Source organism: Alligator mississippiensis, chromosome 3 (genome assembly GCF_030867095.1).
Source record: "Alligator mississippiensis isolate rAllMis1 chromosome 3, rAllMis1, whole genome shotgun sequence".
In the NCBI taxonomy this organism is placed as follows: domain Eukaryota; kingdom Metazoa; phylum Chordata; order Crocodylia; family Alligatoridae; genus Alligator; species Alligator mississippiensis.
This window is the reverse complement of record NC_081826.1, coordinates 12,107,778-12,179,866: the sequence shown is the minus strand read 5'-3', so window position 1 is coordinate 12,179,866 and position 72,089 is coordinate 12,107,778. Positions and strand designations below refer to the sequence as shown.

Sequence of the window (72,089 nt, the reverse complement as noted above, 5' to 3'; positions counted from 1 at the left end):
ACATGTCACACATCTTACACCCAACTCCCAATTGTTAAAATAGATACATCAGGACATAGCAGGTAAGAAAAGAACATCTGGGATAGGCAACATTGAGACTGCCAGGTTCTCCCCACTGGCGTACACAAGTAAGGGGCCAGGCAGGCAGGGGTCTCGGCCTTCTAATGTCTACCCCCAACATGATGGTTAACCAAAAGTAGATTTATAAGTAAAATTTTTTTATTTCAAAATGGCACATTTTTTAACAGATGGACTAGTTAATGGAATCAACTGGCCTGAGAAGCTCAGGGTCTTGAATAAGAAATTCTGGAATTTATTTTAGTTAAAGGTGGAAGAAAAAATGTTTGGAATTTGTGTGTCAAACAAAGGGGTAAATGCTTGCAGGAAAAAAACTCCAGAACTAACTGGATGAATAAGTACCCCATAAAAATATTATGACTCAGCAGAAATATTACAAGGATTGGAAAAAAAGGAGTGATCAAAGAAGGCCAAGGAATGCAAGAGAAAAAAGTTTAAATAGCCAAAAGTCATGGTGAGTTAGACCTTATAACATATTAAAAACAATAAAAGTTTCCTTAGGTATCTGAATAAAAGAAAACAAAAGAAGAAGTAGGGCTGCAGTGGAATAAGGAAGCATAGACCTTAAAGATAATCCTGATATGGACCCAAAACTAAATGACATCTTTGCTTCAGTTTTCAATAAGGACAAACGTAGGATGACTAATAAGAATGAAAACAAAATTACCACAACTGAGGTAGAAATAAAACTCAAATTGCTTAATGTGCTCAAGTTGAAAGGGGATCAGACCATCTCCAGCCCAGAATTTTGAAAGAAATGGCACATGGGATTGAAGATCCAAAAGCAAGACTTCTCAATAAATATTTCAAATTAGAAATGGCATCATATGACTGGAAAACAGCAAAGAGAGCACTTACATCTAAGGGTAGGGACAAACATGCACTTGAAGAGGCTTCAGAAGGTGAGTGGAAGCTGCTCTGTGGGAGTGTGTAGCAGCTGTTACCTGTAACTGCTACCTGTGTGTAAGTCTGTAGCAAAGCCACCCCAATTTTAACCATGACTTACTCGAGGGTAAAGTTGGGGCGATTTAGTTCATTTGCAGTGCTGTAGGCTTTTACATGCACAACAGATACAGCTTCACAGATGCTGCATCCTCCTCCCTTTCTGACGCCTCTTCAAGTATGTTTGTCCCTGCCCTACGAAGAGGAAAAAAGTGATCTGGAAACCCAGAAATAAACTTATTTCTCTACCCTCAAGAGCATAAAAGGCTTTAGAACAAAATTTGAAGAAAATAATAATTAAAGATATTGAGATAAAGGAAAAATGGGACAAAATGCAACATGAAGGTTTACAAAAGGAAGTTTATGCAAGGTACACATTACATCTTTCTTTGATAACTAATTTTCTAGACAACACAAATGTGGTAGATCTCATGTCTTTACTTCAGTAAGTCATTTGATATAGTACCATGTGTCAGAGGAGTCACTCAGGGCTGGGTTGCAATGTTGGCCTGCCTGCCTGCCTGTCTCTGAGCCACCCACCTGCCTTCCTTACCTGCCACACCTTGATGCTAACAAGAGAGATGCTATTAAGGTGGGAGGCTGCCTATTTACTTGCCCCGGTGACAAGGGCATTACACATGACTCTGACCTCCCCTTACCATATCCCATGTCTCACAGATGACAACATAAGTTGATGATAGCTCCATCCTAAGGCTAGACCAAATTATGGCCCTTGTAGGGCCTTTAATGTTGAATGCATACACTCTGCTCTTCACCAGGCCTCATCCACACCACCCTCTCTCACAATGCCTCTTGCACTCCACCCACTCTCACCAGGCCTCTCACATACTGACCCGTTCCCAGGCCACTATCAACCTGCCTTACTCCATGTAGCACTTTGGGTCCCCCTTGAGCTCTACTTTATGCAGCACTTCAGGCTTCCCTATTTGCTTTCCAGCCAGGGTACATGCAGCACTTTAGGCCATCCTCTCACAGAACCTACTCTACATAACCCATGGCCTTATGCCAGAGCTGAACTCAGCTGCTGGCCTCTTTCATGCACAGCACTTTGGGTTGCCATTGCACACACTACTCTATGCAGGCCTCCACATACTTCTGTCCCCTCACTGGGGCCACTGTCTCTCAGACCCATCATTAAACTGATCCTCTCTGCCCCCTCACTTGGACCATTGGGGTCTTTCACCCTATGGGGCTCAGGTGCCTCTCTTCAACATCCCTGGACCCCTTAATATTGGGGTCTTTCACCCTATAGGCTCAGGTGCCTCTCTCTAGTTGTGCCTGGCCCCATGCCTGTCCCTACCTCAGGGTAATCCACCAGGGTGTGAGGGGTGGGGTCTTAAGATGCCCCTACCTGCCTTTCACTGGGGAAACAACTGGCCTGGCATTTCTGGGAGACTGCACCACCACAAGAAGCCCCACCAGACCATCCTTCCCTAGCAGGGTGCACTTTTATGTCATACTCAGGACCAGGAGCCTCCTGCCATCCCCACAGCTCCTGCCCTTACCTCCAAGGTGTTCCTCAGCAGCTGTTCAGATGGTGGTGTCTTTCTGGCTGCTGGCAACAGACTGTTGCCCCAGCTCTAAGGGCCTGGGTTAAAATTGAGGCTGCTCCCTCCCCTCCCCCACCATTGCAGGACCCTCTTGGGGTCACGTGCTAGCCTCATTAGGGATAACCCATACCTGCCAACTGCCCTGATGCCTGTTCTTAGCTTTAAAGTGGCAGGCACTGAAGGTACTCTGCCACACACCACCCAGGAAATTATTAATTAAGATGCAGAAGATGTAAAGTGGGTACGGAATTGGCAAAAGGAAAGATGGCTATTAGATCAGAGTGACATTAGCAGTTGAGTTTTTCAAGGCAAGATTTGGGGACTGATCTTATTTAATATTTGCATTAATAACTTTGGAACAGGGGTTGTGTTAATGAAATGTGCTGCTGACAGGACTGGGAGGCATCAACACTGAGATGGACTGGGATATCATGAAGAGTGTATAGAAGTGAGGAAGGGGTTTAGGTTGTAGCCGTGTTGGTCTAAGGACATAGGCAGACAAGGTTCCTTCGGTGAATTTGATATATTTTATTAGACCAACCCAAATAGTTGGAGAAAAGTTATTAAGCAAGCTTTTGGGTTCAAAAAACCCTTCGTCAGGCTAAGGAAGTGTCAGCAGTTGGTGTGTGCTCTTCCTGGATGGAATGAAAAGTAAACAAGCCAGGGGCTGGGCTGGGGAGTCGGTTGCCAGGAAGATTATAATGTATCAAAAATCCAATGTCTATGTTTAGTCCATGATCTCTAGTATCCAGGAGGTTGATGAAATGGAGCTCATAGGATCGTCTCTGGGAACTGTTGTGTAAGTTTCCCTTGAGGATCAGGACTGAGAGATTGGAGAGAGAGTGGCCCTCCTGTGAAAAATGTGCCCCCACCGGTATTTGGGTATTTCTGTCTTTGATAGATTTCCGGTGTGAAGTGAGGAATGCACAAACAGAAAAGGGATAAGGTTAAAAGTACAAAGTGCAAACAATTCACTTAGGGACTAGTAAGAATTTCTGTTATAAGTTGTGAGCTCACCAGCTGAAAAAAGATGAGGAGAAGAAAGACCTGAGTTTACTAGCTGATCGCTTGGATGAGTATGAGTCATCAGTGTGCTGTGGTTATGAAAAGGGCAACTGTGATCCTGATTAGTATCAGGAGAGGTACTTCCAATAGAGACTGGCAAACATTAATGCCACTTTACCAAGCAATTCTATTCTCCCACATTCCAGAAAAATGAATTTAAACTGGCAGAGGTGTAGAGATGCTCAGAATGAATAGAATGAAGAGTCTATTATGTGAGAAGTTATTAAAAGAACTTTGTTTGTTTAACCTAAGAGAACAAAGGTTGAGAGTGGATATGATTGGTCTCTATAAACGTATCCTAAGAGTAAACAGTAATGGAGAAGAAAGAAGGATTTAACCTAAGGACAACATTGATACAGTAATGAATTGGTGTAGGCTGGTGATAAATACTGGAAATCAGAAGAAATCTTCTAACCATCAAAGCAGTAAGATTCCATAACAGCCTTCCAACAGGAGTAGCATGGGTATTAAATAGGGCTGTCAAATGATTAAACACCCTGATTAATTAGTCACCCTGATTAAAAATATTAGTCACAATTAATCGTGATTTTATTCGCACAACTAAAAACTCAAAATCATGCACAGAAAAACTCAACGTTATGCAAAATTATGCAGGTATTTTGTATGGTTGGGGGATGGGTGTGGGTTGTGCATGGGGGGGGGATTTGTGAAAGTGTGGGAGGCTGTGGGCGTGTGTGGGGGGGTTGCAGCCCAGGGAGAGGGGAACCCTGCATACCCTGGCAGGATGCAGGGTACTGTGTCAGGAGTAAGGGGCAGCAGTAGGGCTGGGGGCACTGAGGCTTGGGAGTGAGAGGCAGACACACACACAGACAGACAAACAGACACACATAGAGAGAGAGACAGACAGACAGACAAACAGACACAGACACACATAGACACACAGAAGATACACAGAGACAGCATCCTGATAGTAAGTCTGTGGAGGAGGAGGGGTAGGGGGAGAGAGAAAGGGTGGAGGGGCCAGAATGAGGCTGCCACAGTGAGGGAGGGAGTAGGGCAGGGACAGGTGCTGAGGTGAATGGACCCCTGGGGCCAGGGTAGGTTGTTCAGTGGAGCTGCAGGTGTCTTGTCCACGGGTGTGTAGGGAGGCAACTCCCTCCACTGCACGCACCCCTGGGGAGGCATGGGGGCCATGTGCCCCTGAATCTGTGCACGGGGTGAGGGTGGGCTGCCAGATGTGGGCTGTGGCTCTGAGCCCTGCTGCCTTTGCCTTGGGAGCTGCACATTGACTGCACCGCGTCTCCTGCCTGCCTGGCAGTGGGAGGCACAGCATGGCATTGTGTGGTTCCTGGGGCAAGGCAGCAGGGCACAGAGCCCCAGCCTCCACTGGGCAGTCCATCTCAGCCCTGCGCTCAAATCTGGGAGGCACATGTCCTCCATGCCTTCCCCAGGGGTGTGCACAGTGGTGAGGAACCATGCCCCCCTCGCTCGCCCCTGGATGAGACGCCCACAGCTTCGTCCTACGACCTGCCCCAGCCTTGGGGGTCCATTCACCCCAGCACCTGCTACTTCCCCTGCCCCACATCCTCCCTCACCATGGGGGCCTTGATCTGCCCCCCCACCCCTTCCCTCCCCCCATACCCCACCCCTCCACAGACTTACCAGCAAACGCTGCTCTACATGCAGCTGGGCTGAATTCTTGGCCACATGCAGGCTGTGGCTGCTCGTGTGTCTGTGTCTGTGTTGCCCCCCCCCCCTCCAACTGCAACCACTCAGAGCCCATGCCCGGGCTGCCCTGCAGCCTTCTGCACTGCCACCACTGCTCTGATGGGCAGCCTGGAGGTGACAGAGCAGAGCCTGAGTGCAGGCTCCAAAACCACGTAACACATTAAAAAAAATAACGCAAGAACCAATTAATGCATTAATAGCACATGTTAACTACGATTGACAGCCCTAGTATTAAACCTAACTAATCTTGATTACAGAGCTTGATTAGTTGTTAAAGCAATTATGTGACATTTCTCTGAAATAGCAAGAAACTGGACTTGACGATGCAGGACATTTCCTCAATGTTTCTATGCTCTACTAATTCTAATAGATTCACTGAAGAAATTTGCAGAAAGTAGTTCTAGAAGAAAATGATATAAAATGTACTAACATAATAGAACACCATACAACTTTAAGTGTGTTTGAGTGGCCATAAGAAAAACCAGATGAGAGTGTTATCAAAGGTAGAAAGTGTGGTGAGAGATAAACCGAAGCAGGAAACAGAAAGAGGTTTGAAGACTGTATACAATTAATTGGTTTTATAGTGTCTCTTAATTATAGCAAAAACAAAATCCATATTTTAAGGAGGAAAACTCAAGGGGAATGCTGAAGGAAATTTGCTGCTTTCAAGCTTTCTAGTTTGTTTGGGGTTTTTTTGGAAAGCATTACAGGTTAAAAATTAAGGTAAAAGAATGGAGCCTGAAGTATGAATAAGCAGCAGAATCTTGGTATGCAGAATCTACATCCTCCAAGAATCAACAGGTGTGTGAATGCGACTGGAGTAAAAGCAAAGAATGAAAGCTAGCCTGGACGTGCTTGGAGACCTACCTGTGAGTACTGCTATCACTATTAATAGACATTCAGAATAACCAATATAAAAAATTACACAAAAACATGCCATTTTGGGAGTCAAAGCTCCTCCTTATAGGTCCAAGGTTTGATGCAGGAAGATTCCTTTGCAGTAGGAAAGCCCTTATTTATTTATTTTGCTCATTCAGTAAGCTTCGGAAGTCACCTGCTTCTGTACCATCTGGACAACCTTACAAGAAGTTTTTACAAAGTTGAATGGTGGTTCAGTTTTGTAACAACGCATTCCAACACAGTTTTAAGATTACTTAAAACTTTTCTGCTGAAATAATTTGCCAAGGAAAAGAAGTCTATTTTTACTATCTCTAAAAATCAATCTTGTCTTCCATTTTTTTCAGATTAATACAAAGCAATGGTAAAGAAACAATATTGTGTGTGTGCGCGCATGTTCAAATGACCTGGGAAAAATTTCCAGATTTGTTTTTCTGGTAGAAGAACTTACCCACAGATGCCTGAACAGACATTCAAATCTTGAGCCCCTGAAGAGCAGAGAGCTTGCAGTACTGATGTTGTGCAGCCAATGAGCCTCTGTGTACACGTCTCACTGTACTCTCCAAGCTCTCTCAGTCTGCCCAGAGACAGATGGCAGCAATGCATAGGGCAGCCCCAATTACCTGACCTGGACTGCTCAGAGTCAGCTTGTGTTACTTTGCAGCATAATGTGGGTTTCTGAAGGAGGAGTGCTCTGATCCCTGCTTGGCTAGGATAGAAGAGTCCAGCTTGAATGACACACAGTCTCTGGATTGCAGGGGGAGAGGAAGGATGGGAAACAAAGCACCCTGGGATGTTGGATGACTGTGCTGTGGCTTCTTTCAGAAGAGAACATATATAGATATTGGCTTTCCAAGGAGAAACTCTCCTGGGAGTAATTTAACTCTGATTTTTCCCAGGTTAGTTTTCTCCTTGACCAGCCATTTTTGGTCTGGGAAAAAAAATAATTCTGAACATCTGTACATTCAAGGTTTCTCCTCGGAAAGCAGCAAATCTTTCAGGGGAAACTGAATGTCTGTACATCGTTTAAGAAAGGTAGTGGCAAGGAGAGCATTTTCTTGTTAATTTGGTTGAGTTATTTATTGTTAATACTTAAGAATTGCAGCTTGGTCTTCTGTATTAATCTGAGTTGGCTAAACAAAATAAAATGGCAAGAAAGCTATTTACTGATTGCAAATTGTTGAAGTCCAGATACTAGTTTATCATAATTACTGTGTATCAAATGCATTAATCAGATGGGGGGGAGGGGGAGAGCTAAATACTTAGTTACCATTTGCTTAATGGAAAAAGGCCATTAGTAAATGGGTTTTTTGTTGCTCAGCAACTACATGTTTAGTGCAGGGAATATTTTTTCTGGAATACTGATAACAAATAACATAGATGTTTGTGGTAACAAGTATTGTAAATCTGTCATTTGTGCAAAAATGATCTCTGGAAGTAAATACTGTCAAAACTGGGTGAGATTTTATCTATTCTGAAGAAGCCTTTTTATCAACTAAGAAGGGAATCATCTGTAGTTCAATACAGAAAAACCTGAGGTAGTAAAGTATCCTGAGCAAAAGGTTAGCAGTAATCTAAACTTCACAAATCTCCAGGTGACAAAACTCTAATAAGCTTTAGGTATCATCCTGAGAAATTACTTTAAAAAGTAGTGCTTTTAAAAGTATCCAGTTCCTGTGGGGGTGGAGGTGGGGGTACTTATAAGCAACTGCTACAAGTTTGGCCACCTTCAGGAAAAGATCTCTTTTGTACACGCATAATAAAATGTAACTTTTCAATTTCCTTTCTTTTGCAGATTTGGATTGCTCCTAGGCATGTACCCCTGACTGACTGATGTTGTTCTTCTTTGCTTTGGATGTTCTCAGTTACTTCACCATTTCAATATGAATTTCTGGGTCTGCCTGAAGTTGTGTCGTGTTTTGCTGACGTTGAGATGTTAAAGCATGTGATTTAGCCATATGGCATCTGCTTACTCTTTCTCCCCAACTGTATCAATTCTGGGGATGGAACCTGACAAAGTATGTGCAAAATAAAATTGCTTCTCCACATTTTGTCCTTGGATTTGTTCTCTTTATATGAAATAACAGCAAACAGCAGACTAACTAATATTGGAGAGGAAGCTAGAAGGGAGCATTTACTTATGGGGATTAAAATGATACAGTGCAGTGTTTGCAATCTGTATGTTAAAGAACCGCATTCCCCATTATAGTAATCCCCTTAATTTAAAGATACACATGTACATTTTTCCTCTGTATTGTTCTAATACAGGAGGCATGGTGCTGACTTGTAATAAATTCTGCATTGATGTCCTACTGCAAAGGCCAACTTCCTGGCAATTTTATGGCCACCAGCAACTACAACTACAGATTGGCTTTATTGTAATAAATGCCCTTGTAATGACCACAGCTGTGTGTCAAACTTTATTAAAATTGCCAACATTATGTTATGCCTATGATAGTATTGAAATATTTCCATATTCTCCCATAATTTAATCGGAATGGGTGAAGATACAAATTTTACAGTATTTTTCCAAATAAATGTGTTGTGAATAGGGTTTTTTTCCCCCACCTTCATCCAGGTCTAAAATTGCTGACTACCCTATTGTTAATAATCTGGAGGAGACCTTCCTGGAAAGCCTCTACTGACAGTCAGAACATTACAAATTTGTATTGAGGTTTCTTCTCTTTTACCCTGCAGTTCAGGTTACAAGGAAAGTAGCTGATCTGAAACAAAGCAAAAAACAGGCTGGGAGTAAGAGAGAGCTTCAGAAAAGGTAAATCTGCATCATTTGACTCTGACAACAGATCCCAGAAGGTTTTGGAGTGTTGTTAATACAGCTAGAGGCTGCATGACTTTCCTTTGGCTTCCTGTGGATGGGAACCCTCCCATAAGGGATTTTTGGGCTTCAGTAATTGGAAGTGCATAGTTTCAGCTGCTAGACTGCCGAGGAATAGGTAAGGAAAAATAATGAGCCCCAGGGCACAAACAGAATCCTAGAAGATTAGGGTTGAAAGGGACCACAGGAGGTCACCTAGTTCAACCCTTACTCACAACAGGACCATCTCCAACTATATCATCCCAGCCAGGGCTCTGTCTACCTGGGCCTTAAAAACCTTTAAGGAAGGGATTCCACAACCTCCCTGGGTAACCTATTGCAAAAATTTCCTAATACCTAACCTAAACTTCCCTTGCTACAACTTGAGACCATTGTTCCTTGTTCTGTCACCTGCCACCACTGAGAACAGTCCAGCTCCGTGGCCTTTGGACCCCCCTTCAGGTACTTAAAGGCTGCTGTTGAGTCCCCCATCTTCTCTTCTCCAGACTAAATAAGCCCAATTCACTCAGCCTCTCCTTAGATCTCATGTCCCCAAGCTCCCCTAACCATTTTCATTGCCCTCCACTGGACTCTCTCCAATTTGTCCACATCCTTTCTGTAGTGGAGGGCCCAAAACTGGATGCTGATCTTACTCATAAGAACTGCTTGGGCCTTGGGACCTACAGAGGACAGAAACCTTTTCTCTTGCCATGTGGAGAGACAGACCCTCCTCCCAAATCAGAGAAAAGCTGCAGAGATAATGCGTGATGATCTTTTAGAAGTACTCTATCCCTGGGAATTCCTGGAGGTTCAAACCAGGTCAGGGTAGACATGAGGAACATTTTGTTTTTCCTTAGGTAAATTATAGCATTATTATGAGATCAAACAACATAGTGACATATTGGGGTCAATGGTATTTTGGAGGCAAACTTATACTGGTACAAGACTGAAGTAACACAAATCACTTTTAATGGATTTAATTTATATTCTAACCCATGTAACAGAAGAATCTCACCCTTAAAAATAATTACTAAGGAATCTGTAGTCATATGTAATTATTGAACATTTCTCCTGTGTGTTTTTCAGTCATTCCATGTTTCTCAGGCTTATTAGACAAGAAAAACTGAAGTGCACTTTCTCTCTTCTCCTGCACAGTTAAACATTTAAAAGCTGCTTTCTATTTCCATCAAGTACTGATCCTTCTCAGTGTTATCCCTACCCACTCCCCTGGCTATAACATGCTCTGGATTTCCTTTTGCAAGGGATTGTACAAAGTCTTTGCACAGAATATTGCAAAGGCTTTCTGCTCTGTTCTGTTTCTTTAAATCCTGTTGTTCCTCAAGACATCCAAGATTAGATTATTTTTTTTACCTCTCTATTTTGTGGTGGCTGCCAGCTTGGTCTCCTTAGTGGTGCAATACATTTAATTTAGTTAAGCAAATTTAGTTTAGAGAAGTGATTTTGCTATTCCTGTCAGTGCACTGAGCCTCATATTACTTCACTGACTGCAGAAATGGTCCTGAAAATTTAATCTGGATGTATGGACTGTAGACAAATTTAGAGCACTGGCAGATCCTAACGTTAATACTGAACATGAGCTATCAATCATTTCTGGGAGCACTTGCCAACAAGGTGAAACGGACAGATGTCTTATTTTGGTAACTCTTTCTTTCCTTTTGAATACAAGCATTGCTTCTATCCAGGAGACATATTTTTTTTCCAAAAGGTGTCAACTCTAATTACAGAGAGTTATATGAGAAAATGACTGGCCTTCACTATATTCTCTTTAGTATGCCCAGTTCATGTGTCCTATCTCCACTAGATGGAAATAATAAAATATTCTTGGTTGGAATCTGTAACTGCAGTGACTTAAAGCTCAGAATTTCTGTTTTGTGGGAAACTTCAACATTTTGACATTTATTTTCATTTTGAGTTGGAGGGAATGAGAACTTATCCAAGAACTTTTTCATAACACCACAAATAAAAGAAACCTTGACCTGCAAAACAAGATATTTCAGTCAGTACTATCAGCCCTTAATGATTTTAAAACTCCAATTAAAATAGAAATAGAGAATTCGACTTTTCTTTCCTGTCTTGTACCTTTGGAACAAAGTATTTAGCAGAACTCAGATTCATTTGAACCTGAAAGAGTCAAGCCAAAAGCACTTGGCCTCAGACTTGCAACCTCTAGGCTGTCAAAAGTACACCACAGCACCCACACCACCTCTGCCCTGAATAATTTGACCGTTATATTATTGTGACATTCAGCCTTAGTACAATAGTCCATACTATTACTTCTACTGATAGGTCCTGAAATAATGTAAAAATAATAAATAAGGGAACGAGAAAGGAAACAAAATTTAAGACAAATATTACAAGCTTAATTTTCAATATGCTCTGAAATGGAAGCTTTCCAGAGAGGGAAACAATGAACATCTTCAAAAATTTTCCTTGAGGAAGTTCTCTTTGAAATTGATGCAGTTTCACGAAGATCTTAAGTTTACTTGAAACAGCTTTTTCTGATGAAAAACAAAACAAAACAAAAAAACAAAACAAAACAAAACAAAAAAAAGTTGAAAGTTTTTTAACCAGCATTTCTTGTGATTAAGTGTAGCCTGATCGTGCTGACTGATCTTATTGCAGGCTTGTGACTGAATGGAGGTCTTCTGATCCAGATACATGTTCTAGTAGATGAAAAAGGCATCTTTTCGGGCCCATAAATCTTGTAATCTTAATACCAGTTTTATTCTTACATTCTTAGAAAATTATATCAATGTTCACTTCCATATTTAACAGTGAAACTGCTGCCATTCCTTGAATGTCAGTAGGGAAAATGGCCTTGAAAATTAAACACGATGCAAGGATTTTGGGGGGCGATACATTTTATTGGACTAATTGCATGGTTGGGATAAAGTTAGATAACCTTTTGAATGCAAGGTGTTCATCAGGCCTGAGGAGGGAAGCAAGCACAATGATTGTTAAGAACAGTGGGTAGAGCTATGAAAATGGAGAGGGGAGACATTCCCAGCAAATGAAAAGAAAAGCTTGATTACTAGATCAAGACCTATCGAAGAGGAGGGTCATTATCACCTGAAATGTGTACGAAAAATTTCAGGAATCAGATTAGTGTGTCATATCATCAATATTGATGTTCAGTCCTTGGTTTCTAGACTCCAAGCATTTTATACATTTTTGTTCCCAAACTCACCTTTTAAAGGTGTTTGGTAGACTTCCCTTGAGAATGAGGATAGTTAAGGGCAGAAAGGGAGTGGCTGTTCTGTGAAACATATGCTCCTGCTGACATGCGTGTGCATCTGATAACACCAGCAGAGTCTCCCTTTGCATGAAGGGGTTGTGCTTGAAAGCTTGCAAAAAACATTTTTCAGACGATTTAGTTGGTGTAATAAAATATATCACATCTATCCTAAGAACTTTGCCTGTCTATGTCCTTAGACCAACATAGCTAAAACCAACAATTCTGTCCTTTATAGTTTTTCTAAGAGAGTTCATTTTTGTGTGTAGTTGCTGTTTAGTTCAACCAACGTAGTTGCCTTGAGGGCATTTGGTGATTTATCGGATCCAGTGCACATTTTAGGAAAGGCATATGTAGGATCCATGGATTCTGGTGGGTACATTGTGGGGGTGTTGATTGTGGAGATGTGTTGACAAGCTAAGCATCTTTTGCAATGACAAGGCTGTGTCCCGTTTGATGTCTGTTGAGCTGTGGGAAGTTATACTATTGTCTTCCCTAATGTCTTGTAACAATGAGTTCCACATGTACATCCTTCTGTTTGTTTGAACCTGCTGCTTGCTAATTTCATTAGGTGCTCCCTAATTCTTATTTCATGAAATACAATAAAGACTGGTAATTGTTACCTATTCATTTTATCACTCTGTTCATAATTTCGTAGACTCTCTCGTACCCCTTCCCCAGTTATTTCTTTTCCAAGCTTAAGAATCCTAAAATGGAAAATCTGTTGTCCAGTACATGCCTAAATGACACTTACCAAGCTCTATAAATGTTGTTTTTGTCACCTGCATACAGGTTGTTGTTCTGTTTCTCTCCATCACCCATACAGAGTGCATGTGTACTGAGAGTCCATACGCCTGCTGACATCCTGCTATCTCCTTATCTTGTGCCCAAAAGCTTGCAAAGAACATTTCTTACAACTATTTAGTTGGTCCAATAAAATATATCACATCTACCCACAGAACCTTGCTTGCCTATGGCCTTAGACCAACACGGCTACAACCAACACCCTATGACTTAGACTGATCACTGGTCTTTGGCTGTGGTAAAAAATAAGCTACCATCCAAAAGCAGAAGATCTTTCAAAATATGAAGAATGTTGGGTTGTTCTGCACCTGAATCATCATACAGGCAGCAGTACCATGAGGACTTGGCTACGTGGGGAAGCTACTCTGGAATAAGGCAGGCTGTGAATTTAAACTGCTGTAACTGTTCAAGCATAGCAACTCTATTGTGAAATAGGAATCTCTATTCAGGCAGCTACTGATGAATTTAAGGAGAGAGAAAATAAAATCAAATATATTGATTAAATTGAGCACACAAAAAAATCTGGCAATCTTTTTCTGACCTATTGCTTAACTACATAATCACCTACAAGATGCCCAGGGCCCCAAGATGTGGTTCAATATATTTATTTCTACCATATATGCATCTATGCTGTTGCTATTATATTTTTTCATGCTTATTTACAATTACCCATATGTGCTTGCCAGTGTTGGGCAATTATACGGTGTTCATGCACCAGAAGTATAGCACTCCATCGCCATGGGCCAGGATTTTATCCCCAGTAAATTCGCCCAGTAAATTCTGTCTAGTATGTTTTATGTTCTATTTTAAACATGAATCAATTCAAATGAAATTTAAACATAATGGCAATTTAAAAAAAGAAAACCTGATTTTGTGAGGGTTTTGTTGCGATGACTGGGATTGGGTATCTGTTACACAACCTAAAAGTCACAAGTAAGAATGGAGGACTGCAAATGTAACAAAAAGGCTTAGAGATGCAAGCTGAAAATTGAAACTGCAGTTCTTGACAATCTTTTGAACAGTAGGCCTTTTTTAGAACAATTTGTGAGGGAAAGGACAGGAGGTCAAGCAACAAAGCACAGGTTTCTGTTACAGGGGTGGCAACTGAAAAGTAAAGGTACCACACTGCAATGCAAATTCTGGACAAATTTGCAGACACTGCAAATCCTTCCCTGTGGGCTCCACAGGGAAGTTGTACTTTTCAGCTCTTTTTACTGAGTTTGTGAAAGAAGGAGCAAATGGATACTAGTACATTTCAGTACTTAAGACTATATCATTTTTAATGTTTTCTGTATTTTATGCTCCTGATTCAGCAGGCTACTTAAACCTTGGCCTAACTTGAAGGACATGAGTAGTACCTTGGAAATCAATAGAATATGCTTAAAATTAGGCACATGTTAACCTCCTTTACTGAGTGTTTGTGTACAGCTGCACAGGTCAAGTAGGATTTGAGCCTCCTGCATATATTTATACTGCATGGCGTGTAATGGCCACAACTGCAGCTTGTGTGTTGGTGTAGTTCCACTCATTTCAAGGGAGCTGTGCCAATTTACACCAGCTGTGGGTATGACTCACTGTATACTTCACATATATATAGTATTTTAAGTGTTATTCCATTAAACAAATCTGTCTTCTCAAATGAATCAGTGTCACGCTGGATAACGCAATAGCAGGAAGTTTCCAATATGACAGTCTGCAAGAAGGGTGATAACAGTAGGTTTTGAATGATCTGAATTAAAGTTTTAAACAATTACTTCATTAATAAGAAAATGTAGACTTCTGCTTACTTGTGTTTGAGAACTGTATGCTGCCTGTATCATGTGCTGTAGGAACATGCCATAACTTTAAAAGCACAAACTTTTCCCAAAATATATATATTGAACAGCCTAGAAAATCCCCATCACCAGAGAGGCCTTTGTCCCTACTCCTCCCCAGATCATTCGTAGATTTAACAGTTAAAGACAACATCTTACATTTCATCTGAAGAATCATCTGGAAGCTAGTGCAGAGCATTCAGCACACATACGCTGTGCAGAGTGGAAATGAGACAGCCGTGCTCTACTGGACTGGAGCTAGAGACCTGGGCTCTATTCCTAGCTCTCACACCTACCTGCGTGATGGGTGACTTTGCGTAAGTCACTATTCCTCTCTGTGCCTCATTCTCGATATCTATACAATAAGGATAATGATGCAGCCTACTGTGTAAAGTGCATTAAAATCTACTAAACTAGAAAGTTTCATCACACTCCCAAACCTGCGCCAGCTATGCTCTCAGAACTTGCAGGTGGAGAAAAGTCAAGATGCATGGAGTTTTCTTCTACTTCACAATTCTGAATTACCCCCAAATCCATCACGAAATCAGGGGAGTGGAGTGGAACTGGCCCAGAAAGCCTTTATCTTTTCTTGTAGGTATTCCCAGTAGTGTAACTAAGGGTGTGTGACTTCTGGGCACTCAGATAAAAGGGGACATGGAATAGAGGCCAGGGGCTTAAGGCTCTAACCACATACATCAGAGCAGGAGACAGATGCTGCGGGGGGGGAGGTAATGCTGTCAGTTCCCCCCAAATTAGTTCTTATGGACCCAAAAGTAAGCTCAAATTTTGGAGGATTCTGCAAAAGGATCTGGAATTACGCATGCCCTTGAGAGTCAAACTTCTCTGCCTTTGAATTCATGGTGCCCAACCTATACCCAAGCTCATATGAGTATATCATTTCTTAGACACAACAAACAAAGCCATTATATGTAAATATAAATTAGTCATGCTTAAATAAATAAAATTAAAAGCTATGAAAAAACAGCCCACACTATAACAAACAATTGTGCATTTAGGAAGGAACTCATGCAAGCTGCACTATGAAATATGGGTACTGTAACAATTTAAATCTCTAGGTGCACTCTGAGTTGATAATCTGTTCTAGCAAGAGACATGCATTCATCTCCTTCATCCACTTTGACACTGAAAGCACAGATTATTTTGTTCAATGCCTCATTATATATGTTCTAGCTATGGATAATGCTTGTCCCCTAAGTTTTTTTCTGATAGCTGTTTACAGTAGGATTCTGTTCTGAAAAGTGACTGTGCAGATGGCATCATGGGGTTTCAGGTGTATTTCATATCAACAATTTCCATACCAAATGTGCTCCATTTAAAAGTTAAATGCTTTCCCCCTGAACTGCCAGCCTTGCAAACTCAAACTCTGTCAGGATGTGTTCTTTCCCTTTTCTGCATCACCAGCAGTAATAAAGGTTCAGTAAGGCAAGAACTGGTGTCATTTCTATCTGTGCAATTGCACTTTCTTCAGATTATGCCCCACCTGTGCATCCCCATTATCTTCAAATTATGCTCATTGACATCAATAAAACCCCATTATCAACAACACACAGCTTGCCCAGGTGTAATTAAGGGGCTAAGCAGAAGACAATCTAGTTGCACAGGTGTCACAGAGGGGATAACTTGCCTTGCAGAACCTTTATTAGTAGCCATGAAGCGTAAGTAGGAAAAAGGGTAACTTGATTGTCAGATTCCAAGCTGAACTTGTAAGACTGTCTCTTAAAGGGAAAAAAACCAAAGAAACATCTTTTTATAGGTAACTGAGCACTTTTGACTTGAAGCTACAGAAACGCAATAAATATGGAATCAGATATTATCACCTTTTATAGTAACTGTTCAGAAAAAAATACGTTTTACTGCATCTTCTCTATTTAAAATGCAAACAACTGGAAGAAATAAGCTCATTGCACCTAGAGATTGTAACATATAGAAACTTGGATCAAAAATTGAGTTTTTCATTCTTAAGCCACTTTCTGGGGGTGACTGTGGGGTACAACACTGCTAAGAAGGTACACATTATATTCATTTATTTTATAGTGCTGAAAATTTAAATAATGTCAGATTCCATTTAGTTTTAGTACAAATGGAAACTTACTCATTTAGCAACTCCACATTTCCCTGCACCAATTTTACATTATACTTGTCTTGACCTATGAAAAAAATACCCTGTGTGACTACCAAGTAAGACACCACATACATAGAAAATTCTTTTAGGTCTTGGAGGATTAAACATTTCATGTTCCAAAATACTCAGCTGAGTCTTTCAGTTGGTTAATTTGCCCTAATCACATTCAAATAGCACCTAAAAGTCTCAGTGAAAAGGAACCAGTTGTTTCCTCTTTGTTGTTGAAGAAAACATTGATATTTCCTCACCAGAGAGATCCATTGTCTTAATCATCAGGCCCAATCCAATAAAGGATTTATAAACCTAAAAAATAGGTGTTATAATGCCTAATTTTTAGATATCTAGTGCTGGAAATTTAATCCAAAAGCCTAGGTTAGATGCCTCTGCTCCCTATGCAATACATGGAAAGAATAAGGTGTTTCAAAGGGGATGCAAAATAGCAGAGCCAGCTTTAGGAGTGGGTAAAGTGGGCATTCACCCAATATGCCATATTCAATGGGGTGCCACATGCACACACAGGTAAGCTGCCCATGCTCACAGCAGCACCTCTTTCCCCCCCACTTTCAGCTGCTGCTCAGGAGCAGCTGGGCTGGGCAGTATGAGCTGCAGCACCATGCCTCTCCCAGCTGTGCCCCATACCCCTGCCCACCTGCCTCTGCCTGTAGTAGTGCCACTGACTGCAGGAGTGGGACATGCCAGGGGGGCACCAAAATAAAACTTCACCCAGCGTGCCATTTTCCCTAAGGCCAGCTCTGAAAATAGACAGCATGCTGAGCAGGAAGTTTTCTAGAGTCAGCATTTCTAATGTGCATCCACATAAAGCTCCCAACAAGAAATGTCTGAGGAGAGGGGTACCAGTATTTCTGAAACACCTGCCCTCTGGGACTTGTATGTCTTCATCAGTTTGGGACACACAGTTCTGAACTCTTGTTCACAATCATTCTTCAGTGAATGTATCGCGGCTCAGTTTTCTTTACAAAGGGGAAATGAAGATGGTGGTGGTGCCCACTTTATCATATGAACCATGAGTTTAGAGCAGGAGTGGGCATCTGGGCTGGAGGGCCACTTAGGGAGTTTCGGTGAGGCTGGGTCAGGACGACCCCTCTGCCCCTGCTCTGGACTGGGTAAGCATCCCATTCCCCCTGCCCCACAACAGCTACCAAAACTCCTTAAGTGGTAGATTAGTAGACCACTCTGGGGGTGCTAGTGGAGTAGGCGGGCAGGTTCTCCATGGAGACTGGCCTGGGACCCACATAGGAAAGGCATGCTTGGCCAGGTGCATGGGATGCGGCCCTGGGCAGGTGGGGAGTAGCACCCAGGGATGGGTGGGTGGGATGGGGAGGAAAGGTGGGGGTGTGGCACTCTACATCAAAGAACAATACACATCTTCAGCAAACATCACTGGATCTAAAGTAGGTCAGAGTGAGGTGCTGTCGGTCCAAATACAAGGGGGTCAGGTGGAAAGGGACCTAACGGTGGGGGTCTACTACAGGCCACCTAATCAGGGGAAAGTGCTGGACCGGGAATTCTCAGGTCAGCTCGGAGGCAGTTAAGTCAAGGGATGTGGTCATCATGGGTGACCTAAACTATCCGGACATCTTCTGGGAAGACCAGACAGCCAGGTCTGACTGCTCACGTAGGCTCCTAGTCGAGTTACAGGACCTTCATTTAACCCAGGAGGCACATAGTCCCACCAGGGGAAATGCCTTGTTCGACCTGGTCCTGGCCACAGGTGATGAGCTGGTAAGGGGACTGCGGGTGCTCGACCACCTGGGCAATAGCAATCATTGCCTACTGGAATTCACCATCCAGCGCAGGGTGGAAAAGGCCTCCAGCAAGGTAGCAGCCCTAGACTTCAGGAGGGTGGATTTCAATGAGGTAAGGAGACTAGTCAGGGAGGCTCTGAGGTCCCGAATGGGAGGGGAGTTGGGAGTCCAAGAAGTGTGGTCGTTCCTTAAGGAGACAATCCTCCAAGCCCAAAGTGTGACAATTCCCATGCAGATCAAAGCAGGCAAGAGTGCTCAAAAGTCCCCATGGCTCACCAAAAGCATCCAAAAAAGCCTCAAAACCAAAAAGGAGGTGTACACCCAATGGAAGGGAGGGGCCATCACCAAGGAGGATCATACCTCCATTGCTTGAGACTGTAGGGGGGGCTGTTAGGAAGGCTAAGGCAGAGATGGAACTGGGACTAGCGACCCGGATCAAAGATAACAATAAGTCCTTTTTTAAATACATAGGGGGTAAAAAGAAGGTACCGGGTAATATGGGGCCTCTGCAGGACATGCTTGGTAATCTGGTGGTAGCACCAGATGACAAAGCTAATCTCTTCAACAGATTTTTTGCTTCCATTTTTCTGAGCAGGGACTGGGACATCCCCTCCACTGGGATTCTGAATAGACCCAGAGGAGGCACAGCCAGGCCCAGGGTCAGAGAGGACCTAGTCAGGGAAGTTCTGGATGGACTAGATGTATTCAAATCAGCAGGTCCTGATGATCTCCACCCCAGAGTGCTGAGGGAATTGGCAGAGGTCATTGCGGGACCCCTGGCACAACTTTACGAGCACTCATGGTGCTCTGGTGAAGTGCCAGAGGACTGGAAGAGGGCCAATGTGGTCCCCATTTTCAAAAAAAGGGAGGAAAGAGGACCCAGGAAACTATAGGCCTGTTAGTCTTACCTCAGTCCTGGGGAAGCTCTTTGAGAAAATTATCCAGGAGCGCATCTGTGAGGGACCAGCAGGGGAGATTATGCTTAGGGGCAATCAACATGGGTTCATTAGAGGCAGGTCCTGTCAGACCAACCTGGTGGCCTTCTATGACCAGGTCACAAAATCCTTGGAAGCAGGTGTCGTGGTAGACAATCTTTCTGGACTTTAGGAAGGCCTTCGACACCGTCTCTCACCCCATCCTCATTAAAAAATTAGGCTGCTATGGTGTTGATGTCTACACAGTCAGATGGGTCACACATTGGCTGGATGGCCACACCCAGAGAGTGGTGGTGGACGGGTCATTTTTGACCTGGAGGGATGTGGGTAGTGGGGTTCCCCAGGGCTTGGTCCTTGGGCCTGCACTGCCGATGAAGATATTGAACAACTTGGACGAGGGGGTGAAAAGCACCTTGTTCAATTTTGCAGATGACACTAAGATGTGGGCAGAAGTGAGCATGCTAGAAGAGAGGGACAGGCTACAACTAGATCCGGACAGGTTATAGAGGTGGGTGGATGAGAATAGGATGGGTTTCAATACGGACAAGTGCAAGGTGTTGCACCTGGGGAGGAAGAGCCAGCAGCATACCTACAGGCTGAGGAACTCCCTTCTTGCCAGCACAGAGGTAAAAAAGGATCTTGGAGTTGCTATCGATTCCAAGATGAACATGGGCCGCCAATGTGGGGTCGCAGTCAGGAAGGCTAACCGCACCTTGTCATGCATCCACAGATGCATTATGAGCAGCTCTAAAGAAGTGATCCTCCCCCTCTATGCGACACTGGTCAGGCCGCAGTTGGAGTACTGCATCCAGTTCTGGGTACTGCACTTCAGGAGGGATGTGGCCAGCATTGAGAGGGTCCAGACAAGGGCCACTCGCATGATCACGGGGCAGCAGGGCAGGCCCTATGAGGAGAGGCAATGGGACCTGAACCTGTTCAGCCTCCACAAAAGGCGGCTGAGAGGGGATCTGGTGATCACCTATAAACTTGGCAAGGGGGACCAACAAGCAATGGGAGAGTCCCTGTTCCCCCAAGCACTACTGGGAATAACAAGGAACAGCCATAAGTTCACTGAGGGTAGATTCAGGCTAGACATCAGGAGACACTACTTCACAGTCAGGGCAGCTAGGAGCTGGAACCAACTTCCAAGGGATGTGGTGCTCGCCCGTACCCTAGCGGTCTTCAAAAGAAGGCTGGACAATCACCTAGCTGAGGTCGTGTTACCCCAGCATCTTTTCCTGCCCACGGCAGGGGGTCAGACTTGATGATCTGCTTAGGTCCTTTCTGACCCTACCAACTATGAAACATTTTCATGTTTATCTTGCTGGGATCCTATTGCCCCTGCTGACTTCCTGCCCCTTGTTACATCTCAGGTCTGTGTTCTTGGGGAACCCTGGCACAGGACGCAGCCTGCCTGACTCACAAAGAATCCCCCCCCCCCACCTAAACAAAACTGATGAAGATGCAGTGGGTGACATACCTAAAGACCTCCAGATAAGGGAGCAACTGTCTTACGTCTTATTTGCATCTGAGATGGAATCAGATGACCATTCATTTACATGGGAGATGGAGAACAGAAAGCCCAAAGCAAGTACTGCAGTGAATTCTGGGATCAGATAAGCAGGGGAGCACTGCATGATGGGGAATCTATGATCCAAATGCCAATCAACCCACATTTACACACGCCCAACTCAGCATTTATCAGAACAATTCTAATCTGAATTTACAAAGGACTCCTTCCCCTCCTCCCCCACACACACCTCTAAGCAGAAGTAAAAATTTAATAGGCATCTCGGGCCGTACGTTCCCCGGTCCCACTATGGGAGACCTATTTAAAACTTGATTAAAACTCGGTTGCTGGGTTAGGGAATGCTGAGGCAAAGAGATTGAGTCAAAGGGGGTCTGGGCAACATTTGTACAATGGTAAAGGGTTCATCACAGCGTTTAGCCCGTTGGAGCCCTGACCACAAGTGTTGTCATACTTTTCCCAGGATGACTGGTGGAAGTCCTCCCCACAAAAGGTTATGAACACTCCAATAATTGCCTTAAGTCTATTAAAAGACTATAGTAAGATCTGGAAAAGTCATGCTAAGCTGAGGCTTGTTCACAACAGGTAAAAATGCAAAACCCTGATGCTGCAAGCTATCTATTGTTTCTGAAGAAACTATGAGCTATCCCATCAGTATATCTGCTATCCATAGGAATTTCAAGCTGGCTCCTAAGTGTCTGATTACTCCTTAACCTTATGTTTTTCCTTGTTATTAATCAGTTTCTTGAGATGTTCCAAACCAAATAACCCCTTGTCAAGAGAAAAGACAATTATTTACACTATTAAGAATGCTTTGAAGAAGCTGAACTGAGGGTATAAAAATCTGTAAAAAACAAAACAACCCCCCCCCAAAAAAACAACAACAAAAAAGCAGCAAAGTGTGTGTGTGTCTGTGAACTTCAAGAGGAGAAATCTCTGACACCATCCTCTGTTGTTCCAGAGAAGCTGGAAGAAACAGATCGTCTCCCTTCAAGGATTGTGCTAAGAACTTTACCTGTCAGCATTGGAACCCAAGTGCCTTGGACTGGTGAGACCCCAGCTCTCATACACTCTCTCTCTCTTTAGGCATAAATTTCTGAACCTGAACTGTATTAGTTAAGCTTGAGCTAAGTTTCCCCAAATACTTAGTGAAACCAGGGTAGTATTGTAATTGTTTGTGTTTGTTTTCCTTTGCATGTCTATCACTACTAGTACCATTATATATGTCACATACTTAGCAATAAATAATTTTTATAGTCAAACTGGTAGTAGCTGGGGATATTTTTCCTTTTCTACTTCTCCTTCCCCACTTGCTCTGCAGCAACACTTCTTTTACCTAAGGTAAAGATCCCTTTGAAGCCCAGAAATACTGTGGGGTCTACTCATCAAGAGGCTAAAGATCGGGACGTACTGAGTTTGAAACACATAGGGGGACCAGCTTATACAGGCTGATTGATCCAATTTGGCTCAGCTGTGCCCTAATGAACTGAATGCTAGCCTATGAGGGTGTCAGGTGGACACCCAGCCAGATTCAGAGGTATTCTGTTTGCCTGTGTGCTTGTGTCTGACTGCAGTTTATTGTTACCCTAATGAACTGATTCGTGGCATATGAGGGTATCAGCCTGTCTATGCTGATCAACCCAGCCGGGTCAGGTGTGTCACATTAATCTGTGTGTGTATGATTGATTTGGTGACTGGAGGAACCCAGCCCCACTGAAACTGAGTCCTGCAAGATAGCTCCATTGGGGGTGAGGACTTGCAGAAGGGAGCTATACAGCTCCGTATAGAAACACAAGCAGCACATTGTTAGAATTACCAAGACCCTAGACACGTATCCCTAATAAACGAGCACACCCCAAAGCAATGGGCAAATTTGGTAACACCCTGGGGCGGGGGCTGGACTCAAACATCTTCCAAGGTCCTTTCCAGCCCTAATGTCCATGAAATCTATGAAACCATACCAAAAGAGTCCTGAGACCAGGGACTGGAACCCCTCATACCCTTCTCGCTGCTGACAGCCTGTAACAGGGGGCATTCTCGGGGCTGATTATACCTTTGGACCGCCCACCTGTTCTGGGCCAACTACCCGCCTTCCCCTCTGCCAATTGTTTTCTTAATTGATTAATGATCTTAATTAGGCAGGAAGCCACCTATTTCTTGCCCTGATGACAGGGGGTGTTATCTGTGACTCTGTACCTCCTTACACCACAGCCCATGCCTTGCAGATGGCATTCATAGTTCTTACAATCACCAGCCCCATACTGCTCCCCAGACTTCTCTAGTCAGAACCCCTCTAAGATCCCTCCATTCCAGCAGCCTACCCCACCTTCATTCAAGCTATCTAGCTCCCTGAAACTATTTTCCCCTCTCAGGTGTAGTCCCCCCAGGACCTTTGGCCACACAGGCCCTGGCCTCACCTCCAAGGCCAGTCAGAAACCTCAGGCCCTCCTAGCTCTGGGCATCCCTCGCGGTGGGCCCCTGGCCCTTTTGACCAGCCTGGTCCTGGCCCCAGCATTGACCAGTCGAGGGTACTCTCTCTGTCAGGTCTCTGAGTCTCTAGCCCCACTATCTCCTGGGGTCTGCCCTCTGGACCCCATTAGTGGGTGACCCACCCAGCTGTGGGAGCTGGGGCTAAGGCACCTCAACCCACCTTTCACCAGGGTGGTAACTGGCCTGGCATTTCTTGGGGGCTCCTGCACAACTGGGAGCCCCCCCCCAGGCCACCCACTCCCAGCAGGTGCAGTTTTAGGTTATGCCCAGGATCAGGAGCCTCCTAACCATCCCCTACAGCTCCTCCCTTACCTCCACAATGTTCCAAAAAGCCTCAGAGCCAGGCAACATTGCTACCTGGGCTACCAGCAGGGAAATGATCTATTTAGATAGGCAGCCAGGGGTCTAAAATGGCTGCCACAATCAAGCACCTGCTGGGTGCTTGGCTTTGATCTTAAAGTGGCAGGCACAAACAGTGCCCTGCCACACAGCCCTGACTACTAGCCTTCAGAGTCATATTCCTTTTTGCTTTCCCTCTGGTTTCATGCATCTTTCATTCTTCTCTGCTCTCATGGTTGCAGAGGTTGGATAAATAGTGAGAGACATAGATTAGAAACACTTTTGGCTGAGTTCTCCCACTGTGGGCAAGTAAACTTACCAGTTATATAAAAGGTAGGCACTACCTCCACTTCTCCACATTTCAGTAAAAAGAGAGCCTGTTACTATTCTTGGAAGGCATGGATACCAGTGCTCCTCCTCAGCAGAGAGGTTTGAACTATGGACTGAAGGGAGGGAGGTGCCTTCCTGCTGCCATGAATCAGGTGACATAGATCCAGAGATGTGGGACTTCAGAAACACCCTGTTGTAAGTACTTCCTGTTGCCTAGGTCTGGGCAGCTCACTACTCATTGTGCTACTCATTTTTTGAATGATCAGTCTGAGTTACCTGCTCTCTCATACACTGCATAGGGAGCTTGGATGGCATACTTAGGGATCCAAATTTCAATCTGGGAAGAAGGTACCTGAGTTTTTGGCATTTTATTGTTTACTGGCTCTCATCCTAGATCTTTGTACCTATTACTTGTCCATACCTAACAGCCATCTTTTTTTATTCTATTTTAAATTGCATACCCTCACTTAATTATGTTTACAGTAACCTAGCTTTGTAAAGTGCTAACAGCACTGATCAAAATGAAAGGCACTTTATAAATTGCTGTAACTAGTTTTAGCATAATTTGTAAGCTATTCAGAGAACACCACCTTTGCAACTACTCCTTAATTTATGTTTGTGCAATCACTAATTGGTGTCTCCCTAGGGATTTTTCAAAAGCAGCTGGGTGACCATATGGATAGAGATACTTGTTTATAAATCCAATTATCTATACACATACAGATCTACCTGGGGAAGATAAACCTTGACTTGATTTTAGTAAGGAAAATGGGCAAGGTCTTGTATCTGACCAAGGGACCAAACAGAAATCAAGCACTGTACAGAGCCACTTTAAAAATATGTAATAGTATATACATGCGTAAATTTTCATTTTGGTAGCTGCAGAGACCTGCAGGGGGCTTACAGAGAGCAGCTCACCTGCTAAGCCCAGTTCAGATGAACACTTCTATTTTAGAAGCCATGAAAACTAAACCCAGTTACGGATGGAGAAAATACTAAATAATTAGACCCACTGTGGGTAAAGGAAATACACCTGTTAGATGTCAGGCAAACATCATAATTTCAATTAAGAAAAAAAATCCTCTCTCCTCTTACATGAAGGAACTTCCTCCTTATGTTAAGGGCTACAAGCTGCAATTCTGGACAGTGTTTCTACCTTTTGGTCCATTGGGTCCTTTACATCTTACAAATAATTTAATACTAAAGGGCAAAGGCAGAAGTGCAGCTCCTTGCTGTAACCAAGAATGCTTTGCAGGAAGCATTCTGAGTTACAACCATCCCCTGGACCAAACAGAAGTTCACTATCTTTTCCAATGGGGAGGGGAATCTAGCTGTTGGCTGGGGGCCTACAGCTAATTTCCCCTAACAATGACCCTTCCTCCCTGCCAGCCCAGTCAGTTTTCAGAATGGGAGGGGGGAAAGAAAGAAGAGGGAGCTTGTTTTCAGGGTTCCTCAGCTGACACTGGAGGGTGGGATGGTTGAATTGGAGCCCCCCCCCCACATTAGGGGGCTCCAATACACCTGCTACACCCTCCAGTGGGGGCTGAAAAAACCTCAGACCCAATTTTCTCCTCTCCCTTTCCCCCCTCCAATTCTGAAAACAGTGATGGCACAGATACAAGTCACAGAAGATGCTTTGTCTTGAAACTTCTTCATTTGAACCCTCATAATAGTTTAGATTTTCACCCAATTCTCCATTTGTGAAGCTGTCTACAGCTGTGCGCTTACAGTCATGGATATAGACTGGACTGCTTTCTGTGGCCAGATCAGGAGAAAGTTGTTACTTCTGTCTGCACTCAAAGAGTAGCATAGACACATATCTAAGCCAACTTATAATAAGATGACTTAACTAATTTGACTTAACTAAATCAATTTAAGTTAAGCCACGTTGGAGCGTAAACATGTGCAGCACCTTAGCATGGTGGCAGTCATCTTCTGAGCCCTCCCCTACAGTAGCCACCAGCTGGGGTCACTGCAGGCTGTGGCCAGGGATGCCAGAACACCCCAGACCTGACTCTGTCAATCAAGGAAGCCCAACCCCTCCTCCCCCAGCCTCTTAAAAAGCAGATCTCAGACCAGCTGCAGCCAGCTGCTGAAGTCAAGAGTCTGCTGTCAGCCTGAACCTCTCTGTTAATGCAGTACCTTTGTTGCCTGCTACACAGAGATATCTCTGCTCTGCAGAACCCTCTGTGTGGCCTCTCTGACACCCCTTCTTGCCTGCCCAGCACTCTGGGAGCACTCGGTAGCTCCCCCAGACCCAATCCTCAGGCTGCCTCCGCCATCGTGCAGGCCTTCCTGGAATGCTATGCTGAGCCCTACAGGTGCCTGAATGACCTGCGTTGCCTCCAGGACTGACAGAAGGGCCACATGCACAGCAAGCCCAAGAGTTGCTTCCAATGCCAGTTCCAGGGCTTATTCCAGAGCCTGGAGCTGGGGGACAACAGCTAAAGCCCTCTTTGGGACCTACTTCTTGTGACTGGAGCTGATGAAGAGCATGATGCCCAGCATCTGTGCCAGGAGTATGAGGCCCTGACGAAGCTCATCGAAGAGGGCATGCTATAGTATAGCTGGCCCTCATTACTATGCACCATCACCTCTGTGCCCACTCAGCCAGCACAGTGGTGGCACCACATCATCCTCAGCACCTGGGACAGCCAGCTGTGGAGGGAGATCTTCCACCTGTCCCAAGCCACCTTCCAACATGTGGTCGAGCAGAAGACATCCCACATACTGTGCCACAACATCATCATGCAGCATGCCCACACCCTCGAGCAGCACATGGGAATCACCCTCATCAGGCTAGCCACCCCCAAGATCCTGTGCTCTGTTGCCCACCACTTTGTGGTATGGAAGGCCACCACTGGGGAGGTGACTAGGAACGTCTTCAGGGCCATTTGGGAGGTCCTTTGCCATCAGGTCACCTGCCTAGACAACCCCATCTCCACAGTTGAGGTTGGCTTCTGTGCCCTGGGCTTCTCCAGTGTGTGGGTGGCCTTGATGGGACCCACATCACTGTGGTGTGCCCCCCTGAGAGAGGCTAGGAGTACCAACAGTAAGGAGGTCTACTCCATTGTCCTGCAGGTTGTTGTGGACCACCAGGGCAGAACAACTTGCAGCAAAGGGCACAGACATGACCCTAATTGGATGCATTTTTGTTCTTTCTGCAGCCCTCCCCTGCAGCCCCACTGTTCCCACAATTATGGGGGAAAACTCTTTATTCCCACCCTTTCTCCCTCCAAGCACAACACATTACCCTCCCAGATAAAGAACCAATTTTTTAATTAAAAAGAACTTATGTAATCGAAGGAACTATGTAAAATGGGGGGAAAGACTTTTTACAAGCTTCATCCTCATGCTCAGGGGTGGATGGTCTGGTCAGATGGTTGCTTCTGCCCTGGTGATATGGAGAAGGACCCCTCCTCTCCCCAGCACTCCTGGCCAGTTCCCCATCATTTGCTGGCCCCTGTTCCTCCTGCTCTGGTGTACAAAGTTGCCCCAAGGAGGTGCCCATAGTGAAGTCACTCTCCACTGCAGCATCAGGGCTGAAGATGTTGCAGAGCCGCTCGTGATAAAGGGTCTTTTTCTCACAAGGGCTCCAGAACTATAGGCATTATCACAGAGGCAGGCATTCACACTCCAAAGGGCCTTCATCTTAGTCAGGACCTATTGTCAGGTCCAGTCATACCCCTGGACCCACATGTCCCCACCCCGTGATAGCCTTGTAAAGATTAGGCCTGTGCAAGCAGGCAGCTATTCGATTCATCTTCAGATCCAGCTGTTTCGGATGCCAGGGACCCAATCCAGAGCTCCAAACCGGGTTCCCGCTTCAATCCGGCCGAAGCGACTCTGAAACTTTGGAGTCACCACGGAGATCCGGCCATAGGGTATAATGGGGAATCAATCAAATATCTATAACTTTGTTGTTTCTTGTCTGATTTGGATGAAAATTGCAGAACTGGTAGCCACTGATGTGAGCATGAACCTTGCTATGCTTCAAGAGGATCAGTGCAGGGGTTTGGGGGGAACTGAATCCCAAATTCTTGAAAGCAAAACTCATGTCACATCTATGTGTTACACCACAGGGGGATAAAAAAATGCAGGGGTGGTGGCTCCTGGTGATGCCACAAAGCCTGCCAAGTTTTAAGAAGATCGGTGCAGGGGTTTGGGGGGAACTGCACCTCAAGCTGCTGACAGGCAAAACTCATGACATAGATGACCCTCTGTGTGTTAAGCAGCAGTGGGCTGAAAACTGCAGGGATGGTGGCCCCTGGTGAGGCCATGAAGCCTGCCAGTTGTTGTGGAGATAGGTGCAGGGGTTTGTGGGGAACTGCATCTCAAGTTGTGGACAAGCAAAATTTGTGACATGGTGACACTGTGTGTGTTAAGGTGCAGCAGCATGAAAGCTGCAGGGATGGTAGCCCCTGCTGCAGCCACAATGCCTCCAGCTATTGAGCAGATAGGTGCAGGGGGGTTCTGGGGCCCTGCACCCCTAGCTGCTGACAGGCAAAACTCGTGACATGGGTGCTTGTGCAACTGACTGTTTCTGTCTTGGGGCAGTTGATTGTCTGTATTGATTCTTTCCTTTCCTTACTGCGGGGTTTTGTAGGTGTTAATTGTTGCTAATTAACTGGCTACATTAGGTAGCAACTGTGTATTGAGCTGATCCCTGAGTGAATCATGACTGATTGGTAACTGGTAACACAGTAGCTTAGCAGTCAGGCCTGCAGTAGTTCCCCCCAAGACAGAGACAGTCAGTCTCACAAACGCCCATAACACGAGTTTTGTCTGTCAGCAGCTAGAGGTGCAGGGCCCCAGAACAAAGAAGCCCTGTATTGATCTCCTCCACAGCTGGCAGGCTTCGTGGCTGCAGCAGGGGCCACCTCCCCTACAGCTTTCACCCTGCTATGCCTTATTACACACAGTGTCACTTGTGGCAGAAAGCCACCTTTGTCTCTCCCAAAGTCTCTGCTCTGTGACAATTTGATAAGGATGGGCCCAGCAGAGAGAGACATCCTTACCCTATCTCTTTAGGTAACCTGAGCTGGATATATTCCTGAGGGAGGGGGGAAACCTGCTCTCTCTCTGCCTACGTGACTAGTATCACATACCTGGGTGAGGGGCTTCCTTCCTGGTGAGCTAGAGTCTGCCCAGCAATTAGTGATGTATTTCAAATTGGTTGGCTGACAGCCAACAGGTGCTGGCCTCCATCGGACCAGGTAAATTAGGGCACAAGGGCTATATATGTTAAGGACTGCCCAGGAGGAGTGGGGAAGCAGCCATGAGGGATACTCAGGAACAAAGAAGAGCTGTACCATCTGAAACTTGCTCTCTCTCTCAAAACTCATGATCAAGGAACTGCCTGCCTCCAGAGGGATTCTCCAACTGCCTCTGGATGATACTTGTGAGTAAGCTAACCGAGATCTAACTAGATATATAGCTTGCAGTAACTCAGATGCGAGATCAAAGGCTACCCTAGCCACAGGACTTTGCTCTATGGGATTTCTCTGATATTGCTCTACCCTGTACCCTATTCTAACCCTACCCTCTGTAACCAATAAAGTTCTCCTTTGTGACTGGTGTAGCAGACTTATTGAGGGGTGGGTTTAATTATGCCTAGGAGGCCCCTTGGGTCTGTGGAGTAAGGGAGAATATTTTTTTGGCCCCTGACTTGGAGAAGTGCCCCAAGTTCTTGTATTGGGTCGAGTACCCATAGGACTATTAAGCCTGTGTTTCCTCGAGGACACAGGACCCAGACAGTCCCTTCTTGGGGTGGTGGCAGCACATGTTACCCCTGGACTCTGCGGTGGGGCTCGAAAGAGGGTCTGCCAGGTCTTAGGCACCCCTGGAGGGACACGTGGAGTCCGGAAGATGGATAGGCATAGTGAGGTGGGAGGCTCAACATAGGAGCTCCCCCTACTGGCCCGCCACACATGGTGGCAGGGTGGGATCCGAATACCCTGCTGTATTAGAGGCGTAATTTGGGAAAAGGAATAGAGTCACTGAAAACCCTTGAGCAAACAATTTCTAATTTGGCATCGGGTCAACTGAACAGTGTAGATAGCTAGGATGGCTGACAAGTATGATCACATGAAAGTGGCTGACTTGAAAGAGCTAGCGAAAGAGAGAGGCCTTCATGTCAAGAAAGGGCTAAAAAAGAAAGAGCTGATTAAACTCCTGTGCGACAATGACTCAGCCACAGAGCCACCTTCATGAATGCCAACTCCTGAGTCCTCCCCAGAATTCCCCTCCCCCCCCACCCCTTTAAAAGCTTGGACATCTTAGCTTTATAGAGCTATGGGTACAAGCGGGTATCGTTTGGAAGGGTTGCCTTTCACACCTAAAGAGAGATTACACAACACATAGTATGGGTCATAACAATAATACACATAGAACATGAAAGCACATTAAGGAACTCCCACACCGGAGCTCTGTCAGGTGGGCCTGAGTCCGTCTGACCCACTACCCAGAGTCTTTTCATGACAGGGCATCCGCTATCACATTCTAGCTTCCCTTGATGTGTTCAACATTGAAGTTGAACTTCTGAAGCTGCCAGGCCCATCATTGAAGCTTGGTGTTGGTGTTTTGCATTGTCTGCAAACATTGCAGTGATGCATCCACAGATGCATCATGAGCAAGTCCAAGGAGGTGATCCTCCCCCTCTATGCGACACTGGTCAGGCCGCAGTTGGAGTATTGCATCCAGTTCTGGACACCACACTTCAGGAGGGATGTGGACAACATGGAGAGATTCCAGTGGAGGGCCACTCGCATGATCGGGGGCAGTAGGGCAGGCCCTACGAGGAGAGGCTAAGGGACCTGAACCTGTTCAGGCTCCACAAGAGAAGGCTGAGGGGGGATCTAGTGGCCTGTTACAAACTAGTCAGAGGGGACCAGCAGGCATTGGGGGAGTCCCTGTTCCCCTGAACACTACCAGGAGTGACTAGAAATAACGGTCACAAGCTGGCAGAGGGTAGATTCAGACTAGATATCAGGAGGCACTACTTTGCTGTCGGGTGGCTAGGAGCTGGAACCAACTTCCAAGCGAAGTGGTGCTGGCTCCTACCCTGGGGGTCTTTAAGAGAAGGTTAGATGAACACCTTGCTGGGTGACCCCAGCACTTTTTCCTGCCACGGCAGGGGGTCAGACTTGATGATCTGTTCAGGTCCCTTCCGACCCGACCAACTATGAAACTATGAATTGAGTAAAAGGGAGAGAGTCATAAAATGATGAAACAAAACAAAATAAAACTTTTTCTATATATTCCTTCACTTATTTTCTTTCTATTGATAAAATGCTAAATGTTTGTACTAAATACCTCTAGTCACATTAAATTTAAAACTAAATTTATTTCTCTTAAAAGGGGTTGTTTAACATTCCTGAAGTCCACAGTTTATCCAGAGACCAGGAAAACCCAGGCAGAGACAAAGCAGAGTGTTTATGCTGCTTTGCAAATATGCCTCTACTTTGAACCTGAAGAAATGACCTTTAAGGCGTGAGACATAAATCCTTCCCCATGCTAAGTCAGTCTCTGTCTTGTTTGCTGACACTTACCATACAGGAAGACAATTATGGCCAATCATTGTGATGGGTTTTTGTAGATGGGCTCTCAAATTGTGATCATCCTATTCATTTCTCACATGGACGATGTTAGAACACTTGAATAAATGTGAAAGGCTCAGTATCTTATCACTTGCCTTTAATGTTATCCAGTTTCTCAAAACACAAATATGATCAATACCGCAGACCCATTTACTGCATGAACTTAAGTATTTAGCAGATGATGTATAAACTTCTAGGTAAAATTAGCATAAAAAGTTTGTCTTGTTCCTTTAATATTTCACACCTTAAAGAGCATTCCTACCCCATAACCTCTCCTTTCACTGAGTGCTGAGAAATTTGAAAAATCTGTATATACCACCTCCTTCTCATGTCAGCTACACCACATGTCATCCCCTCTGAATGACTCATGTTCTATATTAGATCTTCCAACTTTTGTAAATAATAAAGAGGAAAAATTCCAAGTCTAGTTATGGAAGGACTATTTCAGCACCCTGAAAAATGTACATTAATAGTTCTTAAGAAGAGTTCTTGAATATTAGTGTTAATTCAAGATATAAATGAATTACAACTTTTATAGTCTTATTGTTGAAAACTGACTATGACTGGTGAAATATTGTACTATGTGGTTCTTGTTCTGAGGATCTTACAGTCTAAAGCTCCACACCTGTAAACATTTATGTACACACTGAATTCATTGCACTGGGAGTACGCCCACTAAAGTTAATGCACCTCTCACAGTGCATCGAATTAAGCACATTTGTCCTTGCAGAAGGTCTCATTCAGACACAAGTAGTCTGACTGGCAAAAACAGGATCTTTAACCATGGTGATTCATCAACTGCAACGGTTAAATTAATCACCAATTTGGGATCAAAACCAAACTTGTATACAAAACAAACATTGTCAAAGGTGGTTCCAAAGAAGATGGAGCTAGATTGGTCTCAGTGGTGGCAGATGACAGAACAAGGATCAATGGTCTCAAGTTGCAGAAAGGGAAGTTTAGGTTATTCATAGATGTTAGGGTCGGAAGGGACCTCAATAGATCATCAAGTCCGACCCCCTGCATAAGCAGGAAAGAGTGCTGGGGCTAGATGACCCCAGCTAGATACTCATCTAACCTCCTCTTGAAGACCCCCAGGGTAGGGGAGAGCACCACCTCCCCTGGGAGCCAGTTCCAGACCTTGGCCACTCGAACTGTGAAGAAGTTCTTCCTAATGTCCAATCTAAATCTGCTCTCTGCTAGCTTGTGGCCATTGTTTCTTGTAACCCCCGGGGGCGCCTTGGTGAATAAATCCTCACCAATTCCCTTCTGTGCCCCTGTGATGAACTTATAGGCAGCCACAAGGTCGCCTCTCAACCTTCTCTTGCGGAGGCTGAAAAGGTCCAGGTTCTCTAGTCTCTCCTCGTAGGGCTTGGTCTGCAGGCCCTTAACCATACAAGTGGCCCTTCTCTGGACCCTCTCTAGGTTATCCACATCCTTCTTGAAGTGTGGCGCCCAGAATTGCACGCAGTACTCCAACTGCAGTCTGACCAGCGCCCGATAGAGGGGAAGTATCACCTCCTTGGACCTATTCGTCATGCATCTGCTGATGCACGATAAAGTGCCATTGGCTTTTTTGATGGCTTCGTCACACTGCCGGCTCATGTTCATCTTGGAGTCCACTAGGACTCCAAGATCCCTTTCCACCTCTGTGCCACCCAGCAGGTCATTCCCTAGGCTGTAGGTGTGCTGGACATTTTTCCTCCCTAGGTGCAGCACTTTGCATTTCTCCTTGTTGAACTGCATCCTGTTGTTTTCTGCCCACTTGTCCAACCTATCCAGGTCTGCCTGCAGCTGTTCCCTGCCCTCCGGCGTGTCCCCTTCTCCCCATAGCTTTGTGTCATCTGCAAACTTGGACAGAGTACATTTGGCTCCCTCGTCCAAGTCACTGATGAAGACATTAAAGAGTATCGGTCCAAGGACCGAGCCCTGCGGGACCCCACTGCCCACACCCTTCCAGGTCGAGACAGACCCATCCACCATGACTCTTTGGGTGCGACCCTCTAGCCAATTCGCCACCCACCGGACCCAATTCGCCACCCACCGGACCCAATTCGCCACCCACCGGACAGTTAGATATTAGGAAAAACTCTCTCACTAGGAGGGTAGTGAAGCACTGGGATGGGTTACCTAGAGAGGTGGTGAAGTCTCCATTCTTGGAGGTTTTTAAGACCTGGCTCATCAAAGCCCTGGCTGGAATGCTGTAGTTAGGGATAGTCCTGCTTTGAGCAGGGGCTTGGACGAGATGGCCTCCTGCAGTCCTCTCCAACTCTAATTTTCTATGATTCAATTTGATTTTTTTTCTTTGAGAAGACTGAATATGAGGCTTAATGGTAGATTATCTGTTAAGGACCATATCCAACACAGTCAGGTTCCTGAAATTACAAGGTAGGCATTAGTGGTATAACTTGGGTGGGGTGACCAGGACAGCCACCCCAGGTGCTGACTTGGTAGAAAAAGGGCAGAAAAAAACAGCTGCTGCCACAGCTGCACAATTGTGGCAGTGGTGACAACTAGAAGTCCCCATTGCTCCTGTTTGTAGCAGCAGCCCTGGGTGCTTGGCCATGTTCTTATACCACTGTTGGCCATTAGTCAAATCAAGTCATTCCGAAGGCTACTGCAACCGTTGGAGCACCTTGGATGCTGTGCATTATTGGTGATTCTTCAAACAAGTGACCTGGTGGTGTCCATCTCCTCTCCAGGTGTGGATGGCTGCTGGCTCACAGGGAGCTCATCTGCCCTTTGACAGGTCTTGGTTTTAGTCCTGCTGGGTGTCCATGCACCCTCCTCACCTAGGCTAGCCCAGGTATGGGCACCAGATTAGTCACTGACAATACAACCATGGAACAAGCTGTACTGGTTTACATGGTACCAGATAGCAGACCAAGAAAGGCCTGGCCTGACAGGAAGTGGCCATTAGAAGACCCCTATATTTCCCATTGAGGTCATCAAGCTTACAGTGGTGTCATTGAAAGTGGAATTTGGCTTACACATGTCCACAATAAATTAGAACTTTTGGATTTTCTTACCTGTAATGCACTATGGAAAAATGTGAAGACGTTGTAGACAATATTTATGAGAAGCAAGTAGGACTCAATTTATGAACTTCTTTTTGTATTCTGATTTACTAGGAGAGGAGTTTGTTTAATCTCTAGGACAGAGTAATGAGAGAGAGGTGTTGATCACATAGGAACCTTTGGGTCAGCATGAACTCTCAAGAACTGTCACCATGTTGAATGCTGCTACCTTGGAGATGCAACCGAAGACCAAGGACCAGACATTAAGTTTTAGTAACTAGCAACAAAAGAGAGCAAAACATGTCAAAACGGCATGAAAAGAGCTCATTACAATGAACTGAAGTGCCAGGTCTGTGGTAAGAACTCTGCTGGTTAGCACACGGAAAGGAGTGGTGCCTGCGCCTGCATGTAAGCTTCACCTTTCCAATCTAAAAAACAGCCTCTGGAACACAAAATTCAGGTTGGCTGATTAAAATTTTTTTGTCTTGAAAAGTGTCACTTCATTCATCTGCTGGTTGAATAGCTCCCAGAAAACAGTTTCTAACTGCAGTTTCAAGATCTTCTGGACATTCTAAAACAATTCACAGTGAGGAGCAATGATGCTGAACCAGGGTCCAATTTCTCTTTGAGCAGAGAAGCTGTGGGACTCCTTGATGAAAAAAATGGGGACTTAAGGTCTTAAATTTAAAGGGATAAGCTACCCAGGAAACTATAAGACCATCAGCAGCCATCTTGCCCTGTGGGGGGTCTGGGCCATGTATTTTAGGTTGAAGTGACCTGGGAAACCTGTTATAGTTTGCTGCTTTTGTATAAGAAGCAGTCAAAATGATCTCGGAATCCCTCCAATGCATGACAAGGTGAGGAAAGCCATCACACAGATAAAGAATGACAAAGTTTTTGGAGCTTATGGAATCCCCATTGAAATCTTCAAAGAGAGGGAAGAGGATCTCACATCACAGCTCCTCATTTAAAGGATATGGAATGATGAGGAAATACCAGATGACCTTGTGGATGCTGTGATCATGACAATCTTCAAGAAAGGAGATAAGTCCAATTCTAGAAGTTACAGAAGGATAACTTTGCTGTCCACCACAGGAAAGATCATTGCGAGAATCTTCCTGACCCATTTCCTTCCACTTGCTGAAGAGCTCCTCTGGAATCTCAGTGTGGGTTTAGGGCATCAAGAGGCACAACTGACAGGATCTTCACTGCTCACCAGCAGCAAGAAAAATGTTGGGAACAACAAACTCTCTACATGGCATCCTTTGACCTCACTAAAGCCTTTGACTCTGTCAACCAAGAAGCACCGTGGAGGATCCTTCTAAGATATGGATGCCCACTGAAATTTGTCACCATTCTTCACTGGCTACTTTAACAGTATGCAAATGGTGGCTCTCACTAACAGATCTATCACAGAGCCCTTTGAGGTTAAGATAGGAGTTAAGCAGGGATGTGTCATCTCTCTAACACTCTTCTTGATATTCCTGACCATTGATGTATATACATCAGAGCAGGGGGCTGGACCCGATGATCTCACAATGTCCCTTTTAGCCCTAAACTACTGTGAATCTGACCACCAATAACCTTCCAGTTGGAGTGGAGCTAAATTACCAAACGGATGGTAAACTGTTTAATCTCAGTTGATTCCAAACCAAAACCAAGACCATCCCCACCTCAATAACCAAGCTCCAGTACATTGATAAGGCTATAGCGGGTGCTGTCTTGGAAGCAGACCTTGGGGTGATTGTTACCATTTTTACTGAGGCTTACAAGAAAATGGAACTTTCGCTTAATATTCAGATGACTCAGGTCCTCCATCAACAAGAAGCTCTTAATAAGCAGTCCCCAGCTCTGGTAATTCCGATTCACAGTCAGACTCTGGAGAACGTTGAGTATTTCTCCTGCTTTGGAAGCCATCTCTTGCAGAAGGCTGACATCAACAAAGAAATCCAACATCACCTCAAATGTGCAAGTGCAGCCTTTGGACACCTGAGGAAACAGGTGTTTGAAGACTGTAACATTAGATCTGAAAAAAAGCTCATGGTTTATCAAGCAGTTGCGATCTCCACCTGACTCTATGGAGCTGAGACATGGACAACATACAGGGGGCACCTTAAGTCACTGGAGAAGTACCATCAGTGTTGCCTGTGGAAGATACTTCAAATCCAGTGGGTAGACAGAAACACCAACATTAGCTACCTCTCAAAAGCAACGACCACAGGCAACAAGGTGATACTCATTCAACACCAACTTTGCTGGACCTGCAACATCATCTAGATGTCCGACTCCATATTACTGAAGCAATTTTTATTCTCCCAGCTGTCAAAGCATATGCTTAAAAGGAGGGCAGAGAAAACACTTCAAGGATGTCCTCAAGGCCAACTTGAAAACATGGAACATCAATCTCAACTCATGGGAGACTATCACCCAGGACTGCCCCAAATGGAGGGAGAGTCTGTTGCAAGGATCTTAGTATGTTGAAACGTTATGCCAACAATAGAAGATGGAAAACCAGGAATGGCAGACACTGTGTGTTGTGGGCCAAACTAAGAACACAGAGCCACCCACCGAATGTGGAAACATATACCTGAGTTGCAACAGAGTCTGTCAATCCTGGGTAGGCCTTATCAGCCACCTTCAGACCCACAGATAAGACAATCATGGAAGACAATCATTCTCAACTGTGAGGGATTGTCGATGATAAGCCTTTGAAAGATGAGATCTTACAACTGTTTGGGTTTTCAGAGAATAATGAGCTTAAGGGGAAAGCTACATTAAACCAATGAACAGACGAACAAACAAAAAGTTTAACAAAATGTTCCCTCCTCACAGTCCTACAGGCCATCGCAAAATGGGGCTTATAATATTAAAGAAAAAACTTTCATCAAATGATTGACATAAAGCTATTCAGCCCAGTTCTGTCTTCTGCAACACCCCCCCCCCCCCAAAAAAAAAAAAAAAAGAGACAGAAAGAGAGAGGAAAAAACAGGAGGAGCCCAAGTCCAAAACTATGATTCAAAACACTTGCATTGGCAGCCACCTAAGCCTGGAAGCTCGGAAAGCATTCTAGTCACCTTCATATTCAGTCTGAAAGTTCTTTAGGTGTGGACGATGTCTGGCTGCAGCTCATGCCCAGAAATGCCCCAATCTGGGCATAAAGATGTCTAGTTTCCACCTATGTACCACAATGATCCAGAAACTATCAGAATGGCCCAAGTCTCCTGTTGGACTCAGTTCACTAGGCACACGCTGAGTCCAAACAACACACATATAAAACAATCATAACTGCCACTGCAATTAAGTCCTTGCCTTCAAACATGTCTGTTGTCATTGTATCTCCTACTATAAAATAACCTTGTGGTTAAAATGCTTATACTGGGAATGGGAGACCTAACCTCAGACCTCTTCAGCTTTAAGGGATTCAAGCTCAGCCATTAAATAATAATAATAAAAAACACCAGAAATAATCCGAAATGGAGGGAATAATACTTATGGCTTATGTAAGGTACTCCCACAACTCTAGAACACAGATGTTGTGTATGTATCTCCATCATCAACTTAAAGTAAGGTATTAACATCATCAATTTAAAAGCCTAGATTTACAAAAAAAACCCCCTCTGGAATATAGGTATAGTAGTAGCTGAGTCCATAAATGTACACACTATAATCAGATATTAAATGTGTGTCTCGCTTACGTTTTCTTTTGTGGTAAGCCGTATTAGTCAGGGGCTATATGATAGGCAGTCTTTTGGTTTTATTGAGTTGATATCTTTTATTAGGGGGTCATAATTGACCACAAGATGAATATGAGCCTTCAATGTGATGCTGTGGCTAGTAAAGGGAACAAAATGCTGGCTTGCATCCATAGATGCTTCTCAAGCAAATCCTAGGACGACATTCTCCCATTGTACTTGGCCTTGGTAAGGCTGCAGCTGGAGTACTGCATCCGGTTTTGGGCTCCACAATTCAAAAAGGATGTGGAGAAGCTTGAGCGGGTGCAGAGGAGAGCCACGCACACTATCAGAGGTCAGGGAAACAGACCTTATGACGACAGGCTGAGAGCCATGGGACTCTTCATCCTGGAAAAGTGCAGGCTCAGAGGCGATCTGATGGTCACCTATAAGTTTATAAGGGGTGTCCACCAGGATCTGGGGGAATGTTTGTTCACTAGAGCTCCCCAAGGGACAACAACGTCTAACAGTTATAAACTCCTGCAAGACCGTTTCAGGCTGGGCATAAGGAAGAATTTCTTTACTGTCTGAGCCCCCAAGGTTTGGAATAGCCTGCCATCAGAGGTGGTTCAAGCACCTACTCTGAATGCCTTCAAGAGAAATTTGGATGTTTATCTTGGTGGGATCCTATGACCCCTGCTGACTTTCTGCCCCTGGGCAGAGGGATGGACTCAATGATCTTCCGAGGCCCCTTCCAGCCCTAATATCTATGAAATTAAACCAACTTGGAAGTGGGTTGATGTCTTGTTTTTATGGTACCCATTGTATTTCAGTCATTGTTCTTTCAGATTATGAATCATTTTTGTTAATATCTAACTCATATATTGTGATAATGCATAGATAGCTCAGCCAGGGTCAGACAGACTAGGTACCAAAAAAATCCATAAGAAGTTATCTGAGTAGAAGTTAGCAATTTAGAGCTACTGCTATTTATGAATGTGCATTTTCCACCTACCTAAGCTTTATCAGGTGGGAATAGTAAACAAATATTCATGGTTGCTTTGTTTTGTTGGCAACAGATTCATGATCCTGTAGTAATACAAGTTAGCTACATCACCTTAACTTTGACCCTAAATTAAGCAGGTTAAATTTGGAGCCGTTTTGCTGCAATTGTATTATTACAGGATCATACCGATGTAAAGGCTGCATTCTCACAACTTGTGTCAGTATCTTTTGATGTCAGTATAATTTTTCCATCTATCTATGCCCCCACCCCAACCCACAGTTTGAAGAAAAAGATCTTGTTCATCAATATTAGCTCAGTTTAACTACAGATTTATTTTTTTTCCAATAATTTTATCTTAGAAATATTTCTGCCAAAATTCCTTTTTCTTTCCATTATACAGGATCAAATCATATGCAACTGATCTACCTTTCAGAATATTTGGATGAACCCTAAGAGATTTTGGGCATCTGCAATTCACTTAGATTTCAGTGGAAGTTACAGAAAATAAACATTTGTATCTCTATCTCTATCAACTATAATAGCTATGCTTTTAACATCTTTTCTGATAGGTTTCCAATCATGATCTTGACCGTACAACATTGAAATTAGTGGGAATTGTGCCCCTTGTCACAACTGCAGTACATCTGGGCCAAACCCAAGGTAATAGTTATTTTTTAACAGGACAGTGAATATTCTGTCATCCAATTTAAAAAAACGTAGTTTCTCACATACAACCTGTCCCTGAACATAACCAGTGACCTGTTTTTGAAATGGTAGCATGAAGAGAAAGAGATCTTACCTTGGGTAAGTAGTTAAGTAGCAGCAGCTAGGGAGCTAAGCCTGTTTCTGAGTCTGCTGCCAGCCCTGCACACCAGATGGGGCTTTTGAACCAAGCCTGGGTGCCAGTCTGATATGGCGTGAGTCTGGGTCCATGGCCCAGGCCTTTGTGCTGGCCTGATCCAGCGCACTGAGCTGTTTCATCTGCTGGGCGGGATGGGGACCTCCAGAAATTTAGCAGTGGCGAATGGCAGCAAAGTTACCATAGCTCCCAGAGTCATGACAATTAACAGTCACCACTCCCCTGTCACCAAATCTCTGAACCCAGGGGGATCCTTATTTCTTGCATATAATGTGCACCCCATTTTCAAAGCTGCACTAATTAAAGCACCTCCCCCCATGTGTATAAATGCCTTAAGGTGCCATCCTGCCTGCATTTTGCCTGACTTCAGCACAGGTAGCTATTCATTTTATAAATATTAGTTACTGAAGCACAGGAACCTCCTTGTGAAAAAAAATAAGTAGCATTATACTAGCTTCATAGCAGAGGACAATGAAACACTGAGTTATACACAGATAAGCAACTACATTCACAGTTCTGAAGGTTCAGTCCTATTTCTTGTCCAAATTCTCATTATGAGTCAGAGACAGATTTGGGAGTAGACCTTGTTAGACTTCTGCTCTAATTATAGGACAACATGTTTGCTAATAATTCAGAAAATACTTCTATAAAGAATCAATTACTATATTTATGTATTTACAGAAAGACAACTTGTGTAAATATGAAGCTGTGCTTTCATTTACTGTACATGTTTTGATCAGGCATCAATAAATATTAAAATGTGCTATTAGGATTAATTTTTGAAAGGAGATATACAGCATAAGCTATTAATTGAATTGTGTTTTTGGACTTTATTTATCTGTGCAGCCTGTTATCTTATATGGGGTTCTGGGAGAGATTCATGTGCATGAGATCTACCACTTTGGATTGCAACGCTGGCAAGCATTAAAAGAAGAAAACATGAATACAATCTTTGAAAAAAAACTGCAAAATGTAATATGTCTGCACCTGTCCTCTTGATAAATCTAATCTTTAAGACATCTTGCCATGAGGTGACAATTAAGTTGCACCACTGTCCAGCTCATGGCAAGTTCAAAGCTCTCTATTTATTGTACTTTTTGAAGTACTTTGATCTTGAGAGATCTTCATCACTTATGAATGAACCAGTCATTAATGGTCTCTTATGCATCTCCAGAGAGCTATCAGAGTTCTCGTTAATCACCGAACCTAAACAACTAAAGGAATTCTCCTGTTCCAAAGCCATATATATTCAGCTCTGGTTTTTTATCTGTTTCTACAGACCTGGTGTCTTAAACAGTCAGAAAGGAGCAAGAATGAATGAATACGAGGCACAAGTCATTCAAAGACTGCTTCAGTTACTGCCTATGACACCTATAAAAAAAGATGCATTGAACTTCATATTTCTGATTATCTGTCAGGCATTTGCACATCAAAACCAGCCTGTAAAACTTTTCCGGTAAAGATTAGGAGAAAGTAGATTTATTGCAAAGCCCTTTCTGTTCAAAACCTATATGCTTGTTTTTTATAAATACTCCAGCAATCCATTCCTTTGTTCATTCTAAATAAATCCATTTAGGCCAGAGGGGAAGCTTGTAACCATATGAGTTCCCAAAGGTTTTGATGTAAAACAAATATCTTTGGGCAATTAATGAATCTTATTGAGAAGAAAAGCTGATTATATTCCCTTGCCTCTTCCTTTACAATTTTCTGGAGAAGAATCTGATACTGGGTTGTCTTCTCTCTCGAAACACCTACCCATCTCATCTGTTCTTCTTGATCTACAATGGCATGTAGAAGCCCCTTATGTATTGGAGTAATGAGATTGTTCTGCTGTTTTCAGTCCTACCAGTTTCCTTTATTTTAGCTAGCATAATGTAGGTTGCTTTGTACCAGTCTCCTGACCCAATTTCCTTCCCTTTTCCTAACTTGAAAGATTTTATGAAGGGTGGTAACTATACAATCACCATCCTCTTTTATGAGCATAGACAACATAACTCCCCCTTCCCTCCCCCCTCACTTTTATTACATTTACAGTCTTTGCCAGCCAAGGTACTTTTATGACTGAAAATGATTGCCTCACTCTTGATAAAGTCTGGACTATCCCTTGGTGCTTCATATAACTTGTCACAATATTCTTAATAGCAGTTCTTCGTGTATTCCTGAGTGAGTGGCGCTTGCTATCTACTCCCTTGATGATGTTTTAAAAAGGGAGTGAGTATTTCTGACATTGGTAAAGAAAAAATAGAACAAAAACAAACCAAAAAAACCTTTCTTTGTAACCTCACCTGCACAGTGCTGTGTGCTTATTCTTCCAAGCTTCTGCTTTTGGTTTCTTTGCTTGCCTTAACTCACTGACTTTCACCTTTGGAGACAATAAAAAATACGCCATTTTTCTGTACAGTAAACTGAATAATTTAAAATAGCACATTCTCTTCTTGCTACGATACTTCTGAATGAACTTACTGTGTATATTACAATAAGATATATTTCCCCAACACATTTTAATGCAATCAGAAACTGGTCACATATACCTTAAAGAAACTCACGCTAAGGGAAGACTTAGTGGGCAACTTAGGTTGCTACAAAGTGTCAGCATTTTGTTCAGCTCTGCTTCACTGGCTCCTCTACATTTCTCATGCTCAGCACAGTACATTCTTTCTTATTGTGTTGAAATGGGTGACCTAAAGGGAATACAAGTCCACACTACAGTGTAGATTTGGTTTTTCCTTCAGAGATCTTAATGGAGAAAGAAGTTACTGAAGATATTGTTAGAGCTCATATCGCTGAATCATCAAACTATTTTGCAGTGGTAATTGAGACAGCATATAAATACTGCATAGGGATCTCTTTGGGCTCTATTCTTAACAGCAGTTCTTAACTGCATAGAACTGTTATGTTTCATTAAAGAGTTTTTTTCTTGTACAGGTTAATCTCTCAAAATAAAAGTGGAAAATACAGCAACAAAATAAGGCCATATTTTTACTACTCAATAAACCTTTCTTTACTTGTCTTCAAATAAATGATTCCCAGAGGTATCCCTCTCCAGGCTTCTGAAGAAGGGAAGAAAAATTAATTTAAAAATACCATGGCTAGCTCAAATACATGAATAGCTTGCATTAGCTATGAACAAACAATAAATCAAATGATGTCCTGTTTTATACTTTGTGTGACCTCATCGATTTGAGCAGAGTGCAAATCAAATCAGATTTTGACACAGTATAACTTCAGAAATACAAACACTTTCTACTGCCTTTTTTTTCATTTGTCTCTCATCCACTTAATCTATAGTCAAAAGGGATTGAGTAACTAACTCAAAGTAGCAAATGGGGGAGGCAAGTAGGATGGAGAAAAAGAACACATCTGAAGCAAGAGGGAAGGGAGGTGGGATGTGTTAAAAAAACAGCCAGACCCATCACTTTTTGATGCCAGAACAGCACACGAAATTGTTTGTTTGCATGTCCATCTTGTTACCATATCTTTTGTTTCATCTTGTTTTTCATCTATGAATTTTTAAGATCCATGTTTATGGCTTCCTATATTCTGTTTTGTGTGTTACTGAAATATATTCAACACTGATACCATATACACCTTTCAAGCATATGCACATGCTTGTACATAGTCAAAGAAATGCAAGCCACAGCAAATCAGATTCCACTAAGGTATGCACCTGATCAGTTTTTACACAGGAGGTCTAATATAAAACCCCAAACTATGGCAGTACATTTGCTCACAAGTTCAAATTCTGCAAGCTGTTCCATCCTGGCAGAGCCCTACGCTCAGCATTGTTGACTTCACTGGGGCTCTATGAAGGCACAAGGCACCCACAGAGAACAGCTTCCTGGATCAGGGCCTGAGACACCACCAAAACCATGCTTTAATATTAATCTATGGCAGAGGCTGACAGCCTTCCACTAACACAACTCTGTGCTCCTTGGATGGGAGGTGACAGATGACAGAGGCAGTGGGCTAGCTAAAATCTCTTCATGGACTAGAGCTGGCCTGTAGGCCATAGGGTGCTCTAAGAGTTGCTCTAATTAAAACACCACAGTGTCTCATGTATCAGCCTCCCTGTGCTTCAAAATCGTGGTGGGGGCGCTTGAACTAAAGCTCATTTGACAAGCTTCAGTTCAAACACTCCTGCTGCCATTTTTAAGTGCAGGGACACTGATATATGAGATGCGGGAGGCTGCTGGAGCATGGTAATTACCCCACTCCAGCCGACTCAATTAACTGAGTCTAATCCGATGCACTGTAATTACAGCACATTGGAGCAGCCTCTACACTCAAGTACAGGCACCCAGAGAGTAACAGTGGGGTGCTTCTTGGAAGTGCATCAGCTGCAGTATCCTGCTCTAATTCCAATCCCAGTAATTATATCTAATTAGATTTTACCCAACTAAATTCCATGTGAAATTTCAATGATACTTTCCTTCCTCACTTCTTGCCTTAAAATTGCTGAGTGTTTGCTGTTAAGCAACTGTTGCTTTTGCCCCAGAAGTGGTTGCATTTTCTTCATGAGTCTAACATTTCTGCTACATAAAGGATTGTTTGTTGAGTTCATAAAATGCTTTGGGATCTTTGGGGATCAAAGGCATACTATAAATCTAAGTTATTACTATTAAGAGAACACTGAATGAGTTGTCCTTGCCTAGAGGCAACTCCAATATGTGGTCTGGTTGTTTATCTATAAATCATAGAAACCTACATTACTGGTTTGCTTTACTGTATATGAAACAGTTGCTTGCATGACATCCTCTGCATCACCGAATGCTTCCCCATGGTTTCTGAAAGGAAAGTCACACAATATATCGTCTCCCTCCTGTGAGAACATTTGAAGTCCCAGGAACAGTGAGAAGTGTTTGAGTATACTTCTGCTTTCCTGACATCTTTTGCTGACTTGTTCTGTATCCTCTATACTTCTTTTAGCAAGGTAATTCAGTTGTGCGGTGAATATACCCATTCTTCCTTCACCATCTAGTTTGATTAGAAAAAAGAAAAACATTTATGCCTTAACTCCTATTTCAGGCTTAGATTTAAATATTTCACTTAGGTCTTCTCATAGGATTAATCAGCCCGTTATCAATTCACTCACAGCAAGTACAAGCTTATTTCTCCTAACAGTTCTGGTGGAAGCTCTAATCTTGCATTATCCTTTCATGTAAATTGGTCCATAGACTTTAGTGCAATTCACTGTGAGAGTGGGAGGATGCAAGTTTGGATTTGAAGACATGATTTTAGAACGATTGGTACACATTAATGTCTTCTAATATATATTTTTTCAGCATTAAACATATATAACACTATTTTGTATTTATAGATAGCACCATTCTTCTTGGACAGGTGTCAAAAGGCCTTATTAATATTAATTCTCATATCTTTAACAAGTGTTATGACCATCTTTGCAGATAAGTAAATTGCGTCTTAGAAAAGCTATGTGGTTTGTCCACAGATATACAGTAAAACAAATTCAGCCAAGCCAGAAGTCCAAAATCTCCTTTTCTTTTTCAATCATTAGAACATTTTCCCTTTCATAGCACCACCTCCTTTGATATACCTACACAGTGTTTGGTTGTACAGATCAGACATAATCCTGCCCTGGAGTGGTGTAACTTTGAGCCACATAACAAATGCTTTAAGCCACTTAAAGGTGTTAACATGGGGACAATTCTGGGGTTAGGAGCTCTAGGAGCTGCCTAAAAGTAATGTGTAACAAGGCCCTAATGCTACTGTACATTTACAATGGAATGAAAACTTAAGGAACAAGTCCCTCGTGACTGTGATGACACCTTTTAGCCTAGTGCAGTGCAGTATTATTTTATTTATCTAAGATTGCTTGATTTAATTATGTATGAACTAATTGGGTATATATTATAGCACAGATGTCATTTATTAAATCACATATTTGAACAAACAGTCTCTACAGCCTACTTCACAGAATTAAAGAGGTGCTGGAATTAAGGAAAGTATCATGATGGTTCAGAGTACTTATCCTATTCAAGTGAACGAAGCCTTTTCTATTATACAGCAAAAGCTGTGTTATCTAGCACTTTATCAACTGGAAAGCACCACTAACCGGTATCTGGGGGACATGGCAAAAGCAAAACTAGAAGTCCCACTTCTGGTTTCGCCGCCGTGAGCCAAGTTCTTCTTCTTCACTTCTTCTGCCCACGGCCCAGGCAAAAGCAGCCTGTGTGGGGTCCCCCTCCCTGTCCCCCGGCACACTGACGCCAGGGAGTGCACCAGATGGTGCACGTTTGAATAACCAGCGTATTTGATTAACCGGCATCCCCCATTCCTGGGGGATGCCAGTTAACAGAGCTTTTGCTGTATACTTAAAGGGTTCCCACTTTTCTTTGGAGCATGCACCTCACCTCAGAGGCTCTTTCATAATCCTCCTTTCAGAATCTTATAATATCTCTGTGGCACTAACAGCAAACACTAACATAGACAATGTAAAAGACATATTCATGTATCTTTATTGTCTTTAACATAATACAAGCACTTCCTTTTTGTAAGAAGTCAAGCATGCTACCTCTTCATCCTTTTTATATTCTGTGCCTGTTTGTCCTGCTCCACCCCTCTCCTTTTGCTCCCCTAGATATATGTCTCTGCCCCCAATCCCTTTTTCCTCCTTTAGTCCTCTACTTGCTTTTTTTCCTTGCCCTCTTTTTCTGCACGTTTCCATTTCATTTGGGGTTTTTCTCTCACCAGGACACACACTGCCCATCAACCAGAATCTCCTTTCCCCACTACTCCTCCAGACATGCTGATGGGCTACCTTGTCCCTTTTCACAGTGGACATTCTTCCCTTCAAGTATTTGACAATTCTGGGACCTAGAAGCAAAACAGCTATTCTTACATAGTAGCTAATCCTAACTGAGACAACTTGCCTGCCTTCTCTTTTTTCTATTCAGATACTTCTAGAGCTCTCCAAGCTCTCCTTTGCAATGAAGATGGAAACAGATAGAAGCAAATGGAAGCACTCTAGATCCAGTACCGTGTCCAGTTACCTCCTTAGAAACCACCAGCAAGTGCTCACAGACCACCAGTGGGCCACAGGTTACCTTGGGAATTGATCACCAAATAAAAACCTTCAGTGTTAAAGTGGTAACTATTAACCAATTGTGTATACTTAGTATGTGGGTTCAGTTAAATATTACAGAAATTAATGTATGCATCTCTTCTGAACTGGATTCCATTGTGTTTGCCAGAATAAAACATAAGCACCCCACTGACTGTACATAATAAAAAATGATGAGCTATGATATCAGGCATGCCTATACTGATCTCCAGAGGACCACCAAGCAGCGCTCCTGTCCCATTCACTCACATTCTTTACAAGCCCAATCGTGGAAATTAGCCAAGTTTGCAGATATGGAGTGGTTGTGAGCATGTGCTCAGCACTACTCTAAAGCAGCTCCATTCCCTTGTTTCCAGATTTGGCATGTGAATGGTGAGGTGGGTGTGCTTCTCAGTGGTACTTGGAAGCAGCATGGAAGCAGGATAAACAAGCCCATACATTTTGTATAGCAACATATATTTGCAACCCTGGTCTGGAATGAATTAGATAAAGAAATAAAAATGGCTTAAGGGTAAAATATTATGACATTTCTATATAACTATTTATAATAAGAAAAGGGGGAAGCATCCAAATAGCCTCTTTATAGACAAGACTAAGTGGCTGTGGAGCATAGACTAGAGAAATCCTTGTTCTACCTAAGCTTCTCATTTTTAAAACTGCCGTGCTGAAGTTATTGGCTCAGCAGTAGGACTGTGCAAAGCTTTGGCAGCCAATTCGATTCAGAGGAGATTCGGTCCGATTCGGCGACCAAATCTCTGAATCCTAATTGAATCAGAAGACCTATTAAAAGGTCCGAATCGATTAGGAAGGCAGACGTGAAGGAAACAGAAACTGAGAAGAGAGAGGGGGAGGAGTGGGGGAAAGACTGCTCTGATATTGACATCTGTAGCTGGCCAGTGACTGTGCTCTTTTCTTGAGTCCCCTTCCAATCACAGTGCTCTGGGGAGGGACATAGAACAACATATAAGGCTGTGTCTGAAGTGATCTGTGCCTTTTGTGAGTTGCCTCTCTTGGACCAGCAGCATCTGAAAGGCTCTGGCTTGCTATCTAGTCTCTTGGTAGTTAGTTTCTCTATCTTCCCTGGCAGTGTGCGCTGCAGGAAAACATGACATATATTACAAACAGACACACATTTTGCAGCACATCAAGCATCATGAAGAGTGTTGGAAAGGCAGGTGCCAGGTCATCTGGCAGTAGAGAGAGAGGGGCTAGAGGGAGAGCTGCAAGTTCCGCCCCCCCCCCCCTCTTTCCTGGCAGTGATGAGTCTTATGCTGCTAGTGGGAACAAGGAGGTGGAAGCAGTGTCTGCACCTGCACCACCTTCACTAACACCAGCAAAAACAACCAGCACCAACATGGCAGTCTCCACCCCAATTTCAGTTCCCAGCATCAGCCTTCCAGTGCCAGAAGAGAAGCTGGATCTGGACACAGCAGAGCTGAGTACCATAGCAAAGGAAATTCCGGGGAAGGAGCAGGAATCTGTGTTTGTGCTCCACACACCTCGAAGTTCCCCTAGAGACAAGTCTCTTCTGGAAGGGACTTCAGAGGAGGTTGTGGTGGCATGTGGCCCAGCTCCTCCTGTTGTTGTGCCTCTGCCTGGTGAGGAGGGGGATAAGGCAGGACCTCTACCTGCAACCCAGAAGTGGGTGGATGGTGTCATATGGGATCATTGTGATGTGGCAGATGATCCCAGGTCTGCTATCTGCCAGCACTGCCAAAAGCAGATCATCCGGGACAACGAAGAGAAAATGTCACCACCACAGTGATGCTGCTGCATCTCAAAAGGCAGGATCTGCCCCCCGCTTGTTCCACCTCAGCCTGGCACCAGTGGGAGTGTGCCCCCCAAAAAGGCCCCCTCTTGCTCCAAAGCCCCTGTTCCCAAGAAGCAGAGGCAGGCCATCCTGGACCAGTGGAGGAAAGGCAGAGACAAAGTGGGGTGCGTTCCCAAGGTGAGCAAGGTCACCCAGAGCATTGGGAAGATGCTTGCTCTTGATGACCAGCCCTTCTCCTTTGTTGAGTATCCAGGGTTCAGGCATCTCATCACTCTCATGGCTCCATCCTACCAAGTGCCCACGTGCACCACCTTTAGCAGGATGGTGGTGCCCTGTATGAGGCATGCAGGGAGTACTTGAGGGAGGAGCTGCACAAGGTGGATGTCGTATACTTACACTTCAGGAAGGCCTTTGATACGGTATCCCACCCCATACTGGTGAACAAGTTAAGAGGCTGTGATGTGGATGACTGCACGGTCCGGTGGGTGGCAAATTGGCTAGAGGGTCGCACCCAAAGAGTCGTGGTAGATGGGTCGGTCTCGACCTGGAAGGGTGTGGGCAGTGGGGTCCCGCAGGGCTCGGTCCTTGGACCGATACTCTTTAATGTCTTCATCAGTGACTTGGACGAGGGAGCCAAATGTACTCTGTCCAAGTTTGCAGATGACACAAAGCTATGGGGAGAAGTGGACACGCCGGAGGGCAGGGAACAGCTGCAGGCAGACCTGGATAGGCTGGACAAGTGGGCAGAAAACAACAGGATGCAGTTCAACAAGGAGAAATGCAAAGTGCTGCACCTAGGGAGGAAAAATGTCCAGCACACCTACAGCCTAGGGAATGACCTGCTGGGTGGCACAGAGGTGGAAAGGGATCTCGGAGTCCTAGTGGACTCCAAGATGAACATGAGCCGGCAGTGTGACGAAGCCATCAGAAAAGCCAATGGCACTTTATCGTGCATCAGCAGATGCATGACGAATAGGTCCAGGGAGGTGATACTTCCCCTCTATAGGGCGTTGGTCAGACCGCAGTTGGAGTACTGCGTGCAATTCTGGGCGCCACACTTCAAGAAGGATGCGGATAACCTGGAGAGGGTACAGAGAAGGGCAACTCGTATGGTCAAGGGCCTGCAGACCAAGCCCTACGAGGAGAGACTAGAGAAACTGGACCTTTTCAGCCTCCGCAAGAGAAGGTTGAGAGGCAACCTTGTGGCTGCCTATAAGTTCATCACGGGGGCACAGAAGGGAATTGGTGAGGATTTATTCACCAAGGCGCCCCTGGGGGTTACAAGAAACAATGGCCACAAGCTAGCAGAGAGCAGATTCAGACTGGACATTAGGAAGAACTTCTTCACAGTTCGAGTGGCCAAGGTCTGGAACGGGCTCCCAAGGGAGGTGGTGCTCTCCCCTACCCTGGGGGTCTTCAAGAGGAGGTTAGACGAGTATCTAGCTGGGGTCATCTAGACCCAGCACTCTTTCCTGCTTATGCAGGGGGTCGGACTTGATGATCTATTGAGGTCCCTTCCGACCCTAACATCTAACATCTATGAATCTATGAAAGGTAGGGCCAGTAGCTTTGCACTTCACCTCAGACATCTGGAGCATCCAGGGTGGAGATCAGGCCTACCTCTCCCTCACAGGGTACTGGTGCGATCCATGGACTCTCCTTCAAGCGGAAGTGATGGATGAGTCCCACACAGCAAGGGAGATCCTGGTGGCCACGAATCGCATGGTGCAGGGGTGTCTCTTTGGGCAGGGTGAGCTCACCCATGGGTTCATGGTCACTAACAATGGGGCCAATATAGTGAAGGTGGTCCGTGATGCCAACTTTGTTGGCATCTGCTGTGTGGCACACAAGTTCAACCTCGTAGTCAGGGATGCCTTGGAGGGGGACAGGGCTGCCGATGATGGCGCAAGCACCACCAGCAAGCTTATTTCAAAATACAGGAAGGTGGCAACTACTTCCACCAGGGCATCAAGGGAGGCAAGCTGCTGCGGGACAAACAGACAGAGCTGAGCACCCCGCAGCACAAAATCATGCAGGATGTGGAGACTCAGTGAAACTCCACATACCTGATGCTCAAAAGGCTGGTTGAGCAACTGAAGGCCATCCATGAGATGGCCTTGGTTGGGAAGATTGGGATCAGCATCCCCCTTAACAAAACAGAGTGGGATACCATCTACTAGATCTTGGTGGTCCTCAAGCCATTTCTCAAGGCCACTGAGAGACTCAGTGCTGGTGATGCCCTCCTTAGCCAGTTGATCTCTATATTGAAGGAGCTTGAGTGGTGCCCAACCTGTGGGAAAAGTTCTAGGGGATCAAAGTCCCTGGCTGGGGCAAGCCGCTTTCCCCAGAGGTGCAGGAACTGTTGAAGTGGCTGAAGGAGGGCATCAAGAAATAGTTGGATCTGTTGTGGTCCAGTATGGTCCACGTGCTGGCAGGTATGTGTGACGCGACGGTGAAGGGGAGCATCTGCAGTAGCAAAACCCTTGATCACAAGAGGGAGGTGCTGGTGAACAGTCACGGAGGCAGAAGGGCAGGGGTGGGGAGATATGGAAGAGGGGGATCCATTTTTCCACGTCAGCACTCCCAACACCAGCCAAACTCCTCCACCACAGCTGCTGTCAATGTGGGCTAAGGGCATGGCTTCAATGTTGGGGTCCAGAGGCACCAGACCCCACCTTCAGGCAGGTAGCACAGAAGCCTCAGGGGCTACATATCTCACCAACGACATGGAGCCACTGCACTGCAACCCCTTGGCTTACTGGGCAACCTGCAGGCAGATGTGGCAGGATCTGGCCACAGTTGCCCAGGAACACCTGTCCTGTCCACCAACCATTATTCCAAGCAAGATAGTGTTCAGCATTGCTGATGATGTTGTGACACCCCACCACACCTCCTTGGATCTTGGTTTGGTGGAACATCTGGTGTTCCTGAAGGTGAACCTCCCACTGCTGGGGTTCCCCAAGCTCCACGCACAGTCGACAGTCGTGGCTGGGGAAAGGCCAAACCTGTACGATCTTTGAGAGGCCTGTAAGAGCTTTGCAGTGGAGTTGTGAGGGTAAGAACAGGCAGGTGGCTCAGATCTGACCCAAGGTACCTTTGACTGGTCTGTGCCGAGGGCAGGACCCAAAGTGGGGTTGAAGGGCCATGGGCCCACCACAAGGAATGCCCAGAGCAAGAGGCTCAGGATTCCGAGTGGCCTGAAGGTGGGTCCAGGGCCTAAGGGGGAGCACAGCTGGAGGGGGTGAAGGATGCAAACTGCGAGGCATGGGCTGCAGTATAGGGTAGGTATGGAGCTATGGAATGGATGTCACCCCTAGCCATCAGGAGCCTAAATGGGCAGCCTCCCAGCTGGGTAACACCTGAATCAGTTTTCCATCAAGGCATGGCAGGAAAAGAGGGGTGGGTGGGCTGAGATCTAACCAGCAGCGGGAAGGCTCCCTGTTACAGTCTATGATCACTGCTCCATTCATCCCGCTCTGCCTTAACACACACAAGGCAGACAAGGTTATTTGGGTCAATCTGATATCTTTTATTAGACCAATTGAATAGTTGGAGAAATATATCTTAGCAAGCTTTCGGGTTCAAAAGCTCTTCATCAGGCTAAGGAAGCATCTGCTCTTGGTGTGTGCTCTTCTTGGATGGAACAAATAATAAAGAAGCCAGAGGCTGGGCTACATGAAAGAAAGCTAGTCAGTGAAAATGTAAATTGAGGTATCAGGGGTGAGAGACAGGCTGGGAGGAGGGAGGGCCGGCAGGAAGGGGGATGTAGCAGGTAGAAGTGGAGAGGTACATGGGGAGTCAGATGTCCCGAAAGCTTGCTAAGATATATTTCCTCAATTATTCAGTTGGTCTAATAAGAGATATCAGATTGAGCCAAAGAACCTTGTCTGCCTATGTCCTTAGACCAACATGGCTACAATCTATACTCCTTAACACACACAAGTGATATGAGTTTTGCTTTCAGCTGTTTGAGGGGCACTTTCACAGAAACTACTGCACCTATCTCCTTGAAAATTAGCAGATTTCATGCCCTCTGAAGGGGCTACCATCCCTGCTGTTTTCATGTGAATCAGCAAAAAAATTACAAGGTTATAGGTATTTTAGTGATTCCCCATTATAGTCTATAGCTGAATCTCCAAATTGGTGCTGAAGCTCCAAATCTGATTCAGCCGAATTGAATAGGGACAGTAACTTGAATCACCAAATCAAATCACTGTCCCTCTGAATCAAACAAATCTGAATCTGAATTGAATATTTGCCACTTAGCACAGGCCTACTCAGCAGCACCCTTTAGGGAAGGGTGAGCGTGGAAGACCACTATGAAATATAGGGTGCATCTACATGAGACACTTTACTGTTGAGCTGGCTAATGAGCTCTGTAGTAAAGCATCACCATCTACACATGTGATGCTATTAGGGTGGAGTACACAAATTAACTCTGCCGTAGGATAGTACTGCCCGACACAAGTACTACCCTATACCTGAGTTATTTACTCTACCACATACATGTGTATTTGCTGTAGGGGCTGGTTGGAGCTTGAGGGTGCCTGCCAGCTAGCCCAGATTGTAGTACCCTTATGCCCCAGCCAGCCCCTCTGCAGCATCTTGAGCTGGGTTGGAGCAGCCCCAGGCTGGCAGGCTGAACCCCTCCCTCCCTTCCCCCCACCCCCAGACCTGCTGCCAACCAGGGTTGAGCCACCCCGGCTCAATGTGCTGTGGTCCTGGGTGCACATGTAAAAGCTGTACCCAGGAGCAATAAACACCAGCACAAACTTCGTTGGAGTTGATTGTGTCACATGAATTTCATGTGTATACATGCTCACAGAGCACATTCTTGAACCTGCTAAATGGCATTACAAATGGGCAGCATCCTTTTAGATTCAAGCTTTGCCAGCCATCAAAGAACAAAGCCAGGCTTGTCCTTAATGTAACACTGGGTGTGTCTACATGTGCACATTTAATGCACATTAGCCCAATTTAAGGTGCATTAAGGGTGCACATCTACATGTGCACACCCTTAATGCTCCTTAAAAATGGAGATTTTAGGCTATTCAAGCCTAAATTTGATACCGGCATAAAGAAAGTATCAAATTTATGCATGAATAGCTAAGTCGCATTAATGAATGTGTAGACATACTAACATGCATTAACAAGGTGTGTGTCAAAGGATATACACCATGTTAATGGGAATTAGCACATCTGCATGTGCACTAATGAGACTTAGGTATTTGTGCCTAAATTGAATGCACCTGAATGCAGATTAGTGCATCCATGGGTAGACACGCACCTAAATCATCTTAAGCAACCATGCATTAAGTTTAGATTCACGTAAAGACATGCCCACTAAGTAATATAAGGTATTAGGTCTTTATAACTGTTCTGTAACTGAAGACTTTTGAGTTCCCTTCTCCCAAAATAAAAATTCAGCTATTAACTAAAGAGCTCTATCTTGTCAGGTAAGGCATACCTTTTTTCAGGGCACTAGTGACTTGAATGTGTAAGAGAGATGATCTCTTGGGTGGGGGAAAAGAAGTGGTTACATGAAAAGGATCACTTGGCCTCTGTTGGTACTTGAGTAACATAAGGGAGCTTCCTTTGTGTGGCAGACAACAAATAAAAAGAATACTATGACATGAAATGCAGTTTTAGGAAACTATGCCAAGGGAATGATAATGTCTGAAGAGAACAGTAAACATGATAACCTACCTTCTTTACCAAATCTTCTTGTAATAGTAGATGACACAGGCCTGATTCTCAGATGTTCACCAACTGTGTGCTTATGCCTCTGTGTAAAGTGGTATGAAAATGAAACTCTAGTTTAGAGGAATGCAAAATCCCAATGCATTAATGTTTGACACCTACTTTGTTCTCCCATTTCACAGACATAAATAAGTACAAAGACATTGGAAAACCAGGCTTCATTGTGTATATTTCTGTACATGTACTGCTAGGTATCAAATTATTCTTTAATAAATAAATAGGTATTTATGCAAATATTATATTAATGTAGTATAAAGACTGCAGAAGTAAAATCTCAAAATCAAGAAACACAAATAGCAATGCTAACTCATCTTTCTTGCAGATATGAGTCCTATTATTAGAGCTGGAAGGGACCTCACAAAGCCATCTAGACCAGCCCCTTGCTCAAAGCAGGATCATTGCTGACTAAACCATACCAGCAAAGTATCTGTCTAACCTGGTCTTGTAAACTTCCAAGGATGAAGATTCCACAGCTTTTCTAGGGAGCCTTTTCCAATGGTTGATCACTCTCATAGTCAGAAAGTTCCTCCCAATCTCCTACCTAAACTTCCCCTGCTGCAGTTTGAGACTACTACTTCTAGTTCTGTCCCCTACAGCCACACATAAAAACCCAACTCCATTCTTTCTGTAATTGCACTTGAGGTATTTGAAGACCATAATCAAATCCCCCCTCAGTCTTCTCTTCTCCAGGCCAAATAACCCTAGTTGTTTCAGCCTTTCCTCATAAGACTTGCCTTCCAGGCCGCTAGTCACTTTTGTTGCTGCATGCTAGACTCTTTCCAATCTGTCCACATCCTTCTTAAAGTGTTGGGCCCAAATCTGGATAGAGTACTCTAGGTGAGGCTTCATCAGTGCTGAACAGGGTAGAAGAATTACTTCCCTTGGTTTGCAAATGACATTCCTGTTAATACAATCCAGCATGCTGTTGGCTGTTTTTTGCAACAAGAGCACACTGTTGGCTTATATTCAGTTTATGGTCTACTGGAACCTCAGGTCCTTTTCTGCAAAACTTCAACCTAGACAATCATCCCCTAGTCTATATTCATGCACATAATTATTCCATCCCAAGTGCAGGGCTCTGCATTTGTCCTTGAATCATATTTGATTGACTGCAGACCATTTCTCAAATCTATCCAGGTCATTCTGGATCCTAGCCCTTCTCTCCAGAGTACCTGTAACTCCATCCAACTTGGTGTTGTCCACACATGTGCCAAGCGTGCACTCAAACCCATCATTCACATCATGAATGAAGATATTAAATAATACCAGTCCCAGACCCTGTAGAACCTACTTGATACCTCCACCCAGCTAGACATTGATACATTGGTGTCTACTCGTTAAGCATGATGAACCAATGAGTTCTTTGTCCACGTTACAGTACTTTCATTTCATAGATGTTAGGGTTGGAAGGGACCTCAATAGATCATCAAGTCCGACCCCCTGCATAAGCAGGAAAGAGTGCTGGGTCTAGATGACCCCAGCTAGATACTCGTCTAACCTCCTCTTGAAGACCCCCAGGGTAGGGGAGAGCACCACCTCCCTTGGGAGCCCGTTCCAGACCTTGGTCACTCGAACTGTGAAGAAGTTCTTCCTAATGTCCAGTCTGAATCTGCTCTCTGCTAGCTTGTGGCCATTGTTTCTTGTAACCCCCGGGGGCGCCTTGGTGAATAAATCCTCACCAATTCCCTTTTGTGCCCCCGTGATGAACTTATAGGCAGCCACAAGGTCGCCTCTCAACCTTCTCTTGCGGAGGCTGAAAAGGTCCAGTTTCTCTAGTCTCTCCTCGTAGGGCTTGGTCTGCAGGCCCTTGACCATACGAGTTGCCCTTCGCTGTACCCTCTCCAGGTTATCCGCATCCTTCTTGAAGTGTGGCGCCCAGAATTGCACGCAGTACTCCAACTGCGGTCTGACCAGTGCCCTATAGAGGGGAAGTATCACCTCCCTGGACCTATTTGTCATGCATCTGCTGATGCACGATAAAGTGCCATTGGCTTTTCTGATGGCTTCGTCACACTGCCGGCTCATGTTCAACTTGGAGTCCACTAGGACTCCAAGATCCCTTTCCACCTCTGTGCCACCCAGCAGGTCATTCCCTAGGCTGTAGGTGTGCTGGACATTTTTCCTCCCTAGGTGCAGCACTTTGCATTTCTCCTTGTTGAACTGCATCCTGTTGTTTTCTGCCCACTTGTCCAGCCTATCCAGGTCTGCCTGCAGCTGTTCCCTGCCCTCCGGCGTGTCCACTTCTCCCCATAGCTTTGTGTCGTCTGCAAACTTGGACAGAGTACACTTCACTCCCACGTCCAAGTCGCTGATGAAGACATTAAAGAGTATCGGTCCAAGGACCGAACCCTGCGGGACCCCACTGCCCACACCCTTCCAGGTCGAGACTGACCCATCTACCACGACTCTTTGGGTGCGACCCTCTAGCCAATTCGCCACCCACCGGACTGTGCAGTCATCCACATCACAGCCTCTTAATTTGTTCACCAGTATGGGGTGGGATACTGTATCGAAGGCCTTCCTGAAGTCCAAGTATACGACATCCACCCCTCTTCCTGTGTCCAGGCGTTTCGTAACCTGGTCATAGAAAGAGACTAGGGTGGTCAGGCACGATCTGCCCGCCACAAACCCATGCTGGTTTCCCCTCAGCATAATTTGTCCTGCCGGGCTCTCACAAATGTGAGCCTTGATAATTTTTTCAAATACTTTACCAAGGATGGAGGTGAGACTGACCGGCCTATAGTTGCCCGGGTCCTCCTTCCTCCCCTTTTTGAAAATGGGGACCACGTTAGCTCTTTTCCAGTCCTCCGGGACTTGGCCTGTGCGCCACGAGCATTCGAATATTCCCGCCAGTGGCTCTGCAATGACGTCGGCCAGTGCCTTCAGTACCCTCGGATGGAGCCCATCCGGGCCTGCCGACTTAAAGGCATCCAGTTCTTCCAAGTGACTCTGCACCACCTCAGGATCTACGTATGGAAGTCTGGTGCCTTGCTGCTGCCTCTCTACAACCCCAGTGAGAGACTTGTCATGCCCCTCGCTTAGGAACACTGAGGCAAAGAACTCGTTAAGGAGTTCAGCCTTGTCCCCCCTATCTGTCACCAATTGCTTCTGCCCATTTAGCAGGGGTCCTTTACTTGGGTTGCCATCCTCAGCTCCATGGTAGCTTTGGCCCGCCTAAATGCCTCCCTACAAGCACGAGCAGAGGAGGTATATTCATCTTTAGTGATCTCACCCTGTTTCCACTTTTTATGTGCTCCCCTTTTGGCCCTTAGGCTGCCCTGGATTTCTCTGGTCAGCCATGGAAGCCTCCTGGCCCCTTTCCCTCTTTTGCCTCGCTCGGGGATCGTCTTGCTTTGTGCCCAAAGGATCGTTTGCTTTAGGCACAGCCACCCTTCTTGGGCACCCATCCCATCAAAACTTCTACTCTGCAGTGCTTCCTTGACTAATCGCCTGAGTGCAATGAGATCAGCTTTCCTAAAGTCTAGCACTTTCACCCTACTAGTTACCTTACCCACTCGCCGTCTTATGTTGAATTCTATTATAAGGTGATCACTGTCTCCCAGATAGCTACCGATCTGGAGGTCCCCTATCATGTCATCTCCCGTTGCCAATACCAGATCCAGTATGGCATTCCCCCTAGTGGGACCATACACCTCCTGTGTCAGGTGGAGGTCCTGTACACAAGTTAGAAACCTATGTGAGCGATGGGACCTTGCTGTCTGCGTCTCCCAGCAGATGTCCGGGTAGTTTAGGTCCCCCATGACTACCGCCTCTTTAGCTTTTATGGTCTCCGAGAGTTGCCTCAGGAGCCCCGCATCTATTTCTTCCCCTTGGTGTGGGGGTCTGTAACAGACCCCTACCACCAAATCCCTTTCTCCTTGCCCCCCATGTAGCCTAACCCACAATCCTTCTACTTTCTCAGCCTCGGATTCTGTCTTGATGAGGGTTGATGTATATTGCTCACTGACATAAAGTGCAAACCCCCCCCCCTTTCTTCCCCGACCTGTCCTTTCTATACAATCTATAGCCCTCAATATGTACCGCCCAGTCATGGGATGAATCCCACCAGGTCTCTGTTAGCCCCACTAAGTCATAGGTGTTTAGTGCAAGCAGGAGCGCTAGTTCATCCTGCTTGTTCCCCATGCTCCTAGCATTAGTATATAGGCACTTGAGCCCTGCGACTGGTGCCTTTGCTGCCCCCCTGCTCCGAGTCCCAAGGGGCCCTTTGTTTCTTACCTTCTTGTTTCTTACCTGTTCTGTAGTGCTGGCCTCCCCAAGGCTTTCAGGTTTCCAATGTTCTCCTTCTTCAGGCTGGGCTGTCCTTGTGGGTGCCACATGGTTTGGTGGTCCACAGCTTCCCCTGCCCTCGTACTCCCCTCCCCCCGATGAGCCTAGTTTAAAGCACGCCGGAGGAGATCCGCCAACCTAGAAGAAAACACACGCTTACCTTTGGGGGACAGGTGAAGCCCATCCCAGCTGAGCATGTCCCTCGTCGTGATGTGCGGGTCATGGTCCAGGAAGCCGAAGCCTGCCTCGAGACACCACTGCCGAAGCCGCCAGTTGGTCTCTCTGATGCAGTTCTCCTGCCGTCTTCCTCGTCCGGTCACTGGTAGGATGGAAGAGAAAACTACCTGGGCACCGAACTCCTTCAGCACGCCGCCCAGAGCACAGTAGTCCGCCATCAAGTGATCGATTTCATCTGTATTTCCATAGCTTGTTAATGAGAATGCCATGGGATTCAGTCAAAAGCCTTGCTGTAGTCAAAGTATATCACATTCACTGTTCTTCTGCCATCAACAGAGCCCATCACCTTATCATAGAAAGAAATCAGGTTGTTCAGGTATGACCTGCTCTTGGTATATTCATGCTAGCTATTCCTGATCACCTTGTTCTCTTCTAAAGGCTTCACAATAGATTCTTTGAGGATCTGTTTGATGATTTTTCCATGCATTGATGTCAGGCTGACTGGTCTAATTCACTGGAGCCTCCTTCTTCTCTTTCTTAAGGGTGGGCACTATATTTGCCCTTTTCCAATGATCAGGGACTTTACCCAACCTCCATGAGTTCTCAAAGAGGAAAGTGACTAAAAATATGTTAACCAGTTCCTTCAATATCCTAGGGTGCATCCCATCCAGCCCTGCCAACTAGAAAGCATCTAGCTTCTCTAAGTAATCCATCACCTGTTCTTCTACTACACTAGGCTGTTTGTCTCCTTCCCTATCATTGCTGCCAACTACACTCATCAGATGGTAGCTGCCCTGCAAAAAGCATTTTAAAAAAAGCATTCAACCTTCTCTACCTCATCCATAACTAGATTGCCTTCTGTATTTTGAAAGGGACCTATGGTTTCTCTCATATTCCTTGTACTTTTGACATAATTTCAGAATACCTTTTTATTGCCTTTTATGTACCTTGCCAGCTGCATATCATAGTGTGCCTTGGTATTCCTAATTTTCTCTCTGCATGCCCATGTAATATTCTGATACTCTTCCCTAGACCAGGTTTCCCTTTTTTATAGGATTCCTTTTTGAGTTTCAACCCATTGAAGATGTTGCTGTCTAGCCAGGTTGGTTTCCTGTTACACTTCTCATTCTTCTATTGTATTGGGATACATTTCGCCTGCACTGTTAAAAGAGTTGCTTCCCAGGGGATCCTTCCATCCAGTTCCCTGAGTTACTTAAAGCCTGATTTTCTTCCAGTGTATTTATTCTGTGGCTCTCCTTCCTTCCTCCCATTAGGATATTGAACTCAATCATTTCATTGTCAGTGGGAGTGTTTACGCATTCATTAATGCACCTTTGATACTGCACATTTATACCTCTAATATGAGGTACTACATAAAGGCGCATTAGCCTGCACTAATGCACAGTAGCAAAGATGAAAGGTATTTTTGTAATGCTTAATGCACAGTAGACTAATTCTACTGTGCATTAGTGCAGTAGCACAGTTTTTGCCGTGGCATGCTAATGTGGAGGAGAATAGGCTACTATGCATTATGGCATCTCATTTAGATGCACTCCCTGTCACTCAAGTTGCTTTCCATCTTCACATTCTCAACCAATTCTTCTCTCTTTGTGAGTAGTAAGGCAAGAAGTAGAAGATAGGTCTATTGAAAGGCTCTGGGTAAAGTTCAGAGGGAAGAGCTGCAAGGGAGATGTCATGGTGGGCAGCTGCTATATCTATCTATCTATCTATCTATCTATCTATCTATCTATCTATCTATCTACAGACACAGTAGCCAACTGCCAGTCAAGAATGACGGGGGGAGGGGAGGGGAGGGGAGGGGAGGGGGCTGGGATGGAATGCTGCCACCTAAAGCCCCATGTTGCCACTGTTCTGCCTCTTACAGGGAGTGGGGTCCTTCCTCTGTCCGGCCCTCAGCGTGGCTTCGAAATCACGGTGGTGCTCCCCCACACTTGGAGCACTCTGATTGGCTGTTTCCGTAAGCCAATTAGAGTGAGAATAAAGCGTTACAGACAGACGGACAGACAGACAGACTTAGGCTTTTATAATATTAGAATAATATAAAATATACAGGGTGTTTACACAGTCCTTGTGTAATTTTAACTTTAATAACTTTGGATGTACACATGATAGAAGCAAACTGTAAATGGGGATTGAAAGCAGAATTCATTAAGTTTTTACAAAGTATAGTTCAAATTTCTAGACTTCAACATAACCGCCATCTTTTGCAGTTTATTACTCCCAGGTGCACCATTTGAATATGCTCCTGGGAGCAATCAACTTCAGAGCAATAAGCACCACCATTTATTCATGAGCAGCATGTACAGCCAGGTCAGAGCAGCCCCATCTGACAGGGGGTCCTGGGGGTCAGTCTGCCAGCCTGGGGATGCTCTCCCTGGCTAAACAAGTTGTGGAGCAGCTGACTGGCACACAAGGGAGCTTCAATGTGGAGCTAGTTAGCAGGCAGCACTATTTACAAGTACTATAGTGCTGCAAAGTAAATTAATGTACTTCAGCCTAATAGGGGCACACGTGTAGACACCAAGACATTTACTGTGCAGATACTTAGTCAATTGCACAGTAAACATTTAATGTAGATGTATCCTGAAAGGAACACACATAGTGATTGTAATAGGAGCTTTAACTCCTCATCTTCTTGTCATAGTTTAACTATGAAACCCTAATATCAGATTAGCATTTTATACATCTACTAGCAAAGTGCCCGTCAAGAATGACGGGTGGGTGGAGGGGATGGAGTGCTACCACCCACCGCCCCGTGTTGCTGCTGCCACTCTGCATCCAGCTGTGTACAATCCTGCCTCACTCTGTGTCCAGCCCCGTGTGCCCCCCCACATCTCAGACACACACGCACCCACACCCATACAGCCACGTCACAGAAACACCCAGTCATCCAACTACACATACTCCCAGTCTGCCACGTGCCACACACACACCCAACCACACACCACACACACACACCCAGTCACATGCCACACACCCATCCAGCCATCTAACCACACACACACCCAGGCAGCCACATGCCACACACCCACCCAACCACACACCCAGCCACATGCCATAAGCCTCACACACCCAGACACATGCTACATGCCACACACACATCTACCCACCCAGCCACATGCTACACCCACACCCACCCACATGCCACACCCACCCACCCAGCCACACACCACGTGCCCCCCCTCCCACATGGTCACAAGCCACGCTCCCCACAGTCACAAGCCATGCCTCCATATGGCTGGTGCCTGCAGCAAGGAGCACAGTCTGGCCCCACCTGCCTTTGCCCCGACCTCCACCTCTGCCTGTCCATCTGTCTTTCCTATGGCTCTGGGCCATGCATGCACAGTTGGCCTAGAGCATTACAGATAGACAGACGGAAGTGGTAAGGCTCTTATTATATTAGAATATTTCTTGTTTTCCTAACAAGGATAAGAGTGACTTATGTTTATAAAGATTGACATTTCATTGATTCTAATTAGACTTTGAAATACTTGTGTTCAGTTGAAATAGGCAAATGAGTGAGTTTCTACCTCAAGTGATTTTTTGGTTATGCTGCATTTCTTACTAAAGCAGATACTTAAAATTTTTAAATGAAATCTTAAAAATAGACTACTGCACATAGTTGATAATGCAACATTTTCTCTCTGTTCTTGACAGCATATTTAAGAAAGAGTTCAGGAAATGTTTCAACAAGGCAGTAGCCTCTCTCATCCAACCTGTTCTAAACATAACCCTTATTCTTTCCTAAAACTCTGAGTTAAGTTTCTGGAAGTCCACTTGAAATACCTTTGTGTTTGAAACTGCAAGATCTCACCGTATGCTACTCTCCCTCCTTTCAAATAAAACTCCCAATAGTTTCAACTACCTACAAATTGCACCACATAAGCTGTTAGATACTTATACCTTTTTATATTACATGTTTCAGTGCCAGGTTTTTCAAGTGCTCAGTCTCCACATTCAAGGTCAAATTTTCATAAGTTCCCAGAACACCGGATGTTTCTTGAAAATCTAGCCATCAATGTTACAGCTGAAACTGCTGGGCATCAAATATTTCTGGAAGTCTGGCCCTTACACTCATACCTAAATGGGATCTGAACACTTGAAAATCTAATCCTACTTGGGTACTGACTGCTTGAAAAATCTGGCTTTATCCTCAGCTGTGCACAGAGGCCCAATGGGTACAGGTGTTTTTAGATACCCTTAAAGTATGAAAATATTGCCAGCGCATAACTGATGACAGAAACATCCAGATTCCCTTCTTTCTCAGTTAAGCACAGGGTAGGTCATTGCATTTTTTAAAGAAGTGTGTAAACATATAGACAGATCATCTTGCTTCATAGATTGGAAAGAAAATAATTATGTGTACACATTTGATTTTTTTTACAAACACATCTGTACGCTCGCCAAATATCTCCCCAGCTCAGCAGGAAGGAAAAATAACATAGCATGGATTTTTGGTAGCAGAAGGGTATAGGAGCAGGAGGGCTCTGTGACTTAAAACATATCACAGCTCATGCATAAAAAACAGACACACATCACAGGACACAAAAAAGAAAAACATGTGGACACTTCTCTTATGTAACAATACAGATACAAGATATTAGTTTATAAACAAAAATTATATTGAAACTGCATTGGCATGTATTTAGCTTTAAAAGAAATAAAAAACCTGTTTGGTTTTTTTTCTAGCTAGAAGGTAGTTTTACATTTCAGTAAACCAACCATGAATGACAGATGAAGCCACCAGGAGGCAGTATTGTCACTGTACAAGTAGATTGTCAGACTTTTCCGTTCCTTTTGCTGTATGTCCTCAGAAAATTGAAAAGCAGAGTGTAGTGGTACTGTATGCAGGTCAACTCCCAAATAAGCACATCAAAGTGCAGCAAATATATCACATACAGATCTTTAGAGGCTGATGTATTTTGTACCTATCTTGAATAGTATTGAAAACATTTCCAATAAAAGTGATGAACCACTTTGCAAGTGACCCAAGACTAAAACTTTTTTTTGGTACAGCATCCCCTTCATCTGTCTTATATCCTAATCAGATACAACCTTGATATAATGAAAGCAGAGGTCACACTGAACAAACTAGCACTTCATGTGCTCAGAAAAAAGCTCCTTTGTGAAGGAGAAATTACAGTTTTCTATGGAGTGATTATTCTTTTTTTAAAAGCACAAACCACTGTGTAAAACAAATACTGAGTTAGCCGAGTTAATGTAATTTCTCCTTTGGTGATTTAATGCAATTTCTCCTTTGGATGACATAACCATTTAAATCTGGTTTAATTTTTTTAGGGGGGTGGGGGGGCTGGGGGGTGTTATTTTTCCAAGGCTTTACCTATCAGCCTTGTTGTCTAATGACTCCTAGAAAGCAACAGTGACACATATTGTGCATTTCACAGAAGTCAGAAATCCAAAGTACATAAGTCTGGCTAATAGACCATGCTATTATTATACAGTGTTTCATTACAATTCTAAATTATGTACAGAATAAGATTCATTTGTACCAGGCAAATGTTGCCAGAATCAATTTTGTAACATAGTAAACAATCCTTTAGCACCCAAAAAAAAAGACTGGATGAACTAGTGGGTTTCTTATATCTATTATTTTGAAGCAATTAATTCAAAACATGTGATTCTCAATCTGACAGTGCTGCAGCTGGTGCAGACATAAGCTTTATCATGGAACTTTTACATTTGCTTTTTTTGGTAATTTTGAAAAAGCCCCTGTAAATTTGGTAAACTGAAAGAATCTAGCACATTTCACACTTCAGAAATTAATGTTGACATGATTTTCACTGAGAAAAGTATAATCTAGGTAAAAACTGCAAATGATGTCACAAGCAAACTTTACTCCTAAAACTGTCTGTACCTTCAGCATTTTCCTTTTTAGTATGTATTTCACAAAACAAGCTTGCACTTAAGATTACAGTCCCACAACATTTGTCTTTTGTTGCACCTTTCTCCATGCATGCACCTCAAGTTAATGTTAGTAGGAGTTGTTCAAATAACCACTCACAGCACTCAACAAAAATAACCCAGTGAGGTCTGTTGAAATTCTGAAGCTGAAGAATATTTATAGCATAAAAAACCATAACTGGAAAATTTGTTGCATATCTTTTTTTGAATGATTTGGTTCACAACATGGGTTAGAACGATTTTGGGGAAAGAATATCAAACTTCTAAACAACTGATACTCTCTTCAGAGCAGATTTATTTAAAGTGATTTATGTATTCCATATCAACAGGCAGTTCTTAGACAATATTAGGGAAAATGGTTGCTATTGGGGTCACCCACTGAGACTGCCAGAGAGGAATACTAGTCCAGGTGGCATAGGGCTAGCTTAGGACTTCAAAGATCTGGATTCAGTCCTCTGACACAGACTTCTTTTTTAACCTTGGGAAAGCCCTCTGTATCTCAATTTCTCATCTGTAGAATAGTTCTCTAACTTCCTCATGGCATTATAAAGGTAACTGCATCCATGGATATGATGCTTGGTAATAAGGACTCATGATAGTAGCTAACATTGTCTTCAGAATAGTCCTAAAACCTAATCAGAATAATCACAAACCGGAACATACATTTCTTATGGCTGATCAATAGGGATGTGCGAAGCTTCAGGTGCTGATTCGATTTGGAGGAGATTCGGTCTGATTCGGCGGGCAAATCTCCAAATCCGAATCGAATCAGGAGAACAACAAAAAGGTCTGAATTGATTTGAAGCTCTCTGAATCAATTCAGAAAATATTCGGAGTACTTCAGGGATTCGGGCAGTCCCCACTGGCTGCTGCAGGGAGCTGGACCCGGACTCCATGCAGGTAAGCAAGGGGGGGGGGGGCGCTGGAGGACGGTAGAGGGGACCATGGTGGGACCCACATCAGGCCCCATCCCCTGCCTGCTCCTCCAGCTCCCCTGAGCACCTGGCAACCCCCGCCCGCTCTCCCAGCCTCACCATGGCTGCCCCGCCCAGCCCCAGCTCCTGGTTCTTTAAAAAATTAACCCCCAATTTACCGGATACTGCCAGGCAGGGGGTGATCCCTGCTGTACCCCACTGCCCTACACTCCCACGAGCCCACATCCCCTGCCCACTCTCCCCCCCCCCCCCCAGGCCCAGGGCTGCCCTGCCTGGCCCCAGCTCCCAGTTCTTTTTTTTGAAAAAAACCCCTGCATTCACTGGCTGTTGCAGTGGCCATCAGGGCTTCTGTGGGTTTGTGTCAGAGCCTCCCACACAGAGTAAGGCACTGGGGGGCAGAGGGGATCGCCCCCCTCCACCCAGCAGGAGCAGGTGAGTCAGGGCTTTTATTTTTTATGTTTTTTAAAGAGCCAGGAGCTGGGGCTGGGGGGGGGGAGCAATCATGGCGGCGGGGCTGGGAGAGTGGGTGGGGGATGGCGGCTCGTGGCAGAGCCTCCCATGCAGTGCAGGGCAATGGGGTCAGGAGGGATTGCCCCCCCACCTGGCAGCAGCTGGTGAGTGAGTTTTTTTTTTTTTTTTTAAGAGCCAGGAGCTGGTACTGGGAGAGTGGGTAGGGGATGGGGGCTTGTGGCAGAGTCCCGCACACAGCACGGGGCAGTGGGGGACAGTGGGGATTGCCCCCCACCACCTGGCAGCATCTGGTGAGTACCGGGCGTTTCTTTTTTAAAGAGCAGGAAGGCTGGGGCCAGACAGGGCAGCCATTGATGGGGCTGGGAGAGCGGGCGGGAGATGGGCCCTCTTTGGAGCTTTGGCTGATTCGGCGGTGGCCTAATCTCTGAATCAGATTCGGCTGAATCAATTCAGGATAGTGATTCGAATCACCAAATTGAATCACTGTCCCCCGAATTGGCTGAATCCGAAGTGAATACTAGCCACTTTGCAAAGGTCTACTGATCAACACAAAGAGTACTATTCTCCCTTTTTATACCATGGAGCTAAAATGCAATACCAGTTACAAGAAATAATTAAGATCATGTCTTTTCATCTTTATTTCAATGAGTTATGAAAATATAAATCCACATTTTGTGTTGCGCTTAAACTTATTTGATATAAATGAATCATTAAGTGAATTGTGTTTACAAACTCATCCCTGTCCTAAAGAGTGCATGGTCTAAAAGACAAGCATAAATAAGGTTGGAATTATTTTGCCACCATAACAGTCTAAGAAATATGAGAGGCATATTCGTGGGTTGGGACAGACTTAGGCAAGCTTTTGAATGCAGTGCGTTCTTCTTCAGCTAAAGAAAAAAACATCCTGAGCAGTCAGAGCTATATATCATCTTGGTGGAACTAGAATGAGAATCATTCTGACCTATGACTTTGATACAAATGTTTGGCAGTGTAGGAAAAAAGTTATTATTATAATAAGTCTCTGATTAAATAGTTTTTCTATATCAAGTCTGTTTATGTTTTTTGATATCAAGGACAGCAATAGCAATATTCTTCAAGCATGAAGAAGAAGGTACAGTATTCAAAAGCTTGTCTAAGTCTATCTCAACCCTTCAGTTGGTCCAATAAATGATACAACCCACCAAAAACTTGCCTCTTGCAATCATAAGACAAAATACACTGTAAGACCAAAGGCTTACCTAAAGCAGGGGAGGGGACCTGTTCCAGCTGCAGGCCAGAATGATCCACCCCAGGTTGGAGGTAGATAGGAAGGCAGATGCCAGGATCCTGCTGATGTCACTGCTTGTCTTCCCAGCTGCATGGGGAAAGGGCCTGCAGCCAGCATTGGTCCCCAGAGCAGCAGAGAAAGAGAAGGTATCCCATACCACCAAATGCTGATCAAGCTGTGTGTCCATGGGCTGGATCCAAAGATTCTGTGGGCTGGATCCAGCCCATGGGCCAAAGACTGCCAATCCCTGACAGAGAGTTGTAAGAATACACATGTGTTCCTTTCCTGTATTAACAAGGGTTGGTGTTCATGCAAGAAAGGGGTGCTAACAATGAGACTGAAGTAGAGGCCTTCCAAAAACTTGCCACTGCTGACCTAAAGTGCAGAAAGCTTAAGTAGCATTGAAGTAGAAAACCAGTTGATTACAGACTTCTTTTATTTGTAAACTGCCAAGCATACGTATCAAAGCCATGTAGGTCAGAGCAGTTCTTGATTGAGTTCCACCAAGATGACATGTTGCTGAGACAGTGGTTGGCAGGACATGTTTTCTGAACCATCTATAAATGAGCTATAAATGAAACAGTTGATAGAGGGCAGCTACGCCCATTTCTAGAAAGCACCAACTCTGACCAAAAGAAACTAACCTAATGTCAAAGTGAGAGAATCTACCAGTTTTCCTCTACATCAAAGCCCACTGAGGTTGGGACTGAAGTCCATGGGAGTGGGTTACAACTTTTAATAATATAAGGGTGATTCTGGAGTAAATAGGCTGGATTTGACAGTCATTCAGAACAATACTGCAGCATGGCTTTAGGGGGCATCATGCTGCCGCAAGCTTCTTCATTCCAATAAAAGTTTATATTATTAAACTTTTGATTTATTAGAATGCATCATCTCACCTCAATTCTAAAGATTGATAATAATAATATGCAACTTATGCGAGGAGGAAGTTATGAATGTTTTGCAGCTTTCATGTATTACTACTTACATTCACCATTTGGGCAGAGAATTTCAACACCAACAGTTGCTCTCATCTATTTATTTACACCACTCTAACAACATGTAAGCACAATCAGATGCACCGTTTAATTATACTAAGTCTCTTGGACTCTTATTAAAGTACAGAACCGCAATTGTTCTTTGTATACACCAGAAAGAGAATACAATATGTACTTACTATTAATGTCTGACTATTCTTTTCCACTTCTTAACCACAGCATTATTCAGTTCTATAGCCAAAGAAAGAATTGGGAGGATGTGCATTTAACTCACGAAATATCCAAAAGGTTACAGAGCTATTGTTTTGTCTGAGAAGGCACAACACAAAAATGAGATCAAAACCTGCATCTCTGAACATTAACTCATCTATAGATTTGCAGGCTGTTAATCATGTAGAAAAGATGAGGATTTAAAATATAATTGTTCTTCTGTTTAAATCTCTCTAGAAAACCTAACCCTGAAGACTATAGAGGCACGGATATTTCATTGTCCTATAGACATTCAGGAAATAGACAATAAGAAAAATGTGTAGGATTTTTTTCCTAATCTGTTTAGAATGTTTTACTCTACAGGAGGAGTTGATAAAATTTCCCAGGAGTGTCACTTAGATTAGAAACAAAAGGTATTAAGGGCATTGCTATATAATACTTCTCTCTTGTACACTACTGAAATTATGTACAGAGGTAGCATATCGCCTGAAAACAGAAAAATAAGTAGCCTATTGTAATAACTAGGCTCAGGGGACTTACTCTCAGGTTCATTTTTTAAACAAAAAAGTATGCCAACAAACCGTAGAATTTACGTTTTGTTCTCAGAGAAAAAACTGCTGCCTAGTGACCGTATAAAGAGATATATGATGTGCGTCACACTTTCTTTAATATACTCACCTGCAAAATGGGTATAATAGTATTAGATGAGATTCTCAGGCCTTGTAATTCTTATTATGTGTAAAATGCTTTATATTTCAAGAGGGAAGCTACATAAATGCTAAGACTATTTTTTATTCATAGAACAACAGAAAAGTAGGGCTGGAAGGGACCACAGGAGGTCACCTAGTCTAACCCCCAGCCCAAGGCAAGATTATCCCTAGCCAAACCTATAGTGTATATGCCAGGGGAGGGTGATTATTTTGGGCGGAGGGCAGCTTACTGAGTTTTAGTAAGCTGTTGATGGCTTCATTGGTAACCCTTCCCCTTGATGGATGCCCCATTCCCAGTTGCCATCTTGTGAGTGGAAGTCCCGCCCCCTAACCCCTGACTTCTGCCACCAGAAGTACTCCTTTCAGCAAGAGGTTTTGCCATCTCAGAACCAGAAAAATACCAAATTATATTCTAAAAAGTGAACATCTACAACATTCATTAATTTGGTTTCAAAAAATATTTTTGTCCTGATTTACAAATGTGTGTGCGTATAGAGGTGCATAGAGATGATTGCACAATAGCTGAAAATGAAGTTTTACTCTTGTATATTGTGGGGTTGGGTATAGGTTTGTGGGGGTCTGTCGGTGTGGGGTGAGGGTGCATGTGGGTGTGTGTGTGGATATGTGGAGTGTGGGTGGATATGGGGTTTGTGGGGTGAATGGGTGCCTGGGATGTGTGAAGGGATGTGGGTGGGGAGGTCTGCGTGTATCGGGGGTGTGGATGCATGTGTATAGTGGAGTGTCTGTGTGGGACCCAGCCTATGAACACACACTGCCCCTGCCTGCAGACACACACACACTCCCTGCCTGCACACACACACACACACACACACACACTTCCAGCCTGCATACACACACACACTCTCCCTTCCTGCATACACACACACACTCTCCCTGCCTGCATACATACACACACACACACACACACACACACACACACATACAGTCCCTGCCTGCATACACCCCTCTCCTCCTCACCCCCCCATAATGGCGTGTCCTCATGCTCTCTGGTCCGGCAATACAGCTGGCAGACACGTGGCGCTGGAGCAAGGCCCTGTGGGCTGGATAGAATGACCTGGCAGGCTGAATCCAGCCCACAGGCTGCATTTTGACTGGCCCTGGTTTACTCTATGCCATTGGGTTCCAGGGATGGGGTACTCACTCAGACCTCCATACCTTTGGGGTTCTGTCCTCGTGTCACCATTCAGCGGAGACTGGTGGGGTGGTAAACAGCTTTATCTTTATTAGGAACAGGATTCAGCAACTCACGTGTTCACAACTTGCAGGGAGAACTACAAGTACCCACCACCAGAAACCACACCCACAGGGTAGCAGGGGGAGAGACTAGGTCATCCTACTGCTAGCCCCTTAAAGGTACATATACCACATCCCCCTTTTTTACTCTGGGAGCTCCCTCTTAAATAGTTGGATGTTCAACAGGTGCTACATTAACACAGAATGTTTCAGGATCGTGGAGCCAGAGGTTGCTAGCACTTGGTTCACTGGTGGGTCTATCCTTTACCGCTGTCCCATTATATAGTCCTTGTACTTCACAGACAATCTCACCACACGTCCACTCTTAGTTTGCGTACTGTTATCAGGTTCCTCTGTGGGTACTGGTGGATTCTCTGCAATGTGTTGAAACTCTTACTTGTGGTGGCCTGGTTTGTCTTCTGAAGTTTGTTCTGCTGCAGTCTCTTGAGGTACATCAATATGTTCTGCTGGTACTGATGAATAATCCTTTCTTAAGCATCTTCTGTTCCTCCTGCAGATGTTACTGCTGGGGGGGAGGGGGGGAGTTACTACATAGGAGCGTGGTTCATCCCTTTTTGCCATGATGGACTCTGGTGTCCAACCTGTACTTGTTTG

At 44.5% G+C, this 72,089-nt stretch overlaps 1 long non-coding RNA gene across 1 annotated transcript; it reads right to left on the bottom strand.

Annotated features, from left to right (window-relative positions):
• Positions 1-42,586: 42,586 nt before the first annotated feature.
• On the bottom strand, positions 42,587-56,678 carry LOC109281725 (uncharacterized). Its single transcript, XR_002088497.2, has 3 exons — positions 55,169-56,678; positions 45,316-45,584; positions 42,587-42,972 (listed from the first exon to the last, which is right to left on the bottom strand). It is a non-coding gene; the product is annotated as an uncharacterized LOC109281725 (long non-coding RNA).
• Positions 56,679-72,089: the final 15,411 nt, after the last annotated feature.